This window comes from Dasypus novemcinctus, chromosome 8 (genome assembly GCF_030445035.2).
Source record: "Dasypus novemcinctus isolate mDasNov1 chromosome 8, mDasNov1.1.hap2, whole genome shotgun sequence".
Lineage (NCBI taxonomy): Eukaryota > Metazoa > Chordata > Mammalia > Cingulata > Dasypodidae > Dasypus > Dasypus novemcinctus.
This window is the reverse complement of record NC_080680.1, coordinates 121434711-121506799: the sequence shown is the minus strand read 5'-3', so window position 1 is coordinate 121506799 and position 72089 is coordinate 121434711. Positions and strand designations below refer to the sequence as shown.

General features: G+C 41.8%; 1 long non-coding RNA gene and 1 pseudogene across 1 annotated transcript; one reads left to right on the top strand and one right to left on the bottom strand.

Moving 5' to 3' along the window:
- Positions 1-35166: 35166 nt before the first annotated feature.
- LOC131279530 (uncharacterized) lies at positions 35167-41653 on the top strand. Its single transcript, XR_011649509.1, has 2 exons — positions 35167-37122; positions 40053-41653. It is a non-coding gene; the product is annotated as an uncharacterized lncRNA (long non-coding RNA).
- Positions 41654-44968: 3315 nt separating this feature from the next.
- LOC101416887 (zinc finger protein ubi-d4-like) lies at positions 44969-65203 on the bottom strand (annotated as a pseudogene).
- Between the last annotated feature and the right edge of the window lie 6886 nt (positions 65204-72089).

Sequence of the window (72089 nt, the reverse complement as noted above, 5' to 3'; positions counted from 1 at the left end):
AGAGGGCACAGCGAATGGACACGGAGAGCAGAGAGCAAGCAAGCTGCAAGGAGGGAGGGGAAATAAAATAAATAAATACAAACACAGAAGAATGCATAGCCAATGGACACAGAGAGCAGACAGCACACAAAAAGCCACAAGGGGGGGGATATAAAAAAAAAATACACCCTGGAAATCCAATCAGCAAAATCTGGATGCAGGAAACTATAAGACAAACAATCTTGTTTCTTAAAAAAGTTTTGAAGGAAAAATGATATTGAGGAGAAACCTAGAGTTAGAAAATATAGAGATATATCAGCCAATTGTGATATATGGAATTTATAAGGATTCTGATTCAAACAATGAAACTGTAATATATGGGACTCAGGGAAACATGAATACTAGATATTTGATAATATTAAGAAATGATAGGTAATGATTAAAGTACTTTGTATTTTTTAAATTTTATTTAAAAGGTACTAGCGATTGAACCCAGGACCTCGAATATGGGAAGCAGGCACTCCGCCACTTGAGTTACATCCATTCCCCAGCAGTTATTTTTTAAAAGAGTTTTATCTTTTAGAAACATATATTGAAATACTTATGGATAAAATGTGAAATAAGTGATGATTTGGGATTTGTTTCAAATGTCCTGTGGGGAGGGAGAACAGACAGAGGTCAAACAAGTTGCCTATGAGTTAATAATTGTTGAATCTGAATGGTTGGAATATGTGGATACATTCTCTATTTTTGTGTGTAAAATGTTCTACATGATATTTTTTAAAAAGCACCTGGACTCACAAGAGAGGGAGTAGATACCCTGGATCATATTTTTTTAGACTTTATAATAAAAAAACAAAATATAAATAATTTATATTATTCAAATGCCATGTAAGTTTTAACAGGAACAAATTCATACATCAGGGAAAAAATTCCTTTTCAGGTTATACATCCTAAATTTGAACTTGGAAAAGATAACAATCATGCCCATATCCAAATGAAAATACCCACCTTCATTGCCAAGGCCTCAGAGACTTTGCCTTGCTCAGGATATGGGGCAAATCTTCCTTAAATCGCTGGCCCTGAGGCCCAGCATTTCCCAGTCCCGAGCCTTAAATGATAAGAGAAATGCAAGTTCCTGCCCCAGGTACTAGATGAAAATCCTTATTTTGTTCAGTCCTGTAGAATCTTTCCCCCAAGCAACTTAAATCCAGGAGGAGAAATGCAGGGATTTTCTGGATTAGTTTCACTTCACTAGGGTAGTTAAATTTGCTTACTCTTTCATTCAACTGTACATTAAGTAAGCTCACAATATGTGTTAGGTCTTGGTGACACAATCCCTGTCAAGAGGCAAATGGTGAATAACTTCTCCATCGAGATAAGGACAATTTAATTGGAAAGAAAAAAACTGTTTACAGTAATCTGCGTTTTAGTCATTGCAGATTACCTAATTGCCTGAAAAAACACCTAGGCCCCCCTTCTGAGTTTGGCAAGCAATAGTAGCAGACACAAGGGGAAAAAGGATGCACATACAGTCATTTAGGAAAAGGTTGTAAGTTCCTATTTTGGAGGTCACCAGATATTTTTCTGTTGAAAAATCCCCCTAGTAAAATGGCAGTGAAGGGTGATTAGAAAACAGTACAAGTCAATCCTGAAACCATTTAGGTTCGGAGGAACATTTGAGGCTATAAAATCAGCTCAAATAATAGAGATTAGATTTTCATACTATTGATGTGGTGTCAATAGAGACAGAAAATCCTAGAAGTTATGAGTGCTGACTTTTTTTTTTAGGTAATACAAACCCAGGACCTCAACAATGGGAAATAGGCACTTAACTACTTGAGGTACATCCTCTCCCTTCTGTTTTAAATTATTATTCTAAGGGTGTTACTGCCTTCCATAAGGAAGGAATTTGTATAAAGGGGAGGAGGAGTGATGTTTTACATATTCACTTATGCTGGAAAATATCTCTGGAGAATATCACGTGAAATGTTCCTTGCTATCAGGGAGGGCTACTGGAGGCTGGGAGATGGAAATTCGCCTTTCATATAACAGTAAGCATTTAGCTCTCAAAGGCCTTTTAGGGTAAACATCCTCTCAGTCACACTCCAAGGATCACGAGTGTGAGCTCTGCTGTACGGCTGTCTCGGTTAGACTCTTTGCTCCAGCACTTTGTGGAGTGGGGATCTTGAATATCTTAACCTCTCTAGGCCGCAGGTTTCTCATCTTTAAAAAAGGACAACTGGGGAAGCACAAAGGGACCATTAATTTTAATGTTTTAGCTATCAAAATTATTACCTCTTTCAGGTAACCTTCAAGTAGCTTCTGTCAAGTTTACTTTCCATTAAACAAACCTGTAGTATGTTCTCACACAGACTATGATTTATTACACAAGAATCAGATTTGATATTACCCTTATACACACACATACACACACTTACACACGTATAGAGACACATATATATGCATGCACTGTTGAATAGATATATACAACATATATGTATGTAACATACATATATACTGTTTAAAATAGTATTTCTACATAGCAATGGCAAAGTAATTTGATTTTTATATTTCTTATTTGTTCATTTCAAAACATTTAAATGGTTTTCAAAAACTGCCTCTCAAATAATCGGCTCCTTTCGTGTTTTTTATAGTTTCCAAGAGTTTAATACTTATTATTAATTTTATCTTCGTCTAATTTTTAAAACCATTTTACAGCTTTTTCTTCCTTTTCAACACTATAGATTTTTATCTGCAAAACAGGGAGATATTTCATGAGCAGAACAAAAATTATTTACTTTCCTAGGTCAAGGCCTACTGACATTTATTTTATTCATTTGTAAATAAACAGATGACAATCTTTTTATTTCCCAGGAGAGCAATGTTCCCTATAAATATTATCTCACAAGACCTCAAAAGAGTCTCGGGAGGAGCAGCAATGGCCTGTTGATGTTTTGAAAGAAAACGTGCTCCACATTTTCCACAAAACGTGCTGAGGTCCTTGTGGGGAAGGTGCTGGTAATTTGTGCTCTGACCTTGATAACTTTACTAAAGCTTTCAGGGTCTGACTCAGTTCCGGAAGCCTTAACAGTAAGCTTAGGGTAGGCTCATCTTAACTGGTGCAAAGGAGCTAGTCCAAAACGACTGAGTGTCAACGTTTGAATTCATAATAAAAATCTCCCTGTTCCAGACACCAGAACACTCCGGCTTAGCACTCACTCTCCCTGTTGGCAGAACTCTTTTTGAAGAAAGAAGCATTACCACCCTCAAGGCTGAGGAGTGGGCCCTGAAGCGGAACAAGCCAATGACTGGACGAGGTACCCACGTTGAAAAGTGGGTTCACTTTGCCATTGGAGAAGTGGTTTCTGTAGTTTTCCGAATAAGGCTCCTGCCCAGAGCAGTGTCTGAATGAGCACAACCAAAATTTTCTCCAGAGATTTCTCTTTCCCTTTGTTTAAAAGGCTGATGAATTCCTCATCTGACTGGTGCAGTCTTCCTTTAGCTACAAAAATAAACTCAATTTAGCTGCTGTTTTGTAGTCCCGGAAACCTGTCTTTCTTGTTAAGTGACGTTTCCCAACTTAAAGCCATTAAGTTTTTTTGTTTTTGTTTTTGTTACTTTAACTCTAAGAACAATCTTATTTTCCTCATTTCTCATTCTATTTGGGCCTCCCCTTCACCACAAACTCACTCACACATATAAATCCCCCTCCAATACAATCACCATTAATTACACAGTTGTACAAAAAACACCACACCAGGGAACCAAGAGAGTCTACAACTGCAAGCAAGAGAATCGTATCCATCAGCCATTTGGGATCTAAGCCCCCTCTCGATTTAGAGGTGGAGTGGGCATCGCCATCCCAGGGTCCTCTGAATGGAGGAATAAAATATGGATTAGAGTGGACTTACTGGTATTCTACTATAAAATTATCGTGACTCTAGCAATGGAAGAAATTGTATCATTGATGTGGAGATTGTTGTCACGGGAGTTGCTGAGGGCAGGGAGAGGAAAGAAGAGGTATGATATGGGGCATTTTCGGGACTTGGAATTGTTCTCAACGATATTGCAGGGATAGATGCAGGACATTATATATCCTGCCATAACTGACTGAATGGACTGGCCAAGAGTGTAAACTACAGTGTAAACTATAATCCATGCTTTAACAAATGTATTCATCAAATGCAATGTATGTACGCACTAATGAAAGAAGTTGTTGATGGGGGAGGAGTGGGGTATATGGGAGCCTCATATTTTTTAATGTAGTGTTTTGTGTGATCTAGGTATCTTTTAAAAAAAAACAATAAAAAATACTTTAAAAAAACAGATTTGGGAATAAAGTTGTCGTTTGAGTGCTCATGCAAAACAATTTGATTTTACTCAGAGAAAAGTAACTCAGCTAGAACACCGTCTTTATAATTTCTGAATCTTAATAGGTTTTTATATCACTAAACCTAAATTCTAAATTTTGATTAGTTCTTTCAGCGTGCATCTCAGATCAAAGAAAATACAAATGTTCTTATTTGTCTTCACAAGATAGAGGTGAGGACAGAAGAAACTTCTTACAAAATATATTTTTAAGTAAACAAAATATGTATATATACACACATACACACAAGTATATATATTTATTTAGGCTTTGATCTAAAATCAGAAGAAAATTTTTCAAACTCAAGTTTTTCTTTTTCTGCGCCTCTTATTCTTTCTGTGTGAAATATGATTATAGATACGGTTGGGGTTTAAATCATGTCCCACACAGAACACATGCTCCAAATCTCAACCTGCGCTCGTGTGGGATCTCTGAGGATAGTATTATTAGTTAAAGTGTGGACTTATTTGTGAAGAGGATCTTCAAAAGTCCTTTCTAGATGGGGCCAAATTGAATCAGGGAGTTGTTTTAGTTTCCAAGGCTGTTACCCCAAATTCCATGAAATGGTTGGGCTTAAACAATGAAATTTATTAGCTTACAGTTTTGAGAGCAAAACAGTATCCAAATCAAGGCATCATCAAGGTGAAGCTTTCTCCCTGAGATTGGAACGTTCTAGGGCTGACTGCTGGCAACCCTTGGTCCATAGCTTGCCACATGGCAGGACACAGGGCAGGGTCTCCTGGTTTCTTCCTTCTCTTCTGGGTTCCATCTCAGCTTCTTGATTCCTGTTACTCTCGCTCTGTCTGAATTTCAGTCTCTTATGAAGGACTCCAGTAACAGGATTAAGACCCGTCCTGATTGAGGTGGGCCACACCTTAACTGAAGAAACCTCTTCAACAGATCCTACATACAATAGGTTTACACCACAGGAATTGGTTAACTTTAAGAACCCGGTTTACTTGGATAGACACAATTCCAAAACATCACAGAGAGCTTTAATCCATGTGACTGGAGGCCTTATAAAAAGAAGAAATTTGGAAGCAGTCAGTCAGTAGAAACCAGAAGTCAGAAGAAGACAGAATGTGATGGAAGATTGCTGGATCAGCAAAAAGTCGGTACAGAATGCTGCACACTTCAGAGAAAGCATGATCTGTCAACGCCCTAATTTTGGACTTCCAGATTCCAAAACCATGAGACAATACATTCTCATTGCTTAAGCCATCCCATTGTGTGGTATTTGTCATAGTGGCCCTGGAAACCTAAGGGAATAATAATTGCAAGATGAGAGCGCTAACTTGTATCCTAGCAAATAATGTCTTTCTACCACAAATAATTTTAGACTTTTTGTTGTTGTTTCCTGTTCATAGAATAGCTTTCTTTTTTTTTAAGATGTACTTTTTAAATTCATTTCTCTCCCCTTCCCCACCCCTCTGCCCAGTTGTCTGCTCTCTGTGTCCATTCACTGTGCATTCTTCTGTGTCCACTTGTATTCTTGTCAGTGGCACTGGGAATCTGTGTCTCTTTTTGTTGCATCATCTTGCTGCGTCAGCTCTCTGCCTGCGGCGCCACTCCTGGGCAGGCTGCACTTTTTTCGCACTGGGCAGCTCTTCTTATGGGGCGCACTCCTTGCTAATGGGGCTCCCTTATGTGGCACAGCACTCCTTGCGTGCATTAGCACTCTGCATGGGCCAGCCGATCACATGGGTCAGGAGACCCTGGGTTTGAACCCTAGACCTCCTGTGTGGTAGGTGGACGTTCTGTCTGTTGAGCCAAATCCACTTCCCCTACTTTCTTTTTAAAGCAATAAATAAGATGTTTGGAGTTGAGAGGAGATGTGAGAGTATTGCCACTCTGCCTTCAGTTCTCCTTCCCCCTTTGGAATTACCCCACGACCTAGGATAGAAAAATACACCTAAGTATCCAAAGCTCTGAAACATAACCAGGGGTTTAGCAAAAGTGAAGGGCACAGGGTCACACAATCAGTCATTTGTGGCAACTCTTTTCATTTGTAATTCACCAGAGTGAAGTCACTGGATTATATAAAAAATATATAATATGTGATATGAAATACGTTAGTATATATTACAGCTCTCTCTGAGCTCTACTTGGAAAGGCAGAATAAAATGTGCTGGAGGCAGACTGTTAGATAAAATTCCCTGCACCACAATTTGAAAGTTGTATGACCTTGGACAAGACATTTTATAGTTCTGTACTTCAGTTTCCCCATGTGGAAAATTTGGGCGAGAATACTACATACTTTTTTGGGTGATTGTGATGATGAAATAACTATGTATATATATATATATGTGTGTGTGTGTGTTTGTGTGTGTGTTTGAATAGAGTTGGATATAGATAAAGATGATATAGATGATATAAATATAGATATAGATAGATAAATGAAGGGAGGGAGGGAGGAGGAATTGGGCACAATCTTTGGTGACAATACCAAATGATGGCAAGCAAGTAGAGAAACAGAAACTCCTATACTTTGGTGGTAGGAGAATAAAATGGTACACTCACATTTGAAAATGGTTCTTCAGTTTCCTATAAAGTTGAACGTACACTTTCCATATAATACAGCAATTCCATTCCTAGGTATTCCCAAGAGAAATGAATACATGTTGACAAGAAATTTTATTCAAGAATGCACATAGCAGCTTTATTCATAACTGGAAACAACCCAAATGTCCATCAACAGCATATGAATACAAAAATTACAAATGTCCATACAATGGAATACTACTCAGCAATGTAAAGAAATAAACAATTGAAATATACAACAAAGTACTAAATCTCACAGACATTATTTTAAGCAAAAGAAGTCAGATACTAAAGAGTACAGACTCTATGGTTCCATTTATATGAATTTCAAGATTAGCAAATAAAACAAATTTTAAAAGATTGAACAGTGGTTACCTTTCATAGAATAGGAGGGAGTGGCTGGGAAGAAGTACAGGGAAACTTGCCTGGATGACAGAGATGATCTATATCTTGATTAGGTATGGTGTTACCACCTTTCTCCACCCCTCCTCCCCTTCCAGCCTCCGCCGTCCTTCCCGCCAGTCCCGCCCATATTGCCAACCTACAATCTGCCCTCTTCCCCAGTAACTGCTTACCTCACGTCGGTCCATCAGCTTTAGCTTATCCACAGCCGCCCAGTAGATAACCCTCCCTTCATCACACTCCTCCCTCTACCCAACCCTATATAACTAAGTGTACTTCCGCAATAAAGCAGACCTGTTCTTGCGCTCAAGCGGTCTCCATGGTTTTTCCTCAACCGCGCGTCCCCCACGCCTGGAGATCTGGTGCTCCCTCTCGGGGCACCCCCCGCCGGAGGATCGGCAGGAGCAAGCCCCCCCGACTCTCGGGCCTGAGCGAAGTTGAAACCCTCCCGCTCAGCGACAGTATGGGTTACACAGGAACATATATTTGTCAAAGCTCATCAAACTGTATTCTTAACATCTGTGCATTTAACTGTTAGGATTTCCCTAATAGCTAATGATATTTCACATCTCATGTGCTTATTGACCATTTATATATCTTCTTTGGAGAAATGTCTAGTCAAGTCTTTTCTCCATTAAGTAATTTGGTTCTTGGTCTCTTTGTCGTTGAGTTGTAGGCTTCTTTTATATAATGCATATTAAGCTCTTATTGGATATGTGGTTTCCAATTACTTTCGCCCATTCTGTAGGTAGTCTTCTTATTTTCATGATAAAGTTCTTTTAGGCACAAAAGTTTTTAATTTTGATAAAGTCCAATATTTCTTTATTTTTCTTTTCTTGCACATGCTTTTGGTGTAAAGTAAAAGAAATCATTGCCTAATTCCAGGTCCCGAAATGTTTCCCTATGTTTTCTTCTAGGAGTTTTTTTTTTCCTTCTTGTTGTATGCTTGTTTTCTTTAGGAGGTACCAGAAACTGAACCCGAGACCTCCTTTGTAGGAGGTGGGCACTTAACTACTTGAGCCACATCTGCTCCCTGCTCATTTGTTTTCGCTCATTGTCTGCTTGTTGTTTTTGCTCATTGTCTGCTCATTGTTTGTGCTTGTTGTCTGCTTGGTTTTGCTCATTGTTTTTGCATGTTGTTTGTTTTCTTTAGGAGGCACCAGGAATCGAACCTGGGACCTTCCATGTGGGAGGTGAGCGCTCAACTGCTTGAGCCACATCTGCTCCCCTCTTCCAGGAGTTTTATAGTTTGAGTTCTTATATTAAGGTTTTGATGCTTTTGTACTAATTTTTGTATATGATGTAAGGCAGGAAAGCCTTCATTTTTATGCTTATGGTTATCGTTTTCCCAGCACTATTTGTTGAAGATTCTGTTCTCTTCCCCATTGAGAGGACTTAGCATCCTTGTCAAAATCAATTTGCCATATATGTGAGGACTTATTTCTGAATTATCAGTTTGATTCCATTGGTCTAAATGTCTCTTCCTGTGCCAGTACCATGCTGTTTGCATTGCTATAGTTTTGTAATAAGTTTTAAAATTGGGAAGTATGAGTCCTCCAGCTTTGTTCTTTTTTTTTTTTTTTCAAGATGGCTTTGCCTATTCAGAGTCCCTTACTCTTCCATATAAATTCAACTGGCTTTCTCATTTCTGCAAAGAACGCTGTTGGAATTTTGACTGGAATTGCATGGAATCTGTAAATCACTTTGGATATATTGACATCTTAACAATATTTACTCTTCCAATCCATGAACACAAAATGTCCCTCCTTTTATATAGGTCTTCCTTAATTTCTTTCAGCAATGTTTTGTAGTTTTGGGGGGTACAAGGCTTTACCTTCTTGGTTAAATTTATTCCAAAATATTTTATTCTTTTAATTGCTGTTTTAAATTGAATTTTTGTCTTGATTTCCTTGTCAGAGTGTTCATTACCAGTATATAGAAACACAACTGATTTTTGCATATTGACCTTGTACCCTGAAACTTTCCCGAATTCTATTTGTTAGCTTTGTTGTGGATTTTCCAGGGTTTTCTGTAGATAGGCTCATGTCAGCTGCAAATAGGGGATTTTTTTTACATCTTCCTCTCCAATTTTGATGCCTTTTATTTCTTTATCTTGCCTAACTGCTCTGCCTAGAACTTTCAGTACAGTGTTATATTAGTCAGCCAAAGGGGTGCTGATGCAAAAAGCCAGAAATTGGTTGGTTTTTAAATTTTTTTAAAGATTTATTTATTTATTTATCCCCTCCCCTTGCGGCTTGTTCCTTTCTCTCTTTTTTTTTGCTGTCTCTTCTCTGTGTCCATTTGCTGCATGTTTTTTTTTTCTGTATCTGCTTGTCCCCCTTTGTTGCATCATCTTACTGCGCCAGCTCTCTGCGGCACAAGGGCCATCAGCTCTCTGCAGCGCACGGGGCATCAGCTCTCCATGGCACATGGGCCAGCTTGCCTTCACAAGGAGGCCCTGGGATGCAAACACAGGGAGCCCAACTGATGGAGCCACAGCTGCTTCCCATGGTTGGTTTTTACAAAGGGTATTTATTTGGGGTAGGAGCTTACAGTTACCAGGCCATAAACATAAGTTACTTCCCTCACCAAAGTCTGTTTTCACATGTTGGAGCAATATGGCTGCCGACATCTGCGAGGGTTCAGGCTTCCTGGGTTCCTCTGGGCTCAGCTCCTCTGTTTTCTCCACAAGATCAATTGTAGACTATCAGGTGAATGACTCTGTCTCACTCCACAAGGTCAGCTGTAGACTCTCAGGCCAACAGCTCTGTCTCTCTCCCTGGGGCTCCAGCTTTAGCATCAAACTCCAACATCAAAACTCCAACATTAAGAGGTCTTAACTCTGTCCTTTGCCATGCCTTGTATCTGTGAGTCCCCACCCACCAAAGGGTGGGGACTCAATGCCCTAATGACACAAGAGGTTTACTTGATTAAGTAATCAAGAAATCAATACAATCTCATATGCCCAGAGGAAAAGATCAGTTTACAAACAAAATCCAATATTTCTTTTTGGACTTCATCAACAATATCAAATTACCACAAGTGTTGACTAAGAGTGGTGACAGTGGGGCATCCTTGTCTTATACCTATCTTAGGGGAAAAGCAATTTAGTCATTCAACATGAAAGTGATGTTAGCTTTTGGTTTTAATGTATGCCTTTTATCGTGTTGAGGAAATTTCCTTCAATTACTAGTTTTCTGGGTTTTAACCAAAAAGGAATACTAGAATTTGTCAAATGCCTTTTCTGCATTGAGATGATCATATGTTTTTCCCTTTGTTTTATTAAAGTGATGTATTACATTAATTTAATTTTTTATGCTGAACTACCCTTGCATTCCTGGTATAAATCCCACTTGATCACAGTATATAATTCTTTTAATGTAGCATTGGATTCAGTTTGCTAGTATTTTGTTGAGGAGGACTTCTTACATCTATATTCAGAAAGGATATTGATCTGTAAATTTCTCGTGATTTAGTATTTTACTTTTCTTCGCTGCTTAAGCAAATACCAATGCAAATGGCTTTGTTTAAACAATGGGAATTTATAGTTCACAGTTTTGAGATTAAAAGAAAGTCCAAACCAAGGCATCATAAAGGCAGTGCTTTCTTCCTGAAGGCTAGGGCTTTCTAGGGCTGGCTGCTGGTGATCCTTGGTTGTTGGCTCCTCTGTCACATGGCAATGCACATGGCAATCTCTCCTGGCCTCTCCATTCTCTTCCACATTTCAGTGATTTTCAGCTTCTGGCTGCACCCTTTGGCTCTCTCTCTCTCTCTCTCTCTCTCTCTCTCTCTCTCTCTCTCAATCTTTCAATCTCTTACTCTGTCTGAATTTTATTCTGCTTATAGTAATAGGATTATGACCCATCCTGATTGAGTTGGGCCATACCTTAACTGATGTAACCTCCTCCAAAGGTCCTACTTACAATGGGTTCATACCCACAGGAATGGATTAAGTTTAAGAACATGTTTTTTCTGGGCTACTACAGCTCCAAACCATCACACTTTGTTGTGGTATTTGGATGATTTTGATATCATAGAATAAATTAGGAAGGGTCCCCTCCTCTTCAACTTTTTGGAAGACTTTGATCAGGATTGGCATTAATTATTTTTGGCATGTTTGGTAAAATTCATCAGTGAAGCTACCTGGTCCTGGGCTTCCTTTGTTAGGAAGGTTTTTGATGTTTGATTCATCAAAGTCATCACATTCATTTACTTGTTTTCTTCTTGAGTCAGTAGAGATAGTTTGCATGTTTCTAGTAATTTATCCATTTCATTCAAGTTGGTATACAGTTGTTCATAGCATCCTCTTATAATCCTTTCTATTTCTGTAGAGTTAGTAGTAATGCCCCCTTTCATTTCTGAAATGAAAGTTATTTGTGTCCTTTCTCTTTTTTCTTTGTCAGCCTAGATCAGGGGTTCTTAAAAATTGGTATGTGAGCTTGAATTGAAATTTTAAAAAAAACAGTATTCTTGTAGGGATGTGCTGGTGCAGGTGTCATATATTTATTAAATAATATAGGGAAGTGGACTTGGCCCAGTGGTTAGGGCTTCCATCTACCACATGGGAGGTCCGTGGTTCAAACCCTGGGCCTCCTTGACCCATGTGGAGCTGGCCCACACACGGTGCTGATGCGCACAAGGAGTGCCCTGCCATGCAGGGGTGTCCCCCGCGTAGGGGAGCCCCATGCTCAAGGAGTGTGCCCTGTAAGGAGAGCCGTCCAGCATGAAAGAAAGTACAGCCTGCCCAGGAATGGCGCCACCCACAACAAGGTGACGCAACAAAAAGAAACACAGATTCCCATGCCACTGACAACAACAGAAGCGGACAAAGACGACGCAGCAAATAGACACAGAGAACAGACAACCGGGGGGGGGGGGGTGGAGAGAAATAAATAAATAAAATCTTAAAAAATAATAATAATACACAGTGTAGTGTGGACTTAGTAAGGGGTCTGTGGTTTCCACATGACTGGCAAAGGGGTCTGTGGAACAAAAAAGTTTAGAAACCCCTGGTCTAGATAAAGTTTTGTCAATTTTATTAATCTTTCCAAAGAGCCAATTTTTTGTTTCATTGATTCTCTCTATTGTTTTTCTTTACTCTGTATCATTTGTCTCCACTCTAATCTTTGTTATTTTAGTCCTTCTGCTCACTTGAGTTTAGTTTCTCTTCTTTTTCTAGATCCTCCAGGTGTGAGGTTAGGTCTCTGTTTTGGGATCTTTCTTCATTTTAATGTAAGCATTTAGAGAGATATAGTTCTTTCAACCTGAATAATTTCAATTGTCTTGTCTTCTAGTTCACCGATTCCTTCTTCTGCTCTTGAAGTTATACAGAGAATTTTCCATTTCAGTTATTATGGTCTTCAGCTCCTGTATTTCTGTTTCATTCCTTTTAAAAATTTCTATCTCTTCATTGAGATTCTCATATTGTGAATTCATTGTTTTCCTGATATCCTTTAATTCTTTCTCTCTGTTTTCCTTTATGTCTTTGACTATATTGAGGATCTTTTTTCCCCCCAGTCTTTGTCCAGTATGTCCAAATTCTGGTTTTCTTCATCAATGGTTTTGGGTTTTTATCTTGTTCCTTTGGATAGGTCATTATTTCCTGTTTCTTTTTTTTATCTTTTAACCTTTTATTGCACAGTGTACATTTTAATATTTTTATGTTATTGACTCAGGTATTTAGTCCCTGAGCTGTCTGTTCCTTAAATTTATATTCATCTAGTGATATGATATACATTGCCTTAAGTGTCAGAGGCTGACAAAACAAAGAATCCAATGGAAAAAATCACCTTTCACATATTTGCAAATTGGCTCTGCATTGGCTGGTGCTCTCTTTCAGTGTTTAGGCCCCCATCAAGAAGATCAGCTGAGGCAAAAGTGAAGCATAGGGTCTTCTCCATCTTTTCTAAGCCTGCATCTTGTCCTTGGCTCACTCAAGGTCTTAGGAATTTCCTCACTTACTGGAATTAGAATGTTCCCTCTGGTCTCTCTGAACTAGATCCCCTTTCTTCCAAGGTATTATATTGCATGTCCTAAAGCTGGTAATCCTTTACCCCTGGCCATTTTGACTTAGTAATTTCTTACACTGCTTTTAGCGGAAGCTGTCTACAAGCTGCTTCTGCTTGCAGGGCAAATTCTGGGAGGGCTAACCTGGTAAGTTTCCTGGCTCAGTCTTTCAGGCTGCCACCTGCTCTATTGGCACTGACATATAGGCACCCCAGTATGCACAGAGGGGTTGCTCTGCTTCCTCCAAAAAAGAGTCAGAGACCCACAATGGGAGTGCAAGCTGACTCCACACTGCACAGCAGAGGGGTCAGCAAGGATGATGTGAGCTTCTCCCTTTTTTTTTTTTTTTAGGTACTGGGGTCATGGATTGAACCCGTGACCTTGTAAGTGGGAAGAGACACTCAACCAGTAAGCCACATCGCTCCCTGGAGTTGGTTTTTTTGTTTGTTTGCCTGTTGTTTGTTTTTGTTTGCTTATTTGTTTTTAGGAGACACCAGAAACAGAACCTGGTACCTCCCATGTGGGAAGCAGGTGCTCAACAACTTGAGCCACATCTGCTCCCTTCTCCTATTGTTTTATTTTATTTTTTTAAAGATTTATTTTATTTATTTCTCTTCCCTTCCCCTCCTTCCCCCCACCCCCGCCCCGTTGTCTGCTCTCTGTGTCCATTCACTGTGTGTTCTTCTGCATCTTCTTGCATTATCAGGTGGCACTGGGAAACTGCAACTCTTTTTTGTTGCATCATCTTGCTGCGTCAGCTCTGCATGTGTGCATTGTCACTCCTGGGTGGGCTGCAATTTTTTCAGGTGGGGCAGTTCACCTTGCACAGGGGTAGGGGTGCCCCACATGGCCCGGCACTCCTTGCACACAGCAGCACTGCACCCAGCTGACCACACAGGTCAGGAGGCCCTGGGGATCAAACCCTAGACCCTCCATATGATAGGGAGATGCTCTATCAGTTGAGCCATGTCCACTTCCCTCTCCTATTGTTTTAAAGCTACATTTTCTTGACTTCATACTCACCCAATTACTGTAACCTTTTATCTGTTTTCTGGAGTTTTGAGGAAGATGGATTTGCCAGGTTTTGCTAGTTGATCAAAGATTCTGTGGGGAAATGGCATGCTGGAATATCCATGTGGATTGACAAGCAGTTTTTATATACACTTTGTTACATGTATGATCTCATATAGTCTTATAATAATTCTATGATATGCATATTATTATTCTACAATATGTATTACTAAGAGGTTAACTAACAACCCATGATCAGTGATATCCCAGTGATATTGCTGGGATTTGAGGTTTTATCACTTACAATGTTATCCTGTCTTCCTACCTTCAGGCTGAATTCACAACTCAATTCCATCACTAGAACAAATCATGTGTAATTGGAATCCACTATTATATGAACTTTTAAAAATTGATTTTTAAAAATTTTGATATAATTTCATACTTCTGACCTACAAAACTGTGAGATAATAAACTGGTGTTGTCTTAAGCTATGAAGTTTGTGTAATTTGTCACAGCAGCATTAGAAAACTAATACAAGTGTGATGCTCTTCTTTTCAGACTGGGCACTAGCCATTGTCAAAGTACTTTCCACAAAGGATGCTATTGTAAACTCCAAGCATCTAGTACTTACAATGCCCACTTTGATGGTAAATTCACTTTTCAAAAAATGAAATTAATGTCTTAGTGAAGTATCTTTTGGTGGCTAGGAGCAGAAACCCATCCAAGCTATTTCAATTAAAGGGAATTTATTATAAGAACCCAAGAGGAAATTTCATGGACCACCTAGTTCAGATAATGAACAGAGTCATCCCACAAGGCAAGCGATCAGATCCCTTTCCTGGAAAAGATTTCCCTCATAGCTTTAAGCAAGAACAGAGTGAGAATAAACATGGAAATAGATAGTGCCAACAAATTAGTTAAAATTAAATGCTCCATTTCCCCTCACACTCTGCACGTTTATGGCTCATTTGATAAAACCCTCTATAAATCTGGTAATGTGAGAGATATGCAAGTTAGGATTTTTTTAAAAACATCTACAGCAGTGACACTGGTGGGAAACCAAGAGGGATGCAGCGTAGTACTTTGGAAGGAAGTAGAACTCACAGTTTTTTAATTTCCCCAGGAGCTAAACAAATACCATACAACGGGTTGGCTTAAACAATGGGAATTTATTGTCTCCTGGTTTTGAGGCTAGGTGTCAGCAAGGATGCTTTCTCCCTGCAGACTGGCATTCTGGGGCTGGCTGCACGCAATGCTTGGTTCCTGGCTTTTCCGTCACACGTCAAAGCGCATGGCAGTGTCTTCTCCTGTCTCTTCTGGGTTCTGCTCACTTTCAGCTTCTGGCTGGTCTCCATAGCTTTCCCTTTCTGTCCAATTTCCTTTGTTTATAAAGACTTTGGCCATGTCGATTAAGGCCTGTCCTAATTCAATTTGTGTATACCTTAACTAATAGCAACTTCAGAGGTCTAATGTACACGACCAGGCATTGGGACCTGAATGCCTTTTATGGAGGACACGATTCAACCCCAACACTATGGTCTTCATAATGGATTGGGTGGAAGGGTGAAAGAGGAGAAACCACATATAATCCCCCGGACTCTAGCTCCTCTATAAGGTCCAAAAAGACAAATACAGGGAAACGGACCTGGCCCAGTGGTTAGGGCATCTGTCTACCACATGGGAGGTCCGCGGTTCAAACCCCGGGCCTCCTTGACCCGTGTGGAGCTAGTCCATGCGCAGTGCTAATGCGCAAGGAGTGCCGTGCCACAAAGAAACAAGACGCAGCAAATAGACACAGAGAACAGACAACCGGGGGAGGGGGGGTAATTAAATAAATAAATATTTTTTTTAAAAAAAAGACAAATACAGCATCTTTTTTTTTTCTCCATCATGTTTCTACAGTGCTCAGCACAGAGTGGCTGCTCAATAAGTATTTGTTGAATAAAACTATTTGATGTTGAATGATAACAAATGACCAAATTTTTTTTTTTGGCAAAGGAATAACATGATGTGTGCCACTTCCCTACCATCACTGTAAGACCAGGTTGTACCTGCTCTCTGTGTCTCTTTCTCCTTCCACCAGTCGAATCTGTACATGAGGATCCTGCTTCAACCATGCACATCTGTACATGAGGAGGTCCTAGCAGATGCCAGAGGCACAAGATGGAAGGACCTTGGATCCTTGAATCATTGCCTAGAGGAGAGTCGCCTGCTGCCTTGAAAATCTACCTGTCCTTTAAGCCATTGAACGTTGGAGGATTTTTTTTTCTGTCAGTAGAGCCATCCTTATTAATACAGAGTGGGAGCTAGTGAGCAACACCAGAACATGGTTAGAGATGGCGAGTGCCTGTGCTGAGATTGGGAGATGAGTAAAGACATTAATGGAGATATTTATAAAAATACATTCAATATCACCAACTAATTGCTTTACCTTCAAATTTCTTAAAATGCTGCCACTTCTTTAGTCCACTGTTTGTCCCCCTGCCAGGAGACTTTCACTCCCTCCAGCCAGCAAAAACTTTTCTTTCAAAATTTATTAGAGACCTAAAAACAACAAACCAAACGGCCTTTTTGCAGTCTTGATAGTTTGGTCCTCCCTATAGCCTATGACTGCCGCTGTCACCCCTGTACATACTGACTCTCCTACCTCCCACTCTTTTTTCTGTCCTTCTCACTCACTTGTTCTTAATTCCACTTCCTTCTAAGCCAGGGGTTTTCGTCAAGGCCCTATCCTTAAGCATGTTCTCTTTTTTATCTAGACTAGGTGATCTCGTTCACTCTTCATCTAAACAGAGGGTGGTTGACAAACTGTGGCCCATCCCATGGGGAGAGCAGGCACCATCAGTTTGCTCTGAGCACATCCAACCTGGGAAGTGGGCGGGAGATAGGAAGACAGCCATGTCTCTCTTCTTAGTCTAGATATCAACAGGGCATTGGCAGTGATGGGAAACTTGAGTTTTCCATAAATAAAGGGGTGGGCTATGAAGAGATAAGCAGGATTGTCTAATAAATGGCCTGAGAACATTCTCTAGGTTGCAGCCACGAGTAGCTGGAATGGGGGTCACCCTGTGCCTGAACTCAACTTCCTATGGGACCTGGTGACTGGGCACTTAGTGTGTCCCTGAATCCACATGAACAGCTCAGACTTGCTGCAGCTGAAGCCCAGAGGGTTCATCTCCCACCTCCAGGTCCTCTCATGTCCACTCACAAATGGAGAATACTAGTGGAGCAGAACCTGCTTGCTAGAGCACAGCCCCGTGCGGTGTAAACACACACTACTTCCCTATGCATTTCCTAAGAACAAGGATATTCATTTATGTAACCACCTTAAATCCAGTTATCAAGTTAAAAATTTTAACATCGATATAATGCAGTCCATATATGGAAGGTTGTAATACTCTTTTTTTGGGGGGGGGGGGGGAGAAGGGGAGCAGTGGGCATTTTATTTTTTTTTTAAAGGTTGTTTCCCATCCCTAAAGAGAAAAGAAGTATGTGTTGTTTTTAATAGCCCAAATTTTAAAACAAGCTAAATGTTCAGCAAGAGGGGTTTGGTTAAATCAATTATAGGAAATCCATAAAAGGAAACATTCTGCAGCATTGCAAATTGTAATGAACTGTAATGTTCGAAATACTTGTTCAATTAAAGGTGTTCAGTATGATGTTAACTTTTTAAAAAAAGGTTAGAACACAATATGTACAGTATGTTTTCATCCTTTTGCATTCTTACAAATACATAGAACTAGTCTGGATGAAATCTCACTGAAATGTTAGAGTGACCTAAACTGTTTTACTTTCCTTTTCACAAAGCTGCCGGCCTTACTCCTCCAGTGTCCCCCCTGCCCTTCCCATCACGGCTCTTCCTCTTCCCAGGTGCCTAGAGGCTCCTGAGAGGTTCCTCATCTCCTTGCTAACCTCACCCAGCCTACCAGAAGCTAGGTGGTATGATTACCTCCAAGGCACACATTCTCAACCCAGGAGTCTTAATTGCAAGCTCAGTAAATCCCTCATCCACCCAGTGATCAGCCCCTCTCTTACCTTCCAGTGCTTTGCCACCAGCACACCGCCAGACCTTAAAAAGCTGGCTGTCTTTTTGTTTCAACAAAGCTAAGTTCTACTTTCTCTCCACTCACGGCTATAGCAGCCTCTGAATAACATCATCTTCGCCTGTTTCACATTGTCTGGTGCAGTTTTTTTCTTTGACAGCAATTACCTGTGCTTGTGGGCTTAAGCATGGTTTCCTTTTATTCATTTTTACTAAGATATATTTTCTATTTTTTCTAAATAGAAACATGTATTGAGTAAATAATAACATGTATTGAGTAAAATGAAAAAGAAAAAGAAAACAAACATAAATAAAGGAATTCTTTAAAGAAGCGTGAATGCATAAGAAAATGGCTCACAACGGCCTTGCAGGAAAACTTCTGCACCCAAGGCAGCTCTGTGTCTTTTATATACTTTCTTTTTGTACTTAATCACTGATCTTATGGATAAATAATTCTGAATACGTTTTCCTGTTTTCGTGTTAACTTTTATTAAACCACTTCTGAGGAGACACTCTTCTCTACTTCCCTGTAGACAGATGTTTAGTTATGCTGTGAAATTATGCAATGTTTCAGAAATTCTAAGCTTTCATTGTCAATAACAAAAAAAGAATGTTTACAAGAAAAATGAATATATGTACTGGATTTTTACAATCTCTAGTCCAAGGCAGTCTTTTCAGGTATGCTTAATTTTTATTCAGGATCACAGTAAACCATACAAAAGAAATAATTCAATAATGAAATCTCAGCTACATCTACTCTCCCTGCTCACACAATTGACTAGTTTGAAATAATAAAATTACTTTAAAATGGAGCTGGAGACAGAGTCTAAATCCCTTGCGTTTTGCCTGCAATTTGCCTGAGGCATGGCTGAAACAAAGGGCTGCTCCTGTTCTACCACAGCTTCCTTCTCCATCCTTCCCCGGCTACCTGGGTCATCCAGAGGGTTTGGAGACTGCATAACTATCATGTGGTGTACTCAACACTTGCTGAAATTTGGCTTCTTTAGATAGACCAAAAACATACCAAATTTAATAAGAATTTTCAACCTAATATCAAGAGAGGAGGAGAGGAAGGAAATCGATATTTGCCAAGAGCTCACTTTGCACCAAACTCCACACTTAGCCCTTGGACATATATAATTCCCTTTGGTTTCAGACTCATAAGAACCCTGTGGGGTCCTTGTTTTGCAGATGATGAAAATGAATCTCAGAGATGTTAAGAATCAGTCCCAGGAACACAGCTGGTAAGTGGAAAAGGATTTGAATGTAGATCTGTTGGATTTCAAAGCCCATGTTTCACCACCATAAATTGGGCAACAAGCATCATCCGTGAGGAGTACTGGCCCATGTAAGACAAGAGCAGGCACTCACTGGCCCCCAGCGAACCTCTGATGGACTGAAGTGAATTTAAGAAGAAAGGCTCATTCCACTGGGATCAGGTTCACCTGCATATAATGGAGAATTCAAAAAGAACAGTGACTCAAATAAGATTCTATCGGGAAATGGATGTGGCTTAACCATTTGGGTGCCCTACTACTATGTGAAAGGTCCCGGGTTTGGGTTCCAGTGCCTCCTAAAGAAGACAAGTGTAGCTGTTTGATATAATTGATGAATTCCAAAAAGAAATATTGGATTATGCTTGTAATCTGATCTGTACCTGGGCATGATTGAGTTATGATTAGGGCATTGAGTCCCCACCCCTTGGTGGGTGAGGACTTACAGATAAAAGGCATGGCAAGGGGCAGAGTTGGGGCTTTCGATGCGAGGGTTTCTGATATTGGAGTTTTGATGTTGGAGTCTGATGCTGAAGACTTAAGCAGGAGCCCCAGGAAGTCAGCACGCAGAGGAAAGAGAAGGCAGCCCCAGAAAGAAAGGAAACTTAAACCCAGAGAAGAGCAAGCCCCGGGAACATAGGAACCCAGGAAGCCTGAACCCTCGCAGACGCCGGCAGCCGTCTTGCTCCAGATAGACTTTGGTGAGGGAAGTAACTTATGCTTTTTGACCTGGTATCTGTAAGCTCCTAACCCAAATAAATACCCTTTATAAAAACCAATCCATTTCTGGTATTTTGCATCAGCACCCCTTTGGCTGACTAATACAACAAGAGATACCACACCCATGCTAACAAGCTAGACGCTGCAGCCTGCAGGGACTGGATGTGGCTCAGGCCATTGGGCACTTGCCTCACATGTGGGAGGAACCAGGTTCAGTTCCCGGTGCCTTCTGGAGAAGGTGAGCAAAACAATGAGCAGACAGACGAGAGAATCACTTGGGAGAGGGGGGTTATATTAGTCAGCCAAAGGGATGCTGATGGAAAATACCAGAAATTGGTTGGTTTTTATAAAGGGTATTTATTTGGGGTAGGAGCCTTCAAATACCAGGCCATAAACCATAAGTTACTTCCCTCACCAAAGTCTATTTTCACATGTTGGAGCAAGACGGCTGCCGATATCTGCAAGGATTTAAGGCTTCCTGGGTTCCTCTTTTCCCAGGGTTCATTTCTTTCTGGGCTCAGTGCCTCTATTTTCTCTACAAGGCCAGCTGCAGACTATCAGGTGAACAGCTCTGTCTCTCTCCCTGGGGTTTCTACCATGTCTAAGGAGACATCTCTATTCCTCTGTGTTCTACTCCTGGCTCAGTTCCTCTCTTCCCAGGGCTCCAAATCAAAACATCAAAATCTTCCAGCATCAACAGGCTTCAACTTGGGAAGCAGATGTGACTCAACCAATAGAGCGTCCATCTACCATATGGAGGGACCAGGGTTTGATCCCCAGGATCTCCTGACCCGTGTAGTAAGCCAGCCCACACACAGTGCTGGCGCATGTAAGGAGTGCCCTGCCACGCAGGGGCATCCCTGAGAAGGGGAGTCCCACCCACAAGGAGTGCACCCATAAGGAAAGCTGCCCTGCATGAAAAAAGCGCAGCCTGCCCAGGAGTGGTGCTGCTCACGTGGAAGGCTGATGCAGCAAGATGATGCAATAGGGAAGCGGACTTGGCCCAGTGGTTAGGGCATCCATCTACCACATGGGAGGTCCGCGGTTCAAACCCTGGGCCTCCTTGACCTGTGTGGAGCTGGCCCATGCGCAGTGCTGATGTGCGCAAGGAATGCCCTGCCTCGCAGGGGTGTCCCCCGCAGAGGGGAGCCCCACGCGCAAGGAGTGCACCCCGTAAGGAGAGTGGCCCAGCGCGAAAGAAAGTGCAGCCTGCCCAGGAATGGTACCGCCCACACGGAGTGCTGACACAACAAGATGATGCAACAGAAAGAAACACAGATTCCCGTGCCACTGACAACAGAAGCGGACAAAGAAAAACACGCAGCAAATAGACACAGAGAACAGACAATTGCAGGGGGCGGGGAGTGAAATAAATAAATCTTTAAAAAAAAAAAAAGATGATGAAACAAAAAGAGACACAGTTTCCCAGTCCCGTCCGATAATGCAAGCAGATGCAGAAAAACACACAGCGAATGGACACAGAGAGCAGACAAAGAGGGGAAAGGGGAGAGAAATAAATAAAATAAATCTTAAAAAAAGAAAGCTTCAATTCTGTCTTTTGTCATGCCTTTTATCTGAGTTCCAACCCACCAAGAGGTGGGGACTCAACTCCCTAATGACATGGCCCAATCAAAGCCCTATTCATAACTTAACCCTGCCCAGGTACAGACAGGATTACAAACATAATCCAATATCTATTTTTGGAATTCATAACCATATCAAACTGCTACAGGGGTATAAATTAAAAAATAAAATTTAAATTTAAAAAGTAAATAAATCTTTTTTTAAAATATCCCTTTATTTATTTATTCATGTAGTCAATCATTATTTATATGCCAGGCACTGTTCTAGAATGAAGGATATAAGTAATCAGAGAAAAAAGACAAGCACTTATCCCCATGAGGTTTACATTCAAGCAGCTGTACAGACAGACAATAAGGAAATGGTGTGCTGATATTTCAGTTTGCCTCCCAAGTCCCTTTGCTCTTCAGTTCCCTGTCCTGGGAGGAACACCTGTACAATCATTGGCCTCTTTGCCCTCAGGCTTCCAGTTACGTGTGTCCAGTCTGGATCCCAGCAGGAGATAGGAGGGAAGAGAAAACAGTGGGGTTGGGGTATTTATTTCCCAGTTCCCCCACCTGCAAAGGGCTCCTCAGGCTGGCTTTGTCCTCCTCTCAAAGGTTAGCATTTTTAATTAGCCCTTCCCAAGGCAGCTCCTTTATACAACTCTCCCCTTCTGTTCACCTGTAAAAACAAATAGTGATTATACTATGAATGACAGTCCAGCACAAATGATGGACTGTCCTTAATAGTCTAATAACAATAATTTTCTTTCATCAGTTCTAACAAAGATCCCACACTAATGCAAGGGGTGGTGGCAGTGTGGAGGAAATCTTTGTTTTCTGCATGGTGTTTCTATAAACTTACCACTTCTCTAAGTTAAAAAATATCTTTTAGAAAATGAAATGCTAAGTTCTGATCCCTTCCCCTTGGGACCCGGGCCTGGTGCCAGCCACGCTGCTGCTAGCCCAGCACCCTGCCCTTTCCCCTCTGCCCTCCCACCCTGCCCACACCCCTGTGCTCATTCTCTTAAACCGCCCTCCAAGCATCCTCGTTTGACTGCACCTGCTTGCTGCTAGGACCCCGACTGATCGGACTTCCTGACAAGAGCGTGTACTAGTGTGGGCTCCCAGCTCCCATGCCCAGATCTTCCTTGGAGAATTTAGTGAGGCGAGAGTGAAAAATAGATTTGAGAAGCCAACCGGCCTAACAAACCATAGCCTTAGGACCTTGAAGGCGCGCATGGCTAGGTAGGAAGGATGGCCATTGAGGCTTAAGTTTCTCCTGTGAGGGAAGCAGATGTGGCTCAAGTGATAAGGCCTCTGCCTACCATATGGGAGGACCCAGATTCAATCCCTGGGGCCTTCTGGTGAAAAAGAAGAAAAGAAATTGTGCCTGCGCAGTGAGCCAGTGCCCATGCAGTGAGCTGAGTGCCCGCACAAGTGCCCGCATGGTGATCCAGTACCTGCACAAGTGAGTCACGCAGCAAGAGAGGACAAAAAGAAAAATAGATACAGAAGATCATACAGCAAATGGACACAGACAGCAAAAACAGCAGGGCAGGGGAGGGGCAGGATGGGGGTGGGAACAGGGGGAGAAAAGTTTCTCCTGTGAGAATAAATTTTAATTTCAAGAATTGTCACTTACCTCTTTCTTTAAAAAAAAGATTATTTTTATTCATTTCTCTCCCTTTCCATCCTCCCTTGTCTGCTCTCTGTGTCCATTCGCTGTGTGCTCTTCTGTGTCCACTTGCATTCTTGTTATCTTGCTGCATCAGCTCTCCATGTGTGCAGCACCACTCCTGGGCAGGCTGCACTTTTCTTGCACGGGGTGGCTCTCCTTCCGGGGCACACTCCTTGCATGGGGGATACCCCCGCGTGGCAGGCACTCCTTGCGCACATCAGCATCTGCACGTGGGCCAGCTCACCACACTGGTCAAGAGGCCCTGGGTTTGAACCCTCGACCTTCCATGTGGTAGGCAGATGGTCTATCCATTGAGCCAAGTCTGCTTCCTGTTACTTACCTCTTAACCTTAAGATAATGATGCTTGTTTCCATGTTGGGCATAGGAAATTCCATGCATTCGTTGTATGTTTATTAGAGGAACTTGAATTTAAATTTCTGTACCAATCTTGTAATATTTAGCCAGCTACTATGACTTTACAGATCTTGTTATAATAACTCAATCAAAATAAAAGACTATTTAGGGAAGTGGATGCTGCTCAAGTGATTGGGCTTCTGCCTACCACATGGGAGGACCCGGGTTTGGTCTCTGGAGCCTTCTGGTTAAAAAAAAAAAGCATGCCTGCGAGGTGAGCCAAGTGCCCACGTGGTAAGCCAGTGCCCACGCAAGTGAGTCACACAGCAAAATGATGATGCAACAGTGAGACGAAGGAGTGAGTCAAGGCAAGGCACAACAGAAACCAGGAACTGAGGTGGTGCAAGTGACAGGGAACCTCTCTCCACATCAGAGGTACCCAGGATCGAATCCCGGTGAATCCTAGAGGAGAAAAACAAGAAGTGAAGACAAAAAGATAAACAGATACAGAAGATCACACAGCAAATGGACATAGACAGCAAAAAAAAGCAGGGTGGGGGGAGGGGAGGTGGAGGGGGATGAAAAAATAAATAAAGTTTTAAAAAAGACTATTTAAACCACTCCAGTTGAGGAAAAAAGCATGTATGCTCATCTCTGAACCAATTATGGCTCACCTAAAAATCAATAGTGATTAGAGTAAAAATATTTTTAAAACACATTATTACAACTGAAAGCAGGAGGATTGCACCCAGCATCCATGTGGAATCTAAACCCCCTCTTGACATAGATGTGGAATGGACACAACCAATCCAAGGTCCACAGGATGGAGGAATAGAATATGGATTAGAGTGGACTTACTGATATTCTATTCACGAACTATTGTGGTTAGTAACCGAAGAAAGCATGGCATTGGTGTGGAAAAAGTGGCCATGGTGGCTGCTGGGTGTGGGGAATGGGAGGAAGAGATGAGATGTGGAGGCATTTTCGGGACTTGGAGTTGTCCTGGGTGGTGCTGCAGGGACAATTACCAGACATTGTAGGTCCTCCCATGGCCCACTGGATGGAACGTGGGAGAGTGTGGGCTATGATGTGGACCATTGACCATGAGGTGCAGCGATGCTCAGAGATGTATTCACCAAATGCAATGAATGTGTCATGATGATGGAGGAGAATGTTGCTATGGGGGGAGGAGTGGAGTGAGGGGGGTGGGGGGGTACATATTTTTTGAATGTAATATTTTTAAAAATTAATTTAAAAAATTAATTAATTTTAAAAAAAACACATTATGATGGTTTCCTGAAGCTACAACCTTCTCCAACACAATAGACTTATGTATTAATTATTATTTTTAATTAGTTTAATTATTTCTTCACAGGATTCTTCTGGAAAGTGTGTTAATGAAGTAGGAATATTGCCTTTCTATAAAATTTATGTGCCAACTAGGTGCTGTCTGAGGTATGCTGATGAAAATGCAGTATGTTTTTTGGTTATAATTAAATATCACCCATAATGGAATTTAAAAGGTAGCTTGAAAAAACCCACTATGAAATGTAAACTATTCATGTGATAATTTTCTAGTACCTCCCTCTTCAGACTGATAAAAGTCACATTAGCACATCCCTAAGACACCTGCAGCAGCCCAAATTCTTTCTGTTTTCTCTTGGGAATCTCTCAATTTAATTTTTCTCTAAAAAACCCCATTAGCCCAACAATATTATAGTATTTTCACATTACTAACCTTACTTCAAGTCTCCTTGCACATTGTACAAATATGTTCACAAACTGAAAAGAGCAGGTCTATTTTTAAATTACATACTTTTGATCTTCATAAAAATCTTACGTGGTGGAATATTTACCAATAACTGAAAAGAAGGTATTTAGAAAAAAAATGTTGAATGAATAGATATGTTCAAATAGGAGTCAAAAATAGTTAATTGAGTAAATCAGCACTCAAAATAATTTTCAAAGATGAAAAAAGTACCTCTACTAAAAAGTTCCCTCTTCTAATCCATATGTTTAAGGGCTTCAAATCCCAATTTTAGATCGCTTTCAGTTTGACTTGCTCCTTTACTGCCTTCCCTAAAATGATTAGCATTTGTAACTGACAGAAAGAACTCAACCCCCAACCTTAACCTGACCAATCACAGATAATAATGTGAATTACCAGCTGCATTAGTCAGCCAAAGGGGTGCTGATGCAAAATACCAGAAGTGTGTTGGCTTTTGTAAAGGGTATTTATTTGAGGTAGGAGCTTACAGACACCAGCCATAAAGCATAAGTTACTTTCCTCATCAAAGTCTATTTTCACATGTTAGAACAAGATGGCTGCCAACGTCTGCAAGGGTTCAGGCTTCCTGGGTTCCTCTCTTCCTGCATTTTGCTTCTCTTTCTTCTGTGTGCTTACTTCCTGGGGCTTCAGCTTAATACTTCAGCAGCAAACTCCAACATTAAAACTCCAGCATCAAAAAGCCTCCAACTCTGTCCTTTGCCATGTCTCTTATCTGTGAGTCCCCATCCACCAAGGGGCAGGAACTCAATGCCCTATTGACATGGCCCAATCAAAGCCCTAATCATAATTTAATCATGCCCAGGTAAGATCAGTTTACAAACATAATCCAATATCTATTTTTGGAATTCATAACTATATCCAACTGCTACACCAGCCTTTTTAAACAATTTATTCATTTAAAAGTATAAGAAATAGTTATATGTCATTGCCTAGAAATTATAACTCTAGAGCATTTAAAAAATACTTTCTTAAATTAGCATAGATCATGAATAAAGTTATGTAATAAAAATAAAATATGTTTTAAATAAAGAATAATCACTCACTGAGCAAGATTCTACTACTTTGAAATCAATAAATGAAAATAATAAAAGCTTAACAGTCATCTGTTCTAAGAGCTTATATGGATCAATTTATTGAATTCTCACAAAATCTCTATGAGGATGTTACTATTCCTGTGGTTTTATGGATTCAGAAACCAGAATTTAAAATGCTGAATCTGGATTTTAGAAGCTTACATGATTATGAGGGTGAGTGGAAGGGCGGGCATGCAAATGAATGACCCAACAGCGCTTTTGTTGATCTCAAGTTCCATGAGTCACACCTGGAAGGAGCTTTCCAAATTAGCTACTGTCATCTTAGGCTGCTTTTCAAATCACAGAAAATAATAGTTTTATTCAATTCTGCACTAATTCAGATCACTAAATTTATTGTACTATAGTTAGTTTTGGTTGCTGTTTTGACAACCCCGGGAAACTCAAAAAAAGATGGTGATCAGAATGCAAAAGAGTTGGCAAATTTGAAAAATTAAGAAAGGCCCAGAATACCAGTGTATTAGTCAGCAAAGTATCAGAAATCTGTTGGTTTGTATAAAGAGTATTTATTTGGGGTAAAAGCTTACAGTTACAAGGCCCTAAAGAATCCAACTCAAGATACCATACGAAGCAATGGATGTGGCTCAACTAACTGAGCTCCCTTCTACCATATAGGGGGTCCAGCATTCGATGCCCAGAGCCTCCTGGTAAGGGCAAGCTGACGCACCCACCCAGCGAGATGGCTCACGTGGAGTGCCAGCACATGCAGGAATGCGGCCCCGCACAGGAGAGCTGCCCTGCGGGGGGATGTCGCCTTGCACAAGAAAAGCTACCCCACTCAGGAATGCCAGCCAATTTGGAGAACTGGTGCAGCAAGATGACACAACAAGAGATACAGAGGAGAGAAAATAAGAAATGTAGCAGAACAGGGGAACTGAGGTGGCACAAGAGAGTAATCACCTCTCTCCCACTCCAGAAGGTCTCAGGATTGGTTTCCAGAGCTGCCCAATGAGAATACAAGCAGACACAGAAGAACACACAGCAAATGGACACAGAGAGCAGACAACGGGGGGAACAGGGAAGATAAATAAATAAATAATAAATCTTTAAAAAAATACTGTAAGAGGTACTTTCTTACCAAAGTCTGTTGCCATATGTTGGAGCAAGATGGTGGGCAATGTCTGCAAGGGTTCAGCCTTCCTCTCTCAAAGCTCTGTAGGCCCAGCTTCTTCCAATCTCAGCTGTAGGCTGGAGGGCTCGTTTCTCTTCCAGGGGCTTAATGCTGCTCAGGGCTCTGGTCTTGTCAGCTGCAAACTACCAGGCAAATTGCTCATCTCTCTTCCTGTATATCTGTTTCTCTGTATCTACTTCTCTGTCCCCTTGATTGAGTGCACAAAGCCGGTGGAGACTCAAACCGAGTTGCCCTAATCACCTGGTTGAATCAGGCCCTAATCTTATCATAATTTAATCAAAGTCATCTCCGCTGAATCTAATATAATCAAAGGGTATCACACCTAGAGAAACAGACCAATTTACAAACCTAACCTATCTCTTTTTTGGAATTCATAAATACTATCAAACTGCTACAGTGAGGATGCTTAAATTTATGCCAGCTGAGAAATAACAAACTAAGTGAAAGGCCATAAAGGCATTTATTTGGGGTTTTAGAATTGTAATTCAGGGAGATTCAGGCAGCAATCCAAATCATGTACCGCTTTAACATTTCCAGGCAAGTGTTTTTAAAGGAAAAGAAGATTCCACAAGGTGTATGTGGTTGGTGTGTATTTGGGGTACTGCAATTATTCTTTGTGTCGGTTCTTTCTCTTGTGGTTTGTTCATGGTTTCCAGGTGTGCGTAGGGTGTGCTTGAGGCTTTGCCTACTTTGGCAGTTTGTGACATTGAGTGAGACCTGCATAAGAGTAACCTCCAGAATGACCTCCCAGCTCCATTTGAAATCTCTTAGCATTAGGAACTCTATTTTATTTCTTTTAACACCCATAATGTCTCAAACATGATGGAAATATGCTTCTTTTTTACATAATGTCCAGAAAGAGTGTCCCTCCCTGATCAGCCCGTGGCTATCCTGCCAGCAATGATTCAGGCACCCAAGCTCCTTTCTTGACTCAGTCATTATCAAAGATGGTCTCTGAGCTCCTTGGTATCAAGATGTTAGAAGGAGAAAGAGGATGGAGAATCACTCGTGGGACATTTTTATGTGCCAGGTCTAGAGGAGGCACACATCACTTCTGCCCATGAAATGGTAAATACAAATTTTTTAAAAATTAAATTTATAAATATCCCTGCTGCCAAAAGAGAATAAGAACTCCCCTCCGCTTTGAGCATTTCCTTTAGAAAATTTGAAATTGTAAATGTTTTCTCAGTCTCTTTGAGATGTATTCAAATCCTTTTAAAAGCTAAATGAGCCACTAGCCAGCTTTGCATCACAAGAATGTCTTTCTTAGGATGACTTTTGTGATGGCTAAGTTCATGTGTCAGTTTGGCCAGGTAATGGTACCCAGTTGTTTGGTCAGCAAGACCTGGCCTGATTGTTAGTGTGAGGACTTTTCCGGGACTTAATCATCAGTGTGTTGATTGCATCTGCAGCTGATAATATCAACAAACAACTGAAGAGATTGCCTTCCACAATGAGAGACTCTCCTCCAATTAGCTGAAGGCCTTAAAAGGCTGATTTTAGCAGTCAGAAGAGAGACTTTCCAACTCTACTTCAGCCAGCCAGCTTTGCCTGGAGAATTCATTGAAAACCTTCATCGGAGTTCGCAGCTGCAACCTGCCCTATGGAGTTTGGACTTATGCATCCCCATTGTCACATGAGACAATTTTATAAAATCTCATAATACCTACAGTTATCTCCTGTAGGTTCTGTTTCCCTAGAGAACTCTGATTAATAAAGCTTTGGTACCAGGAGAGTTCTTGAGAAACAGAATCTTAAAAATGAGATTTCTGAATTGTTTCTGGGTTTTTTGGCTCTCCAGGCACTAATGACTATTTCCAATAATCAAGATGGCACTGATAGTCTATGGCATGAGTTGGCAATTAAGATATGCAAAATATAGCCACCAAATATGACTACTTCCATGCTTAAAAGAGGTAAGGACCAGGGTGAGAGTATTTTTGACACCTTAACAGAGTTTTTTTTAAAGATTTATTTTATTTATTTATTAATTCTCCCCCCCCTCGTTGTTTAGCTGTCTACTCTCTCCATCCATTTGTTATGTGCACTCTGTGTCTGCTCATCTTCTCTTTAGGAGGAACTGGGAACTGAATCTGGAACCTCCCATATGTGAGAGAGACACTCAATAGCTTGAGCCTCTTCCACTCGCTGCTTTGTTGTGTCTCTCATTGTGTTTCCTCTTTGTGTTTCCTTTTTGCATCATCTTGTGTCAGCTCAGTGCACCAGCCTGTTGCATCAGCTTATCATGCCAGCTTGCTATCTTGCTCGTCTTCTCTAGGAGGCACCAGGAACCAAACCCAGGACCTCCCATGTGGTAGGCAGGCATCCAAATGCTTGAGCCACGTCTGCTTCCCTTAACAGAGTTTTGTGGAGTTGGCTACTTGTTCTTAAATATGCTAGATACAGTTATCAAAGAAAGGGATGAAGGTTTCAAATCTGCAACTTAAGCATTACATGAAAGTTGTGAAAGTTTTTACGTGTGCCCTCAAAGAAAATCTTATTTTGTGTAGTCACAAACTTAAGATCTCTGAAAAACAGACCCAAAGTCTCTTTGTGTGAGTACCAAAAAGAATTACAATGGAAACTAAATTACCAATGTTGAAGGATGACTGTGGTTAAAGTGAGGGCATTGATTAGAAAGGAATGGGATATTGAAAATGGAATTGGGATATACGGGTGTGCTGCTGGATTTTCCCTAGATTCTTGGCTATGTTACGAAAAATAATTTAAGAACTTGCCAGTTTAGTTAAACCAGTAGTTTATTAAGAAAATGAAAGAAGAGAAAGAAAATAACAGATTATGGGTTCCAGGTATACTTATGGGCTGGTCTAGGCATAGAGAGGAAAAAGAGTGGAAAAGGGTGAAAAATGGACTGATTTACAGATTACAAGTCCCCAGGTGTACTTGTGTGCTGGTCCAGGCAGAGTGAGAAAGGGCAAAAACAGGACCAGTTTAGTCTCTCCGCTTGCTTTTTACATTACCCTTCCCTTTGTAAATGTTTGGAGGAGGAGTCTCAGTTGTTGCAGTTTTGATTGGTTACTTTACCCATTAATTACCCTGGGGGACCCAGTGATAAGACCCTTTGAGAATATTCAAGGCTTTTCCTTGATCTCAGAGAAAATCCCATTCTAAATGGAGAAGTCTTGTGGGTTTTTCCAACAGCTTTCTGGGATGGAGGTGGGGGCTCTTTCCCTCAGAGGATTTCCAGGTGGGATTCCATGGTCACGTGTTTCATGGCCATGGTTTTCTGCCAGGTCCCAGATTTGTCTTTTCATTCCCTAAACTAACCTGCTCCAGGTGGATAATGATGGCTATGGGGACACTGAAACCGTAGATTTTGCTGTGTCTTTTGCCAGATAAACCTCTAATGGTCTGTCCTGAAGAAACAGCCACCCAGCCTCCAACCTGCCTTGAGGAATTTGCCATCCAACTTCCACCTGAAGAGATTAAACCTACTGTGTCTGATAAACCTGTAACCACCTCCCCTGAGGAAAGAGCCCTCACTCCTCTATCTGAAGAGATTAATTCTGTTTCACCAGATGAAACTGCAGTGGAATGTCCCGAAGTAACTGGCTTACAAGGCACTTCTAATACTCCTCAGAACCCACTCTTACCACTCCTCTTTTCTTCCAAACCTGGACTGAAGCCCCGATAGACCCCAAAAGGTGAGTACAAAGTACAAGAGGAGGTACACTATACTCCAAAAGAACTGCAAGAGGTTTCCAATTAATATAAACAGAAATTGGGGAATGTGTGTGGGAATGGATACTAAGAGTATGGGATAATGATGGAGGGAATATAAAGTTGGATAAGGCTCAATTTATTGATGTGCACACTGTTTTAGCTCGCCAAAGGAGTGTCAATGCAAAGTATCAGAAATGGGATGGTTTTTATAAAAGGAATTTATTTGGAATGAAAGCTTAGTGTTCCCAAGTCATGAAAAGTCTAAATCAAGGCACTATCAGAGATGCTTTCTCACCAAAGTCAGCTACTGTTCATCCCAGAGTGTTGCCACATGGTGAAGCAGGATGGTCACTGATCTCTGCCAAGGTTCCAGCCCTCCCCTCCAGACTTACTGTCTCCTCCGAGCTTCTCTGTGGGCCCAGCCTCTTGGGTCTTTGTAATTAAATGATCCTGTAGTCCTCTCTTTTAAATGGCAGGATCAAACATGGTGGCTTCCTTTTCTTGTGTTTGTCTGAGTCTCTCTGTGTTTCCAAATTTATATCAGACCCAGCAAGATGGTAGAGACTCAACCTGAGACACATCTCACCACATAGTCCAATTGAAAACCCTAAAGTGATCTTATCAAGTAATCTAATCAAAGGTCCCTCAGCTGCATTCAATGCAATCAAAGGGTATCACACCCAGAGGAATAGATTACTTTACAAACATAATATTTCTCTTTTTGGGATTCACAAAATAATTTCAAACTGCCACAGGCTCACTAAGCAGAGATTCTGGAGTCAGTGTTGTAATTCAGAGGGGTTAGAGCTCTTAACAGTTTGTTTGGGTAGCTGGTTGAAACATGGACCAAAAGATGGCTGACATTACCTGAGGTCAAAATGCTGGAACTTCCTTAGTGTAATGTAAATGAGGGAATCTAAATATTTAGAGAGTTTGGAATGCTAGAGTGGATTAATCATTAAGATCTGCTCACCCACTCCAGGAATATCTAGAGGACACACTTTTCAACAGGACAGTGAGGACTAAATTTGGGATACTAACTCCATCTTCCCTGAAGAGCTCTGTGGTTGCTCTTCTCTGTAGGTCAGATACTACTATGGCAACTGCTGTCACTGAGCTGGAATCCTTAAATACAATGTGGATGATCAGATCCTGAGTTTGCTGAAGCCAAGTGGCAGTACTTAATCACCAAAGACAAGGTGGATGTGGCTACCACAATGGACAGCTGACTCAAAGCAGCAATCAAACTAATTTGACACCCAGAGACCTATTGTGTTGGCTAGTAGATCATGGGATACTTTAAAAGTAAAATAGATGGGCAGTCTACTAAGTTCCTACTCTATCTGTTTAAGTAAAGGTGTTCTTAGTCAAGTGAACAAAAGTCTAACTCGAATTACAAAAAAATAGAGAGTCACAGTCCCTTAATAAATTCCCAGACTGGAGCAGATCCAGAGCCCCTTGAATGAGGAAAAGGCAGGATCCCCTTGAGGAAGGACCCTGTTACACTGTCAAAAATTTATACTTTTAATTTTCTTCCAGCCTTCCCCCAAAGAAACCAACACCCTTTTACTAGAATAACTATGCATTGGAGAAAAGGACATTATCAGACATTTTGGGAATTATTAGATACTGGCTCAGATTACATTAATTCCAGGAGACCTAAAACGTCACTGTGGTCCACAAGGCAGCATAGGGGCTTGTGGAGGTTGGGCGATCAATGGAGTTTTAGCTTAGGTCCAACACACAGCGTGTCTGCAGACATACTGTGGTTATTTCCCCAGTTCAGGAATGCCTAATTGAAATAGACATATTCAGCAACTGGCAGAATCCCCAGATTGGTTCCTTGATTTATAGAGTGAGAGTTACTATGGTAATAAAGGCCAAATGGGGGAAGTGGATGTGGTTCAAGTGATTGGACTCCCATCTACTGTATGGAAGGTCCAGGGTTCAATTCCTGGGGCTCCTGGTGAAGGCGAGCTGGCCCACACAGAGTTCTAACCCACATGGTGAGCTGGCCCAAACAGAGTGCTAGACCACACAGCAAGCTGGCCTGAGTGGAGAGCTGACACAGCAAGATGACACAACAAAAAGAGACATGGAGGAGAGACAATAAGAGATACAGCAGACCAGGGAGCTGAGGTGGCTTAAGACATTGCGCACCTCTCTCCCACTCCCAGTGCCACCTAAAAAGAAGATGAGCAGACACAGAAGGATGCACAGTGAATAGACACAGAGAACAGAAATGAGGGGGGTGGGTGGGATAAATAAAAATGAATAAATTTTTAGGAAAAAAAAAGAAAGTCACTAGAACTTTCCCTACCTAGCAAAATAGTAAAGCAAAGGCAATACCAGATTCCTGGAGGATTGCAGAGATCAGTGCCACCATGAAGGATTTGAATTATGCAGAGTGGTCATATCCAAAATGTTCCCATTCTACTCTCCTATTTTGCTTGTGCAGAAAACAGATGGATCTTGGAGGATGACAGTGGATTAACCTAAACTTAACCAACTAGTGATGCCAAATGCAGCTGCTGTCCCAGATGTGGTATCGTTGCTTGAGCAAATCAACATATCCCCTGGTACCTGGTATGCAGTTATCGATCTGGCAGGTAATTTGTTCTCAATTTCTGTTAGTAAAGACCACCAGAGATAGTTTGCTTTCAGCTGGCAAGGCCAGCAATATACCATCACTGTTCTACATCAGGGGTAAATCAACTCTCCAGCTCTATGTCATAATCTAGTCCGCAGGGACCTTGATCATCTCTACCTCCCACAAGACATCCACACTAGTCCATTATATTGATGGTTTCATGCTGATTGGATCTAGTGAGCAAGAAATAGCAATGACTCTAGACTTATTGGTAAGGCATTTGCATGTCAGAGGGTGGGCAATAAATCCAACAAAATTTCAAGGTCCTCCCACCTCAGTGAAATTTCTAGGTTTTCAGTGGAATGGGGCATGTTGAGATATACCTTCTAAGGTAAAGGATAAGCTGTTGCATCTAACCCCTACTATGACCAAAAAAAAAGGCACAATGCCTAGTTGGCATCTTTGGAATTTGGAGACAACATAATCCTCATTTGGGTATGTAATACTGACCCATTTACTGAGTGACCCAAAAAGCTGCTATTTTTAAGTGGGGACCAGAACAAGAGAACACTTTACAACAGGCCCACTTCCGATGGTGCTGTAAGTGTCGGTGGCAAATTGAGATGTTGTCTGGAGGCTTTGGCAGGCCCCTATAGGAGAATCACAATGCGGACCCTTAGGATTTTACAGCAAAGCCTTGCCATCATGTGCAGGTAACCACTCTCTTTTTGAGAAACAGCTTTTGGCCCACTACTGGGCTTCAGTAGAACCCAAAAGCTTAACCACAGGCAATCAAGTTACCATGAGACCTGAGCTGGGTGTTGTCTGACCTGCCAAGCCATAAAGTTTTGCAATGCACAGCTTTGCTCTATGATAAAATGAAAGTGGTATATCCGAGATAGGGCTAAAGTGCATCCTGAAAGCACAATTTGTGGGAAACAAAGCCATGTTGTTTCCATGGAAGCAAGTTACTTCCTTGACCACTGAGTCAAACTGTCCCTTGTGATTATCGGTGCAGATCACAATCTTGGCAGGGAAAGCACACCTGCAGGCAGAACAATAACATATAGAACAGAACGACCTGAGTAACAAGATTTGTGAGTATAGTTACTGATTTTTATAATAATAGTTCCAGTAAAGTTTGTTGGTGTTCATCAATCATTAGTTAATATAGAATGAGGTAAGGGTAATAGGTTAACTTGATTTTATGCTGAATGTCACGTATGTTAGGGGTATATATACTAGCCTCTCAACTCAATAAAGTTGTCTGATGAGCTTGAGAAATCAATGCTCTCAGATCCCCTGAACCCAATCTTTCTTTGTCTTTCATTCCCGATACCTCAGGTCACTGACCAAGATTCCGACAGGTGGCGCCCAGACGTGGGGCCCGAGGCAGAGGATTCATCAAGACACGGCAGCGTAGGATCTTCCACCTCTGGATCGGGAACGTGGAAAGTTGAAAAGCCTTTTTAAGGTAAGGAGCGTCGAAATTAATTAACCCGGGTAGATTGCTCCTTCATATTATTAAGTTTTGCTTTCCGCTAGCATCAGGGTATGGGTAATCAACCAGGACGCTTGGAAGAATATTCACAGGTTTTGAAAACACTGTTGCACAGTGTAGGCATCACAGTTAAGACTGCAGATTTGTTAGAATTGTTTGCTTTGGTTCAAAAGCATTGTTATTGGTTTCAACCACAAGGAAAGAATTTGATGAATGTTAAGCAATGGAGGCAAGTAATGAAAGCATTGCGGAGAGCATATCAGAAAGGAGAGAATATACCTGTATCAGTTTGGGCCTTAGGACAGCATATTGCTGCTGCATTAGATCCTTTGCAGTCTGACAAAGAAGAAGAGATTGTTCTTTTCTCAAGGGAGGAAACGGCTATGAATGATACAGGTAAAGACAGGAACTTGGAGGAGGATCAGGAAGAAGAAGAGTTATTTGAAGTTAAAGACACAAATCCACTCTTAACTAAATCCATGTCGGAACTAAATATTTCTAAGGCAAACATATATCCTAATTTGACTCATGAGGTTCCTTCTGCACCTCCAGAACCTGGAAAAGTACCTAGTGGACTTTTCTCTACGGACCTGCCTTATGTTCATGGCAGCTTTAAGCCAAATCCTGTGCCTGTTACTCCATTAATGAGATGTCTTTTACTGGGATCTAGTCAAGGTGAGCCTCTGGCTATGCAAGCTGTAGCAGCTTTTCCTGTAACTATTCAACAAATTCTTCCTGATGCTTAACACCCACAAGGGGGTGTCAAGTTTCATCCTGAGCCAAAAACTTTTAAACTATTGAAAGATTTAAAATGGGCAAAGATACTAAATAATGTCCTTGTTAGTGAAAGCAGGCTTGTAAGAAAACTCTGTTAAAGTGTTAACTAAGATAAGGAAACTATTCTGGCAGCAACTCTGCAAAACCCCTGCTGTCTACATGACAATGTAGCTATGGGCTAGTGGGGTTAATAGAGTTAAGCCACTGAAAAAAGAGAAAAACATGGCAACATTGGTGTTCTGTTTTATTTCCATGCTAATTCTAATTGGGCTTATTTAACCAAGATAATAAAATTAGTACAAAATTTTTATCAAGGTTTAAAAAGGAATTTTCAGTTTTAAATCAATAGTTTACTCCTGAACTTCAAGTCTCAGAATAGTCTTACAGAGTAATAATCCAAAAATGTGTGTTAACGGTCTGTCTAAACTGCTAAATTAGAGTTTTAACTACATTTTTGCTGCTCAAGTTATCTTAACTGATTGCTGATAACTAATAAAAATGTTTCCAAGCACAAGCTTGCATGTTACAGGCAACATGGATTCCAGAAGAAACCTTAAGATGTGATATTTAAAATGTGATATAATGGAGAGCTTAAAAGCAGCTATACCAAGAAAGTAAGAATTATGAGTTAATTGTAAACTGTATGTTTCTGTTACTGTGTTGTTGATTGTTCTGTGTGTGTTCGTTCAATGTCAGTGTATATTTTGATACCTCCGGATGGTAATATAAATTAATAAAAATTTATAAAAGAGCTCTATTCAAATGGCCAAAAATTAAATAAGCGCTTATATTAACACATAAGTTTAAATGTTAATAAGATCTCTACGATGATAAAAATTGTGAGTCTTGATTAACAAAATTACTATGTCTTTTTATGAAAGGTTGTTCTTGCCTAGATTGAAATGAATAGCTTATTTTTCTTCACAGGATAATATGAAGGACGTAAAACTTAAATGAATATTAAAAAGGTTAAAAGTTTGTGAGAATGCTAATTGAAAATTAATAAGTTTTTGCAAAAAAGTGTGTTTTGCCCTAAAGTAGGATGGCTAATTTTCATAAACTCTTGGAACTTAAATGCATGTGGCAAGTTATAGAAAGTATTGTGGTAACTTTAAGTTAAAAAAAAAAAAAAAAAGTGATCTGTAAAAGTAAAATTTGTCTTAAAATAATATAATTATAGTCTATATGGTTATAAATAATTATAAAAAGTCTTATGAAACATTGTTTAAATTAAAGTGTTTAAGTGGCTAATTCCAAAAGGTCATTATTAAACAAACCTGAATTAATAATAATAATGATAATAATAATAAAAGGTAATTTTATAACAGAAAAGCTTGGCTGCAGCCAGCCTCCTTTGACAACTTGCTACTAGGAAACTGTTTCTGATATTGCATGCTACTAAGTATTTAAAGTAAAGAAAAGTTTATTATTTTAACAAGCTTGTTAAGTGTTGACGGTATTATGTTATGAGAAGTTTGCTTGATAACTTCGTATATGGGCTATATGAAATGTGTTTTTATTATGAAGGAAACAGGAAATGATTTTGTCCTAAGATAAAATGATTGGTTATTAAGAAAGAGTAAAATATGGAACAAAACCTGAGTGAATACTAAAAGTGCAGAAGGTTCGTAGAAAAGAAACTTTTATAATTAAAGTTAATAAAATTTGATGGGTCTATCTATAAAATTTTAAAAGCTTTAATATCAAGTAGTATATGAATGCAAAGTTAAAATTTTGTTCTTTCTCAAAGCTTCTCAAATCATTAATCTGTTTTGGTAAAAGTTTTTATCCTCAATAATCAGTATACAAAGAAAGTCTGTTTTATCAAAATAGCTTCTTGTGCTTTAACCTCATCATTTCCTCGGAAAAGTTTTATCTCTTTTAAAGGAACATAATGTTCAAAACTGCTTTCTTGAAATCAAATCCTGAAAAGTAGCCTTTTATTCCAAACTAATTATAAAAGATTTGTTCTTTTACCTTGAAAGAAAAATTATAAGCTGAATAAAAGGTGTTTTAAAGTGTTATAACCCTCTGTTAATTAAAATTGTATGAGTAAAAGATTTCTATAAATGCTTAAAAGTGTATAAAGTTACCAATATATCAGCATAATATTAAAAAGAAAAGTACAATGTGGTTAATTGTGGTTTTAATTATTATAAAAGAGTGTGTGTCATAGAAACAACCTCTTATCATAGATTAAAGTAACAACACTGTAGTATGCAGCAATCCCAAACACTTCTAGTTGCAAAAGTTAATGTCCAGCTGTGTTGCTATCACTTTGTTTTAAAACTTGCTAAGACTTTCTTTAGTGTCTTCTTAGACAAATCAAGCCAGCTGCATTCCTCTATCTGTAAAAAATGCAACAATAAACTTTTGCAGTGCTTTTCAGGGCTATGTGCATAGCCCAACTATCTTGTACAGTATTTACTATAGTAATAGTAATAAAAAAAGCAGCATACGTTACTTCTCAAAAAGAACAGGCTTGGCAGACTCCATTCACGTCTGCTCAGCGTACTGAACTTGCTGCCATCATTAAGGTATTAACAATATTTAAGAAACCTTTGAATATTGTCTCTGATTCTGAATATGTATGCCTTACTGTTAAGCATATTGAAATGGCTCATATCTTTGTTACTGATGAATTATCTCAACTTTTTGCTGATTTGCAACATCTCATTAGATTAAGACAGCATCCTATTTACATTACACATATACGTTCTCATACATCTTTGCCTGGTCCTATAACAGCAAGTAATGCTTGAGCTGATTTATTAGTGGGGTGTTTACAAAGTGTTCATGATTACCATGCTTTAATTCACATTAATGCTAAAGGCCTGCTAAATAAATATCAAAAGTTAACAAGACTACAAGCACAGGAAATTATCCGTACTTGTCCTACCTGTGGACCACTAACAGCAGTGCCTTTTCAAGCTGGAACTAATCCCAGAGGCCTGACTCCTAATCAATTATGGCAGATGGATGTTACCCACATTCCATCCTTTGGTAAACTACAACATGTTCATGTTTGTATTGACACTTATTCTCATTTCATGTGGGCTACTGCTCAAAGTGGGGAATGGTTTCATCATGTTCGCTCACATCTCTGGTCTGCTTTTGCTGTAATGGGATGCCCTCTAAAAATTAAAACTGATAATGAACCTTCCTATATTAGTAAATCCTTTGCTTCCTTTTGTAGGAAATATGCTATTGAACATGTTACCAGCATTCCCCATAATCCTACAAGTCAAGCTATTGTTAAAAGATACCATCATACTCTCAAAACTATGCTTTTAAAACAAAAAGGGGAAGATGATGGTATGATATCACCTAAAGACCAACTGGCTAAAGCTTTATTTACCTTAAATTTTCTTAATGTTTATGATTCTATGACACCAGCTGAATGTCATTTTGGACATTCTCAAACATCCACAGAAATTGCAGAATCTGAGAATCAACCAGTATTTTGGAAAGATGCTTTAAGTAATGAATGGAAAAAAAGGCAGGGTTAAAGTATGGGGGGGAGGTTATGCTCTTATCATTTCAGAAAATGGAGAAGAAATCTGGCTTCCAGCAAAAAGGATTAAACCTAGGACTGAAGAAGTGGAGTCTCCTACACATATGGGTCCTACTGATAGTGAGTGAAACCGGCAATGGTAATTACACATATTGGGCTTATATCCCTAATCCCCCATTACTTCGAGTGTTAACCTGGAAAGATCCTTCTTTTCCTGTCTATTTAAATAGAACTCATATATTTCCTGGACCCGTGGATGATAGACTACCACTTAAGCCATGAGAAGAAGGACAAAGGATTTATAATCTCCTTCTTCCATTTGATTTCTGACCTCTTTGCATTGGCAATCGCCTACCATGTATGGCTGTGAAAAATAGAACTATGATCAATTTTAGCCATAATAATACTAAATCTTTGGTAACTTTATTACCATCCTATCAATACCAAGAATATAAGTATCCAAGTTATAGTTGTCCTAAGAGGAATGCTGGTGATATGCAAAGATGGTATGAGTGCCATATGGGAAGAGGATCTGTCGTTTTTAATGATTCCTATGGAATAGTTTGGGAAAGTGCCCCTATGGGGAATCCCAACAAATATCAGGGCAGATTTATTTGGTATGGTATAAATAGCTTGGGACAACAAATTAATAATATGCAGTATCCCTTTCATGAATCCCTTGATTTGGATGAAAAAATAATTTTTACCAAAAATAGTAGTGATTGGAATAATATAGGGAAATGGGTTCCTCTTCCATGGTGTAATAGCACTGGAGTCCATGATCAAAAACAAATATGGAAAGTCTTCTTAGGAGTGGCATCTACTTCTGAATGGAAAGGTAATAAAAGTATGGATGGACAATATTTACAATTAGATCAAATTCATCATTTTCAATCATGTGTCAGAGATCCATATGTGTTTGTGGTAGAGAAGGCTACCATTACTGAAAATGCTTTATTTTATAAGGATGGGGCTTTGTATACTTCCTTGTCTGAGAATATTTTACAGAATGGAGATATTATCACCATGGCTCGCCGAAGACGAGGAGTGTGGATCCCGGTGAAAATGAATCAGATGTTGCAGTCATCTGAAAGTCATCTTCTTTTCCACCTGGCTCAAGGACTGTTGAAATGATCTAAGAGATTTTTGGGACTTCTCATAGCTGGCATTCTTGGCCTTATTGGTGTCATCACTGCTGCTGCCACTGCTGCTGTTGCATTGCATGAGATGGTGCAAACACAGCAATACGTGCATGATTGGCACAAGAATGCAAGTGACTTATGGCATAGTCAGGAGCACATTGATGAAGGACTTAATGACAGAGTTAGTGATTTGGAATCTGCTGTTTTACACTTAGGAGACCAAGTTTATAATTTGAATTTGTTAAGAGGATTGAAATGTGATTGGAATGAAAGTAATTTTTGTATTACTCCTTTGAATTATAACATTTCTATGTTTCAATGGAATAAGATCAGAAATGATTTGTTAGGACACAAAGGAAATATGTTATTAGAAATTGAGGAATTGCAGAAAAAGATTTTAGAAATGTCTCTTAATCAGATATACGTAGATAATGATAAGGACATCTTTAATGATTTGATTTCACATTTAAATAAGTTTAATCCTGTTGATTGGTGGAAGTCTCAGCATTTCTTATCTGCCTTAGGAATAGGGATATGTGTATTAATCCTGTTGCTCATGGTTGTCGCTTGCCTGGGTAAAGGTGTTTGCCAGAGATTGCACCGTTTGGACACAATGGGACAGGCTAATAACTTAGTACTTGCTAAAACACTACAATAGTACCCCGAAGTCAGTGAGCTTGGCTGGTAGTCAATGATGGGTAAGACCCCCTGGGGGGCAACCTAACACAGGCACAGTCACCCTGACTAAAACAAAAAGGGGGAATTGTGGGAAACAAAGCCATGTTGTTTCCATGGAAGCAAGTTACTTCCTTGACTACTGAGTCAAACTGTCCCTTGTGATTATCAGTGCGGATCACAATCTTGGCAGGGAAAGCACACCTGCAGGCAGAACAATAACATATAGAACAGAACGACCTGAGTAACAAGATTTGTGAGTATAGTTACTGATTTTTATAATAATAGTTCCAGTAAAGTTTGTTGGTGTTCATCAATCATTAGTTAATATAGAATGAGGTAAGGGTAATAGGTTAACTTGATTTTATGCTGAGTGTCACATATGTTAGGGGTATATATACTAGCCCCTCGACTCAATAAAGTTGTCTGATGAGCTTGAGAAATCAATGCTCTCAGATCCCCTGAACCCAATCTTTCTTTGTCTTTCATTCCCGATACCTCGGGTCACCGACCAAGGTTCCGACACAATTTCCCATGGCCCTCTCTCCTGCCACATTACCTTCTCTTTCCCAGCCCACAGTTAAGACCTCTTGAGGAGTTCCTTACAAACAATTGACTAAGGAAGAGAAAACTTGGGCCAGTTTTACAGATGGTTCTGCAAGATAAGCAGGTACCACCTGAAAGTGGAGAGCTGCAGCATTCCAGGCTTTTCTGGGATGTCCCTGAAGAACAGTGGTGAGTGGAAATCCTTCCAGTGGGCAGACCCTCAAGCAGTGCACCCGGTTGTCCATTTTACTTGGAAGGAGAAATGGCCAGTGGTGCCTTGGCACACTGATTCATGGGCTGTCACCAATGGTTTGGCTGGATGGTCAGGAACTTGGAAGGAACATGATTGGAAAATTGGCGACAGAGAGGTCTGGAGAAGAAGTAGGTGGATAGACTTTTCTGTGTGGGCAAAAAACATGAAGATATTTATGTCCCACATGAATGTTCACAAGAGGTTGACCTCAGCAAAGGAAGATTGTAATAATCAAGTGGATAAGATGACCTGTTCTGTGGATACCTGTCAGCCTCTTTCGCCAGTCACTCCTGTCACTGACCAAAGAGCTCATGAAAAAGTGGCCATGGTGGTAGGGATAGAGGCTATGCATGGGCTCAGCAATATGGACTTCCATTCACCAAGGCTGACCTGGCTACAGCCACTGCTAAGTGCCCAATCTGCCAGTAGCAGAGACCCACACTTAGTCCTGAATATGGCACCATTCCCGGAGGTGATCAGCCTGCTCAGACCTGATTGCAGTTTGAATATATTGGACCCCTTCCATCATGGAAGGGGAAGCAATTTGTTCTAAATGGAATAGATACATACTCCAGATATGGGTTTGCCTCCCCTGCATGCAATGCTTCTGCCACAACTACCATCTGTGGACTTACTGAATGTCTTATCCACCATCATGGTGTTCCACACAGCATTGCGTCAGATCCAGGAACCCACTTCACAGCAAATGATATGCAGGAATGGGCACATGCTCATGGAATTCACTGGTCTTACCATATTCCTGATCATCTTGAAACAGCTAGATTGATAGAATGGTTGAGTGGTCTTTTGAAGCCTCAATTATGGCACCAACTAGATGGCAATACCTTGCAGGGCTGGTGCATTGTCCTCCAAGGGTCTCTGTATGCTCTAGATCAGCATCTACTCTATGGTCCTATTTCTTCCATAGCCAGGTTTCATGGGTCCAGGAATCAAGGGGTGGAGATGGGATTGGCACCACTCACTATTACCACTAGATCCACTGGGAAAATTGTTTGCTTCCTGTCCAAACATCCTTAAGCTGTACTGGCCTATAGGTCTTAGTTACAAAAGGAGGAATGCTTCCACAAGGAGATGCAACAAGGGTTCCTTTGAACTGAAAGGTAATGCTGCCACCTGGACACTTTGGGACATGGTGAGTTAGGTTGAAATCATGGGCAGGCAAATCTCTCTCTCTCTCTCTCCTTCACTCCCTTTCTCTCTCTCACCCCCTCCCCCTCTCTCTCCCCTCCCTCTCTCTCTCTCTCTCCCTCTCTTTATTTTTGTTTGAGGTACCAGGGCTGGGGATTGAATCTGGGACCTTGTATGTGGGAAGCCGGTGCTCAACCACTGAGTCACACTGGCTTTCCTGAGTTGGGTTTTTCACTTATTGCTTGTTGCTCATTTTTGTTTTTAGGAGGCACCTGGGACTGAACCTGGGACTGAACCTGGGACCTCTCACATGGGAAGCAGGCACTCTACTGCTTGAGGTACATCCACTCCCATAAACTTTTCTTCTGAGCTCGTTTAACTACAGGTCATATTACCTGTGCATATGCAGAAAACAGACTCTTATCCTTTAGTTGACCTTTGAGAAACCAGGAATCTTGGTTCCTTTCTTAGAACCAAGATTACAAGATCAGGAAGGTATCAGAAGCAAATCAAATGTGAGATGTCCTTCAATAAGGAAGATCTGGCCTGAAATCCCTCTACCACATATGGACAATTCTATAATTAACCAATCCTTTTACCACATATGAACAATTCTATAATTAACTTTTCCACTTCTGTCCCCACTTCTCACCTCCTATTCCCAAAAAATTTAAATCCCAGATCAGGGAGAGAGATTTGAGGCTTGGTGATTGACCTTGCAATAAATCTCTCTTTTTTTTCCCTCAAAATCCTGAAACCATGCTATTGGCGTCTGGGCAAGTTAGGCAGTAAGCCCTTGCTCAGTTTACCAGGTCAGAACCCTGCTGAAGAACTTATCTCCTCTTGCCAGCCCAGATGTAGAAACTTTTCCTTCTTTCTCTACATCCTTCTTTTATACTAGTCTCTTCCATAATCTCTGGATGTGCCTTAGGAAGGTGGGAGATGAATAACTGAAGTTTGGGAGCCACTCCTCTACTTCAGTAACACACAGTGGGAGGAAGTTACTCATGGTATAAAGTGACCAGACATTGGAAAAGAACAGCAAGTCATTCCTTGAGAAAAAATGGCTGGGATGGGAAAAAAATTCCAGGTTTAGTCTCCACTCTAAAACTGTCACATAGTGTGAGTTTCTTAAGCACTCTTTTATCAACATTCCCCATTGTGGTAGATCTTAATCTCAATTACTGGAGGCCTTTATAAAGAGCCAGAAGCAGGAAGTAAGCAGAAAACTGGAAGAGCAGAAAAAGGAAGTAGACATCATCATGTGATAGGAAGTAGGGATTCAAGTCAAGGAACCCCGAGGATTGCCAGCAGTCCAGCACCAGAATACTACAGTCTTTGGGGGGAAAGTATGATCTCAGTGATGCCTTGATTTTGGGCCTCTAGCTTCTGAACCCATGAGCCAAAAAATTATGGGGTTTAAACTAATCCACCATGTGGTATATGTGATCGTAGTTCAGGCAAAGTAAGACACCCATGTAAAGTGAAACAAGAACATACTGAGGGGGAAGCGGATGTGGCTCAACTGTTAAAGCATCCACCTACCATATAGGAGGTCCAGGGTTTGATGTTTGATACCCAGGGCCTCCTGACCCATGCGGTGAGCTGGCGCACGTGCAGTGCTGCCATGCGCAAGGAGTGCCATGCCATGCAGGGATGTCCCCCATGTAGGGGAGCCCCACGCGCAAGGAGTGCGCCCCTCAAGGAGAGCTGCCCCACGTGAAAAGTGGACCCTGCCCAGGAGTGGCACTGCCTACACAGAGAGCTGACGCAGCAAGATTACACAACAACAAAAAAGGAGACACAGATTCCCAGTGCTGCTGAAAATACAAGCAGACACAGAAGAACACAAAATGAATGGACACAAGAGAGCAAACAACGGGGGGGGGGGGGGGAAGGGGGGAGAGAGAAACAAATTTTTTTTTAAAAATCCAAAAAAAAAAAAGAAAAAAGAATATACTGAGGGGAGCAGATGTAGCTCAAGTGATTGAGTGCCTGCTTCCAATGTATGAGGTCCTGGGTTCAATCCCCAGTACCTCCTAAAAAAAAAAAGAAAACACTGAATCTATTTATCCCAAGTGGATAGTTCAAAATGTCCACTACACAAGAATCATGCATCACCACCCCAGGCATTCTGAACCTCTGAAATTGCTTAAATTTATAAGCACAATCTTTCCTACCTGGTTCTTTTTCGTAGCCCCCAACAAAAGAACTCTGTGCCTATATAAAGCCATCCAGCAACACTCACATTTGATTTGATTTGGTTGTTCAGTGTTAACTGCATTTGATTCAAGTTCCACATTAGCCTCTATGTCAACTCCCCAAGTGCAGCCTTCTCCAGCATCCAAGATTCCTTTTAACTTCTTCATCTTTGATCTCAGAGCCAATCTCTGATCCTGGAACATCCTCACTCGCTTCCTTTCCAGTTCTACTCCAAAAACCACAAAGTTCTGCTAAAGGAAGAGGCAGGTCTGATAAAGTACATACTCTTCATGATGCTTTTCTATCCTTTAAAACTTATTCTTTTATTCTATTTTCCATTCTACTATCTAACTTTTTCATATATTCCTGTTAGTGGTTGTAGTTGGAGCTCAACGTAGGACAATAAATAATTGCAGAAATTAGAAATGAGTTTAGAAAGAGAACATCCCCTGAATGGATAGTTTCCTGAAAATGAAACAAGTAAAATTTACACAGTATGATAGAGCTTTTAGTTATCTGTACACATAGCCCATTTTGCAGCTGCAGAAACTAAGGCTTAGAGACCTGACATATGAGGCAGGTTCAAACACATGCTCAAGCTCTCATAAGTACACTAGGCTTTTTCAGTGTGTAATAGAGAACTTGGCCTTAGCCCAAAGAGGCCTGGCGTTGGTCCAGATCCATGGGTGGTAAGCCTCCAAATATTTGAAATTCATGGTAGCCCCTCAGACTGCACCTGATCGTTTACGCTAAGGAGGTGACTCAAAGTAACCCCCTAGATAGCTTATAAGATGATTCAGGATGGGGGCAGGCCATACCAGAAGGACCAACCATGTGATTAGAAGGCTGAGCTTTCAGCCAGGTGCTATCAGCCTGACCCCCCTGAGCTTTCCTGGCTGATAATACTCGGAGTATTTTCATAGTGGAAATTGGGAGGGTAACATGCAATGTTTGGAAACCTCGCACCCCAGATCTCCCCCTATGAATCTCTTTATTTGATTGGCTGTGATGTGTATTCTTTTGCTATAATAAAGCTGTAATCATAAGTATAGTGCTTTCCTATGAGTCATTCTAGTGAATTATTGAATCTGAGCAGGTGATGGGACCTTGAATTTATAGTCACTAGTCAGACATGAGGGTGACCCTGGGGACCACCAAACTTGCAGCTGGTGTCTGAAGTAAGGGCTGTCTTGTGGGGACTGTTCTCTCAAAATCTGAAGATGGATCCTAACTCTTCACACACAGTAACCAAAATAGTGTCACACAAAAGATAACAAGATAGTACCTATGGCAGTTTGACACTGGATGTTCTTAAGGCTAATCCGTTGCTGTGGGTGTAAACTTATTGTAGGTGGGATCTTTTGATTAGGTTACTCCAGTTAAGGGCCTTTTGATTAGATTACTTTAGAAGGACGTGCCTCAGGGTGCATCTTAATCCTCTTATTGGAGTCCTTTATAAATGGGATGAATACAGACAAAGGAAGGGAGAGAGAGAAACCCATGGAAGCTGAGAAAGGAAGCCATGGAAAGCAGGGAGCTGAAAGCAGCAAGTCCTGGAGGACAAGGGAGACACCACAATGTGCCCTGCCATTGGACCAAGGAGTCCAGGATTACCAAGAGCTGGCGTTTGGGGAGAGAGCTGTGACTTGGAGATTTTCACAGCTTTAGAATTCTAAGCTTTTAAGCTAATAAATCCCCATTGTAAAAGCCAACCCATTTTGGGTATATTCCTTTTGGCAGCTTTTAGCAAACTAAAACAGTAGCTAATATAGAAGACAGTCATAACCAAATTACATATAAGATTTGTGGGAGAGGAAAGAGGCGAAAAAAATGAACTTACAAATTATTTCTATCAATGTGGCCACAATTTACAATTTAATGGACTGCTTTTCTCTTTTCTAAGGATAATTCTATCTTTTCTGTCTTGTTGTAACAGCTTTATGGAAGTGTAATTTACATATTATACAATTCACCCATTTAAGTGCACAATTCATGGCTCTTAGTTTGTTCACAGACTTGTGCAACCATTACCACAAGCAAATTTACATTTCATCATCCCAAAATGAAACTCCATACCCACTAGCTATCACCCTCAATCTCCTGTCTGCACCAGCCACCCCCACACACACCAGCCCTAGACAACCATTTGTTTATCTGCTTTTGTCTCAACAGACTTGCCTATTTAGGACATCTCATATAAATTGAATCATATACTATGTGGTCTTTTGTGACCTGGCTTTCTTTTACTTAGCACAATGTTTTCAAGGTTCATCCATGTTGTAGCATGTATCAGAACTTCATGGCCAAATAATAAACCATGTATGGATATGACCATTTTCTTTATCCATTCATGAGTTTGATGGACATGTGGCTTAGCTATTATGAATAATGCTGCTATGAGCATAATGCTGCTATGAGCATTTGTGAAGAAGTTTTTGTGTGGATAGAGGTTTACAATTCTCTTGCATATATATACCTAGGACTGGAATTGCTGGGTCAGATGGTAATTCTGTTTAACTTTTTGAAGGACTGCCAGACTTCTTCAAAGTGGCTGTACCATTTTATATTCTTCCCACCAATGTATGAGGGTTCCAGTTTCTCTACATCCTTCCCAATAGTTATTAATCTATGCTTTATTTTTTAAAATTATAGTCATACTAGGAGGTGTGAAGTGGTATCTCACTGTGGTTTTGATTTGCATTTCCCCGATGACTTACGATGTTGAGTATCTTTTCATGTGCTTATTGGTCATTTTATATCTTCATTGGAGAAATGTCTATTCAGATCCTTTGCCCATTTTTAAAACTGGGTTATCTGTCTTTTTATAGGATAGTTCCATTTTAATACTGGCATGAAATTTTGAAGACATACCTATGAATTATTGGCTTTTATAATTTCTAATTCTCTTGCTGTTTTTTTTTTTTGCATTACATGAAAAACACATGTCCCAACACAGATAAATTAGAAAAATGTAAATAAGTGAAAAGAATGTTGAAATTAATCATCACCCCACCATTAAGAGGTAACCTGTTACCATTTTCATGTATATCATTCTAGTCTTTTTTCTATATGTAAATAGACAAACACAATTTTTTAAAAAAATGGTAACAGTTTCTACACATATAGTAACTTTCTTTGCATGTCAAAAAGTGCAATTCCAGGGAAGCAGATTTGGCCCAATGGATAGGGTGTCCGCCTACCACATGGGAGGTCGAAGGTTCAAACCCAGGGCCTCCTGACCTGTGTGATGAGCTGGCCCACACGCAGTGCTGATGCGCGCAAGGAGTGTCGTGCCACGCAGGGGGGTCCCCCGCGTAGGGGAGCCCCATGTGCAAGGAGTGTGCCCCGTAAGAAGAGCTGCCCAATGCGAAAAAAGTGCAACCTGCTGAGGAATGGTGCCACACACACGGAGAGCTGACATGGCAATATGATGCAAGAAAAAGAGACACAGATTCTGGGTGCCACTGACAACAATATAAGCAGACACAGAAGAACACACTTTGAATGGACACAGAGAGCAGACAACTGGGGGTGGGGAAGGGGAGAGAAACAAATTAAAAAACAAAACAAAACAAAGTGTGCAATTCCAGGGAAGCAGATGTGGCTCAAGTTATAGAGCTTCCACCTACCATATGGGGAGACCTGGTTTCGATCCCCATGCCCTCCTGGTGAAAAAGAAGACGATAAAGCATGCCTGCATGGTGAGCCAGTGCCTGTGCGAGTGCCAGCATGGTGATCCAGTGCCTGCACAAGTGTCCACATGGTTAGCCGGTACCCACATGAGTGAGTCACGCAGCAAGATGATGACACAACAAAAGAAGGACAAGGGGAGAGTCAAGGTGAAGCACATCAGAAACCAGGAACCGAGGTGGTGCAGTTGACAGGGAACCTCTCTCCGCATCAGGAGTCTCCAGGATCGAATCCTGGTGAATCCTAGAGGACAGAGAATGAAAAGAAAAGACAACACAGACAGCAAAAATAGCAGGGCAGGAGGAGGGGAAAAATAAATAAATCTTTTTTTTTTAAAGTGTAATTCTACAAAATTATTTTTAAAGGCCATATGATATTCTTCTGTCTGAACAATAATATATTTAATACTTTCATGTTTGGCATCTAGTGGTCTTTGGCCAAGCAATACTTTTTTGCCAATGGTTTTGATCATGAAAATTTACTGTAGAAGTCTAATGCATACTGACAAAGAATGTGGGGCTTCCTCTGCTTTCACCCTGCTTATTTCATTTAGGGAGGCACCAGGGATTGAGCCTGGGACCTTGGACATGGGAATCACAAGCTCAACCACCTGAGCTACACCTGCTCCCTCACCCCACACATTAATGGGTCTCCATTGACTGGTGAATAAGATCCAACCTATGTAGCTTAGCACTCAATACTTTTCAGTCTTACTCAAGCTCACCTTTCTAGCACTTTCTACGGCCTCTTCTTTAACACATCTCTTCATCTCTACCATGATTTTTCCATGTGTTTCTTTAAAATAAACAAAGCTTGATCTCTTCCAACAGTCCCTGAGGGGCACTGCCACTCATCTAGTGGCCCAAACCAGAAACCCAAGGACATTCTACATCACAAACACACCTTCACATCCAGTCCAGGACTGGATGGTAGATTCCACCAACTTCATACCTCTCATATTTATTCTTCTATTTTTACTATCAGTGCTTTAGTTTGGGTCATTGCCTAGTTTGTGGCATTTGCCTCCTGCCCACTGGTCATATTTGCTTTCAACCTGATTTCACAGATTCCAGAGTAAGTGTTCTACAAGCAAATATAAGGTCAATCCCTTAAATGACTTTCTGGATAGAGAGGCATGTTTTGGCCCACTGCTGCCTATTTAGGTAAATAAAGTTTTATTGGATCGCAGCCATAGCCATTCCTTTACACATTACCTGTGGCTGTTTTGTGCTACAAAAGGAGAGTTGAGAAGTTGCTCCAGTGAAAGTATGGCCCATAAAGCCTAAAATATGTGTTACCAGACCTTTTACATAAAAAACAACATCACCCACTTATAGCCCTTCTTAAGCAAGTTTCTACAAAAATCTGCCAGTTTGCTCCATCCTGCTTGCTATGCTCTCTTCACTCCAGCCAAGCAAAACAACCTGTAGTTTCTCAAAACAAAATATTTTTTCAGTTCACTGTGCCCATTCAAACTCTTCTTTAGCCTGGGAAGCCCCTCCACCCCTGTCTTGTAACTCTCCCAGTTACTGATTTTGTCTATCTTCCTGAAGTAACTATGTCTGGTATCCTTCACTCCTTCTTGTGATGAAAGACCCTGCTCAGCAAAACAGAATGCCTGCAGTAAACTAAAACACTGTCCTAGGAAAGAAGTGTAATGCTTTATCCAATATTTGTTTCAACCACCTTTACTGTAGTATTCTTCCAGATAGTTCTGGTAAAATCAATTGGTTTTGAGAGTGTAGCAAGTTGGCAGCGGAGTAAGGAGCACCTAGAGACAGCTCCTGCTACAGGGCAGTTAGTAAATACCCAGGGCTCTCTGGAGCTAGCTGAAGCACCTGTTTGGGGGCTCCAGGAGACCAGAAGAGCATCCTGCCACATCCTTGAAGGAGTGGAAGGAGACTGCCCATCTGCAGAGAAGGCTCACAAGTAGAGTGCTCCACACCCAGAGGCCGGTGCCCTCCTCCACTGGAGGCACAAGCCTCCTCGGGAGCTGTTCTGTGGCTGAAATTGAAAGCTCCACTTCCCTAAAACGGGGGAGGAAGACACAGTTGGGCACCAAATTCAGCTACTGATGAGTAAATTCAGCAGGCCGAAGCATAATCCTGAGAACAGCTAAAGTTTGAGCCTGTCCAGGTCAGAAAGAGGCCGGGAGCCGCCATCCTAACTTCATGCCTGGCATGAGGGGCAGCGGGGTGGACTGAGAATCCCAGTGCTGGTGGGGACCGGCTTCTTTCCATCCAGGTCAGATTGCAGCTCCAGCCTAGGCCCCGGTGCCAACTCCAGCAGGGAGGAAGTTGCGGGGACTTGCGCCAACCTTTCCGGGAAATTACTAGCCAAGTTGCAAAGACTAGTGATTATCCTACTCCGGTGGCACAAGCTGCCCCAGGAGCTGTTCTGTGGCTGGAATTAGAAGCTCCATTTCCCAGAAACAGGGGAGGAGGAGATGGTTCAGCTACTGATTGGTAGACACGGATGGCTAAGAGATAACCCTGAGAACAGTTGGAGTGAGAACCAGCCCAAGTTGGAAAGAGGCTTGTGGCCGCCATTTTGACTCCACCCCCAGCCTGAGGGGAAGCCGGGCTGACCCAGAAACACAATGACAGAAGGAACTGGTTTCTTTCACCCAGATCAGCCTGCAGCCCACCTAGGCTTCAGCCCAGTCTCTGGAAGGGAGGAGGCTGGCGGGCTCTGCACCAGCATATCCAGGTAACTTGCACATACATTTGGCTGGCACAGACTGAAAATCAAAAGTCTACCGGGGCAACTGTGGTCATCTTAGACCCGCACTGCATAGATTGCTGCCCACACCTGCATCTCCATCCTGCCCAAGGAGGGGAGAAAGGGGCATGAAGCTTCATCAGTCTCTCTGGTCAACTACTGTCTCCGCCTGCATGACTTGGATTATTCCATACAACTGTGACTGTCCCTACCCCCGGCAAAGGAGAAAGTTGGAAGACTCTTCATTGGTCCCTGGCGCAATGAGGGCAGCTTGAGCCTCCACAGCTTATAGCACCAACTACATCCTTGGTTCCTACTGCACAACCAGCAAGGAAGAAAGGGCAGGAACCCTAAAGAGGAAAACTGCACCCAGAATAAATACTCTAGTAAGCCAGATGCCTAAACCCCAACAAAAAATTACAATCCCCACCAAGAAACAGGAAGCTATGGCCCAGTTAAAGGAACAAGATAAGCCTCCAAATGACATAAAGGAGTTGAGAAAACTAATCATAGATGTTCAAACAAATCTCCTTAATAAATTCAATGACATGGTTAAAGAGATTAAAGATATTAAAAAGACACTGGGTGAGCACAAAGAAGAATTTGAAAATATACAGAGAAAAATAGTAGATCTTACGGGAATGAAAGGTGCAATAAATAAAATTTTAAAAAACATTGGGATCATAAAATAACAGATTTGAGGAGGCAGAAGAATGGATTGGTGAACTTGAAGAAATGGCCTCTGAAAGTGAACATACAAAAGAACAGATGAAGAAAAGAATGGAAAACATTGAACAAGGTCTCAGGGAGATAAATGACAGCAAAATGCATGCAAACATACATGTCATGGGTGTCCCAGAAGGAGAAGAGAAGGGAAAAGGGGTAGAAGGAATATTTGAAGAAATAATGGTAGAAAATTTCCCAAACCTATTGAAGGACATAGATATCCCTGTCCAAGAAGCACAACATACTCCCATCTGAAAAAATCTGAATAGACCAACTCCAAGACACATACTCATCAGAATGTCAAAAGCCAAAAGAAAGAGAGAATTCTGAGAACAGTAAGAGAAAAGCAATGCACAACATATAAGGGATATCCAATAAGATTAAGTGCTGATTTCTCACCAGAAACTATAGAGGCAAGAAGACAGTCGTCTGATATATTAAAGAAACTACAAGAGAAAAACTTCCAGCCAAGAATCTTATATCCAGCAAGACTGTCTTTCAAAATTGGGGGTAAGATTAGAATATTCACAGATAAACAGAAACTGAGAGAATTTCTAAGCAAGAGACCAGATTTTCAGGAAATACTAAAGGGTGTGCTGAAAAGAAAAGACAGGAGAGAGAGGCCTGGAAGAGAGTCTAGAAAAGAAGATTATATCAATAAAATTAAAAGTGTCAAAAGAGTGGGGAAACTAAAATATGACAGATAAAACTCAAATAGGAATAAACTTAACCAATGATGTTGGTTGCATTCAGAAAACTGCAACTCAATGTTAAAAGAAATCAAAAAAGCCCTAAATAACTGGAAGAACATTCCATGCTTATGGACTGGAAGACTAAATATCATTAAGATGTCAATTCTAATCAAATTGATATAGAGATTCAATGCAATCCCAATAAAAATTCCACCAGCATTAAAAAAAAAAAAAGAAAGCACAATCATCAAATTTATTCAGAAGGATAAGGGGTCCTGAATAGCCAGAAATATCATAAAAAGGATAAATGAACCCTCATCTCCAGACTTTAAATCATATTACCTAGCTACAGTGGTAAAAACAGCATGGTACTGGCCTAAAGACAGACACATAGAACAATGGAACCAAATTTATGGTTCAGAAACAGACCCTCACATGTATGGTCAAGTGATTTTTGACTAGCCTGTCAAACTCACAATAGCTCAGGCAGAACAATCCATTCAACAAATGGTGCTGAAATAATTGGATATCCATAGCCAAGAGAAGGAAAGAGCACCACTATCTCATACCTCATCCAAAAATTAACTCAAAATGGACCAAAAACCTAAAAATAAAAGCAAGAACCATAAAACTTCTAGAAGAATTGTAGGAAAATATCTTAAGACCTGGTGGTAGGTGGTAAATTTTTAAAGGAGATAAGAGGAAGGCTGAGATGGACTACTGATTTTAATGTATATAGAAGTTTTAATTGGCTTTACTATAAAGGTGTGGAAATGTATTGAGTGGATGGTAACACATACTGAGTAATAGCTAGTTTATAAATGGGGATGTGACTGAAAATGGTAGTATAGGTATGTATGTAAATGCCAATTGACAGAATGCTAGAGAATAATCTAGGAACTGAATAGCACAGTAGACCAAGAGGTGGATGAAAATTGTGGTTGATGGTACAGATGCAAGAGTGTCCTTTGAGAGCTAGAGTAAATGTACATCACTACTGTAGGGTGTTGGGAATGTGAAAAAGCATGGGGAAAATACAGTTGGAGTGATCTATGGACCGTGGTTAATAATAATAATATAATATTCTTGAATCTATGTGAAAGATGTACTGTGTTGATAATGAGGCAGTATGGAAAATGTGAGTCACATGTACACTATGGACATGATAACAACCAGAAGATATTATCCTATCTGTAGCAAATGTTCCACCACAGTATGGTGTGTTAATGGAGGGGTGCTATTTAGGAATTATGTATATGTGCATGATTGTTTTATAAGTTTACAATTTCTGTCATAAAAAATATATTTAAAAAATAATAGGGTAGGTTGGGAATAAAACACACCAAATGTAAGATAAGGACTATGATTAGTAGTGAGATTTTGACAATATTCTTTCATAATTTGTAACAAATGTCTCACAATAATGCAAGGTGTTGGTGGAGGATTGATGTATGGGACCCCTGTATGATGTCATGCATGTTTGCTTTGTAAGCTCACAAGTTTTACTATACACTTAATTGTTTATGTATGTTCATATATAAATGATATAAAAATAATAATAATAGGGTTGGTCGGGGGAAAATACTTTGATTAGTATTAATATTTTGACAATGCTCTTTAATCATTAGTTAAAAAGGTTTAACAACAATGCAAGTTATTTGTGGTAGGGTAAGTTATGAGAGTCCTGTATGGAGTTGCATATGTTTGTTTTGTAAGTTCACAATTTTTATTATACACTTTTTGTTTATGTATATTTAGGTATAAGTGATTTACCTCAATAAACCGATTTTTAAAAATTTAAAAAAAAAAAGTTTTTAAAAATCAATTGTTTTTCCTCCAAACCTCTCCAAGAAGTTTTAGCACCCTTTATGGCTTGCTGCCCTAGGCAACTAAGCTGGCCATCCCCATAATCTGGCTCTGGTTACTAAATATTTCAAAACGAGAAAAAGATTCCCAGAGAAATGAAAACTTATAACAACACAAAATCCTGTACATGAATGTTCAAAGCAGTTTTTTGTTTATTTGTTTTTGTTTGTTTGTTTTTGCAGTACCGGGCCAGGAATTGAATCCTGACCTCATGTGTGGGAAGCCGGCACTCAACCACTGAGCTAAACCAGCTTCCCCAAGTTGATTTTTTCATTTGTTTGCTTGTTTGTTTTTGTTTTAGGAGGTACCGGGGATCAAACCCAGCACCTTGTGCATAGGAAGTAGGCACTCAACCACTTGGGCAACATCTGCGCCCTTCATTGTAGTTTATGTGTTGGTAGCCCCAAACTGGAAACAAGCTGAATGTTCTTCAGCACATGAATGATTTCATCCATGCCTTGGAATCCTGCTCAGCAATAAGAATGGACTATTTTTTTTTTAATTTAACTCAAATTTTTTATTAATCAAGAGTTTAATTGCTCTTTTTCAATTATTACAAACTTGAATTTACATAGCAAAATAAAGCTAACAAAATAACCAATTTTATATCCACTTTATAGATTGGGTTCAAAAAAATTAATTTTGGGAGGAAAAAGCTATTATTTTATTTATTTACTTTATTATTTTTATTTCTTTCTCTCCCCTTCCCTCCCCAGCCCCCCCATTGTCTGCTCTCTGTGTCCATTCACTGTGTGTTCTTCTGTGACCACTTCCATCCTTATCAGTGGCACGGGAATCTGTGTTTCTTTTTGTTGCGTCATCTTGTTGTGTCAGCTCTCCGTGTGTGCGGCACCATTCTTGGGCAGGCTGCACTTTCTTTCACGCTGAGCGACTCTCCTTATGGGTCACACTCCTTGCACGTAGGGCTCCCCTACGCCTACGTGGGGGACACCCCTGCGTGACAGGGCACTCCTTGCGCGCATCAGCACTGCGCATGGGCCAGCTCCACACGGGTCAAGGAGGCCCAAGGTTTGAACCGTGGACCTCCCATGTGGTAGACGGACACCCTAACCAATGGGCCAAGTCCGCTTCTCAAAAGCTATTATTTTAAAATGTTTAAAAACCACTGTCCCAAAGAAAGAAGTTTTAGGATGAAGTTGCCTTCAGCTGTGAGAAGTGTCAAGAGATAAACCATCCATCCAGCAGAGGGAATTCATATAAAACTATTTGTCCTAACATTTAGAATACAGAAACTGGGGGAAAAAAATAAGCAACTCTAAAACAACAGTGATTTAGGGCCTGCCCACAGCAAGGGGAAGGCTTCTCCAGTGTACCCTGGCCCGACTGTCCTCCCACTGCTTAACGTGTCACTGGGCAGAAAACAGGAATCAGGGCATGAAGACTTTATCAGCTTCCAGCAAGCATACAAGGGAATAAAGGGACATCACATGGTTTCCTATGTCCCAGCACACACAGGGCAAGAGGCAGAGGCTCCCAACTCAGTTAAGGGCAAGAGGCTGAATGCTCAGGTTCAGGAAGAACAAAAAAGGGGTTTGGGAGGTAGGCTTTAATGTAGAGTTAAAAAACAGGCACATTATCCAGCATCTTTCTGTGGTCCCCCAAGCTGCTGACCTGGCCCCCTGATGCTTTCTTCTTCCCACAGAACCAAAGGGGATAAGGACGGGAGGCAGAAGTTAGGAGATTCTGAGGGCTAGGAAGGCTTTCGTCACTAGAGATGGCTTATTTATAAGAGTGAGCCAGGCGTGCCAAGGGGGAAGTCAAGGTGAAGGTGCTACTCTCCCTTGGGTGGGATGGAGGCGAGCCAGGAGGGTGACCAAGAATGTCTTGACACAGGTAAAGGATTCTCTGTAGCAGGAAGAGTCACGGAGAGTCACTCTGGAAGGAGGCAGCGAGGCCAAGCAGCACAAAGGGCATGGAAAGCTCCTTGTGAGTGCTACCGTACCTTGCTCAGCCACTCCTGCCCAGCCGCTTCTGGCAAAGAGGCCCTCGCCTGGCTCACCTCTGGGAAAAGGAAAACCCTGGAGACAGAGTGGAGGTAGAGCTGAGAGAGGAGTGAGCTGCTTCCCGCTCTTTCTCAGAGGACAGTTTGAACCCTGTGATCAGCCAGGCCTGGGCCCAAAGCAAGCGGAGCGCATGCTCTTCACAGAGGGCAGAGAGAGCCAGGCCAGGTGAGCCTTGGAGTGATGTGCTGCTGCGTTCTCCCTGACGGCCTGGAGCCAGAGGCAAGAGCCACCGCCTCAGCCTGCTGCTGCCTAAGGCACATCCATCTGGAGTTCTCTGGACTTGGGGAAGAGAACAGAGTGGTGGTAGGGAAAACAGGAGAAGAGGAAAGAAACAGCCACAGATGGGGGTTGGAGGCAAAGAAACACTGGGGGATGGCCCATATCAAGAGGAATTGTGGTTCTGGTATTTGGAAATTTTTCCTTCAAAAGGTCCAGGCACCTCTTCTTACCTCTCCCTTCCCTCCTGTGGCCACTGTCACCACATCAATAACACAGTTTCTTCCATTGCTAGAGTCACGAGAATTCTATAGAATACCAGTAAAGAGGTTTGATATGGGGGCATTTTTGGGACTTGGCATTGCCTTAATGATATTGCAGAGACAGATGCAGGACATTATATATCCTGCCATAACCCACTGACTGGACTGGGGGCGAGTGTGAACTACAATGTAAACTATAATCCATGCAGTGCAGCAGGGCTCCAAATGTTTTCACCAAATGCAATGAATCTGCCACAGTGATGAAAGAGGTTGTTGATTTGGGAAAAGTGGGGGTGGGTGGGGAGTGGGGTATATAGGAACCTCTTATATTTTTTAATGTAACATTTTGTATGATCTATGTATCTTTAAAAATAATAATAAAAAGGTCCAGACACTAGTGGCAGCTCTGACTCCTTCAGGAGGCTCAGGCAAGGAGGTGGTGAGACAGAACATGTGGTAGCCTTGACCACAGCTGTCACAGAAGAGCAGCTGGTTGTCATTCTCAGAGGTGCCCGCCAACGTCACAGCACTTGCACTCCACATACAGCCAGCGGTAGGTCTTCACAGTTGCCATCAAGGGGGTGAACTGAAGGCAAGATGGGTGCCCTGAGCAGGCACAGTTAGAGCAGGACACCAGCTCCTCGGGTTCTCCTATCTTCCTGTTGACTTCCGAGTCCCCCAGGCAGAAATCACAGTAACTGCTGGGCAGGACCAACCTGTCCCAACTCTTCTTGGAAATCTGTGCTCCTTGGACCTCTGGGAAACAAGGGTGGGGGGCCGGGAGTCGTCTTCGTCCTCACCCTCCTCCTAAGCCAAGTGGGAGTGGGCACACTGGTAACTGAGGCCTGGTCGGTTCTTGTAACGTTTTCCACAAACGTCCCAGGCAGAGAGCTTGTCCCGGTGCTCCAGTGAGAGGAGCCTCTTACGGGCACTGCTTGCACTTTTACCCTTAGCTTTCCCCTTGCCCTGGCACTTGGGGTATCTTCTTCATTGTCCGCATCATCGAAATAATCTAGGAAGTCATGCGGTTCTAGGATCTGCTTCCAAGCTCGACTCTTGCTCACAGGAAACCCACCCAAACTGTGGTCATCAACTCGGGGTCCAGCTTTTGCGCCGGTTTCTCCAGAGGGTCGGTGCGCGGCAGAGCCACTAAACTGCTGCCGTCCTCAGAGATCGGGCCCTCCTTCTTCAGGGCCTGGGCTGTGTCTGGTTTCGTGGATGGGAAGGACAGTCGTGGATCCTAAGGCGGGTGTGGCCGCCGCGTTTCCCGCCAGCGCTGCGCAGGGTGAGTAGAGCCGCCGGGGGCCAGCCCTGGGCCCCCAGGCCGCCTTTCCATTCAGATATAACCGTTGCTGTGGGCTACTCCGGACTGTGAGTCCAAGAAAGGCAGGCGCACGCTGCGCTCGCACAGAGGCGGCCCTGTAACTGCTCCCCGGCACCTCTGCAGCATTGCTTCCCGAGGAGCTTCGCGACTCCACGGCCGCCATCTTCCCTGCTCCTCTCCTTCCGGAGGCCCTGGCGGCCGCAGTGCGCAGGCGCAGGCAGCCCAGAGAGCGGGTTTCCTCGCCTTTCACGCAGGACGAAAATAACCGACTATTGATTCTTGCAGTCGCCAGGACGGATGTCAAGGGAATTAGACTGAGTTGGGGGGGGGGGGGGAAGCCCCGGGGAGGGGGAGCCCCAAAGGTTGCATACTGAGTGATTTCGTTTATATGATGCTCTCCAAATGATAAAATTATAGAGATGGAGAATTATTTGTGTTTGCCAGGAGGAGACTGGGAGGGAGGTAGCTGTGGCTATAAAAAGTTAACAGGAGGAAGGTTTGTAATGGAACCGTTCTGTATCCTGACTGCTGTGGTCACATGAATTTACACCTGATGAAATTGCATAGACACGATAACCAAAGCAATATGGAAATCCCATCCTGGGGAGCTATGCCACAGTCTCTAATGGGACAGCAAGAATCACCTGAGTATAGGGACAGAAACTAGGAAAGAAGGATGGTCCATTGATGGTCCATTGATTGTGATGACTGTGCTTATGAACCTTTCCTTTTGAAATTGAAACTTAGCATAGTATTATAGGGTGCCTAAGCCATACCTCCTGAGAGCCTCTTTGTTGCTCAAATGTGGCTTCTCTCTAAGCCAAAACTCAGCATATAAAGGCATTAACTTCCCCCAGCGTGGGGTATGACTCTGGGGAATGAGCCTCCTGGTACCAAGGAATTACTATCAAGCACCAACTAGCAATGCAACTGGAAAAAGACCTTAACCAAAAGAGGGAAAGGGTAAAGACAAATGAGTTTATGTGGCTAAGAGACTTCGAAGTGAGTCAGGAGGTCATTTCAGAGGTTACGCTTATGCACATCTCAACAGGAATTTACAGACTGCCAAAGTAAATATTAATATTACCTCAGATAGCGAGACCCCTGAGGGCTCTGGAGACATCTGGACACTATAGGCAAAGCAGATGGCTTAGGAGTTTGGCACCCTGCCAGTGGGCCCTACTTTGGAATCTATTCTCCCCAGTGTGACAGAGTTGGATTCAGTTGTGTTTTTCCTACACGTGGCTCTGCTGCCCCTTCTATTTGAACCTATAGTTGGTACTAGAGTCGATAGTTGTATGTTCAAAAGACTTAAATCTTTGAGCTGTCCATGTGCCAGTTGGGCCTTGAATCTCAAAAGACTTGCAACACCAACTCTCCAGTTCATTGGACTCACCCAGGACTACTCACAAGGAGAAGGTGACTGATAACGACCATCTCAAGGAACAGAGAGGGTCTGCAACTGCAAGCAAAAAGTCCCATCCATCTGCCCCATGGGACCTAAGCCCCCCTTCAGTTAGAGGTGGAGTGGGTATCACCAACATAGAAACCTCAGAATTGGGGGAATGGATGATGAACTAGAGTAGACTTATAGTTGTTCTACTGCAGACTTGTGACCCTAGCGATGGAAGAACTTTTATCATAGATGTGGAAGCAGTGGCCACTGGAGGTTCTGATGGGAGGGAGAAGGAAAAATAGGTATAATTTGGGGGCATTCTTGGAAATTGGCAATTATCCTGAATGACATTTCAATGACAGATACAGTCCATTGTATATCATGCAATAACTTGCAAAAATGTGTGGGAGAGAGTGTAATCTACAGTGTAAACTGTAATCATTGCTTAGTGGCAATGCTCCAAGGTGTGTTCATCAATTGTGACAAATGTACCACACTAATGAAGGATGTTGCTGATGTGAGAAAATGTGGGAAGGCTAGGCATATGGGAATCCCCTATATTTTTTGTGTAACATCTATGTAATCCAGTTTCTTTTAAAATAAAAATTAAAAAGCATATTTAAAAAAACACTTTTTAATTGCATAGAGCTAAATGCTAGGTTGTATTTAGATGAAGAACTGTGGAAGCAGACTGGAAGTCCTGAGACCTGGTTCCAGCTCCTGTTTTGCCACCAACCTGTAGTGTAACTTTGGGCATGATATTTGAACTTTTCTGGACCTCAAGCTGCAGAATGATGGAAGAGGACTGGAAGATTTCTTAGTTCCCTTTCAGTTCCGATAATGTAGAGTTCCGTGGCTCTATATTTAATTTGGTTCAGGAGCCCCCAGCATATATGAGTCCTTCTGTACCCACAGTCTGTCTGCCCATAGACTGAAGGCAGAGAACTCTCCAGTACCTGGAGGCCATGCCACACTTAGTCCTCCACCTTTGGAGTCTGATTTGGTCTTGCTGCTCAGATTTTGAGGCTTTCACCCAATTTGTTTTATCCACCCTTGGCAGCAAAGGAAATTTTTATCTGAGTGGGAGTAATTGGGGCAATGATTAGGAAGGTCTCTTCCCCCCCATTTTCAGTACCTCCCCCTAGGGTAGGCGTGGCATGTAGGAGATACTTGACAAACACTAGGATGAACAATGTTACTGTGATGCCTGCAGAAAGGGGATGGGCAGGTAGAAAGAATATCTAAGGTTAACATTCTGCTCCTCCATCATACCTTCTTCTCTCTCCCATGCCACATACCTTTCCTACTTTTACTACTTCCCTCTACTCCTCTGGCTCACTCCCCTCTCCCATCCCCTACAAAGCAAAGCCTCTACCAATGATACCTTGCTTGCCACTGCCCTACCACCAACGTGAGCAAAATGTCATAACTATGCAACCCTGTCCCATCACTTCTTTGCTCCTGCTGGATCCAGGCTTTCTGATATTCTTTCAGTTTCTCAGTCAAAGAAGGCTCTTCTCTGGTCTTCACATACTGTGGTTCTCTCTACTTAGAATGCTATTAACCTAAGACAAGCAACTGAAAATGTATTGGAACTAATAAGAGAGCTTATTAAGGTGGCTGGAATTGCATCTAAAATCAAGGGTTTCCTGAAAATCAGCATAAACTAATAAGAAAATGTTATATAAAAAGAAATTCCCATTTATATCAACAGAACAAAAACAAAAACAATTAAAAAAAACAACCATGGCCCACTGGGTGGACTGTGGGAGAGTGTGGGCTATGGTGTGGACCATTGACCATGAGGTGCAGCGATGCCCAGAGATGTATTCACCAAATGCAATGAATGTCTCATGATGATGGAGGAGGTTGTTATTATGGGTGGAGTGGGGTGAGGGGGTGGGGGTATATGGGGACCTCATATTTTTTTAATGTAACATTTTAAAAAAAGACACACACACACAAAAAACATCTTGGCCACAAATTAAAACAAAAGAGCTATATTGAAAATATATAAAACTTGGCCAAAGTATGTAAAAGTTTGTCCTTCTAACTAAATGGAAAGAAAGATATTTTATATGGCCTGGTTAGGAAGACTGAAGCATAGCAATGTTCTTTTTACCCTATTAATTCTATGAATTTCATCCCATTCAAAATTCCAATGGGATTTTAAAAAATAGAACTTGAAAAGATGATTCTAAAGTTCCTTTTATTCACTGTAGTATTGTTATTATAGCAAAGGACTGGGAACTACTTAAATGTGTATTTGGAAAGAACAATAGAACACTGTGTAGCTACTAAAAAAGAATGAAGCATAACTAGAAATACTGACTTTGAAAGGTCTCCAAGATCTATTAAGTGGGGGGAAAAAAGCACAAGGTACAGGATAGTGTGCACAATATGCTACCATTTGAATCAAGAAGGAAGAGATGTATTTATATGGATGCATATATATATGAGTGTATGTGTATATATATGTGTATGTGTGTATGTGTGTATATGTTTATACTTATGTATAGACAGAATGTTTTTAGAATGATACAGAAAAAGCTTATAAAGGTGGGTTCCTCTGAGAAGGGGGCCTCTGGAACCAAGAGTCAGAGATAGGAGGGAAATATTTTCCACATATTCTCTGGGGTAGTTTGAGGCTTTTATGGACCCCAGAAAATTATGTTCATAAATTAATCCATTCCTGTGGGTGTGAACCTAATGTAGGTGGGAACTTTTTTGTTTTTAAGATTTATTGTACTTATTTCTCTCCACCACCCCCCCCATTGTTTTTGTTCGTTGTCTGCTCTCTGTGTCTGTTCACTGTTTGCTCTCTGTATCTGCTCATCTTCTCTTAGAAGGCACGGAGAACCAAACCCTGGACTTCCCATATGGGAGGGAGGTGCCTAGTCGCGTGAGCCACATCCACTCCCTGCTTGTTGTGTCTTGTTGTGTCTCTTCATTGTGTCATCTTGTTGCAACATCTCCTTCTCTCAGCTTGCCATACTAGTCCTTCATCTCAGCTTGCTGTCTTGCTTATCTTCTTTAGGAGGCACTGGGAACTGAACCTGGGACCTCCCATGTGGGAGACTGGTGCCCAACTGCTTGAGCCACATCCATTCCCAGGTAGGACCTTTTGATTAGATTCAGTTAAGGGCCATTTGCTTAAATTATTTCAGTAAGGTGAAGCCCAGAGTGGGTCTTAATCCTCTTACTGGAGTTGTTTATAAATGGAATGAAACTGGGAGAGCAAGATAGAGAGAACCCCTGCCCTCAGAAGCTGAGAGAGAAGGTCCCAGAGGCCAAAAGCAGAACCCTGGAAGGAGAGAGAAGGCCACAGAGACACACAGGATCTCAGGGAGAAATCCCCAGAGGCTGATAGAGGGGTCCCAGAGGCCAGAGTGCAGAGGCAGGGAGAGAGGCCCCTGAGAGAGGAAGCTGAAGAAACCAGGCAGCTGAAAGTGACGAGGCCTGGAGGAGAAGGGAGACTGATTTGGGCATTTTCACAGCCTCAGAATCATAGACTTGCAACCTAATAAATCCCAATTTTAAAAGCCAACCCATTTCTGGTATACTGCTGGCAGCTTGTAGCAAATTAAAACATCCTCTGTTCTCTTTGCCATCGTGTGCAAGCATTAATTAACAAGAAAACACTTTAGGGAAGCGGACTTGGCCCAATGGATAGGGTGTCCACCTACCATATAGGAGGTCCAGGGTTCAAACCCCGGGCCTCCTGACCCATGTGATGAGCTGGCCCAGGCGCAGTGCTGATGCACGCAAGGAGTGCTGTGCCACGAGGGGTGTCCCCCACATAGGGGAGCCCCACGTGCAAGGAGTGCACCCTGCAAGGAGAGCTGCCCAGTGTGAAAGAAAGTGCAGCCTGCCCAGGAGTGGCACCTCACACACGGAGAGCTGACGCAGCAAGATGATGCAACAAAAAGAGACACAGATTCCTGGTGCTGCTGACAAGAATACAAGCAAAGAACACACAGTGAACGGACACAGAGAGCAGACAACGGCGGCGGGGCGGGGGGGGGCAGACACAGAGAGAAATAAATAAAAAATAACTCTTAAAAAAAAATAGTGTATATGAAACAAATTCAGCTGGAAGAGCAGATGTACAAGAATATCCAAAAATCTTCTGACAAAAAGACAAGGCAAGGGACTTAACCACATTTCAGACTATACCATAAAGCTGCACAGTAATTCAAACTCTGTGATATCATACCTAGGACTGACAAATAGATCGGTGACACCAAAGACACGGTATGTTATGTTAGTCTGGATCCTTTGAAGAGCAGATGCCATGATGGGATCAGATGTGCATGAGCCTCATTGGGGGAACACCTGGGAGGAGAAATGCGGAAAGGGGAGGGGCGTGGGAGAGCCATCAGACCACAGCGCAAGTCTGGCTGCAGGGAAGGAGGAAGGGCCGAGACCACGGTGCAATTCTAGGTTTCGGGAAGGCCAGTGGGGAGTCCTTGAGTCCACGTTGCCTGTCTGGAGGAACCCCTTGTCTCCCAGGAGTGGGCCTGCCTTAGGATCTATGCCTAGCTCAGTTCCTGGCTGGGGCAGCCTGGAAGCATGGCTTCAGAGCAAAAGACGTAGATGGATTTCAGAATGCAACAGCTGAGGCCACTGGATAATTACAGCTCTACGTGGGGCTGGTTTTATATATATTTAATGTCAGAATTTAGTACATGACAAATATAACAGTTCAAGTCAGTGAAGGAAAAGATGACTCAATAAATGGTGTAGGGATTTGGAAATCAAAATCTTATATCCCAAACTCACATCTAAACATTACGAAAAAACAGAAAGAAAATACAAAACAGTATTTCTATCATCTTGGGTAGTATAAAAGGCATAAAAGGCATAGGCAGGGAAACGGACTTTGGCCCAGTGGTTAGGGCGTCCGTCTACCATATGGGAGGTCCATAGTTCAAACCCCGGGCCTCCTTGACCCGTGTGGAGCTGGCCATGCGCAGCGCTGATGCGCGCAAGGAGTGCAGTGCCATGCAAGGGTGTCCCCCGCGTGGGGAAGCCCCACGCGCAAGGAGTGCGCCCGTGAGGAAAAGCCACCCAGCGTGAAATGAAAGAGCAGCCTGCCCAGGAATGGCGCCGCCCACACTTCCCGTGCCGCTGACGACAACAGAAGCGGACAAAGAAACAAGACGCAGCAAAGAGACACCAAGAACAGACAACCAGGGGAGGGGGGGAAATTAAATAAATAAATAAATCTTTAAAAAAAAAAAAAAAAGGCATAGGCATATCACTAAACCCAAAATCCATAAGGGGAAAGATTGACCATTAGCTGTTATAAAAATTTCAAACTTTAGTATGGTAAAAGATATCATCACGGATTAAAAGACAAACACCAGACATATAAAACACACAACTGACCAAAAAAAGGTTCTAGGAGTTGAAGGGTACAAGTCTCAGAAAAAGAAACAATCGTGAAATCTATGAAAGCAATTTAAAGTAGTAAGATATCATCTGTAGCCATCCATACAAGCAAACATTTTAAAAATTGTACAGCATTCAGTATCGGTGAGAGGTCAAAGAGAAAAGCACTCAGTTAACTTGTTACAGGAAATTTAAATTGGGGTACAGCTTTTTGGGAGGGAAACTGGAAAGGTCATCAAAATTTTCAGTGCCCGTGAGGCTTAACTCAGAGTTTCAAATCTAGAAATCCTGTTCAACATAAATATTCACCCATATGCACAAAGTTATAAGAACAAGGATGTTTAGTGTAGTAAATGCTTATAGAAGCAAAATATTGGAAACAACCAAAATGTTTGTTATTAGAGGACTATTAAAGGATATTATTCTAAAAATAGTAAATGAATGTACTTATATGCAATGCATTACATGTAATGGAATATCATGGATTAAAAAGCAAAGAATACTATAGCTTTGTATGTACTAATATGGAAAGATCACAAGGTATATTATTTAGTGAAAAAATAATGGGTGGAACAATGTTATAATGATTCTTTTTGTGTTAATCTTTAAAACAGAAGAAAAAGCTATGTAGATAATATATGCTAATAAATGATAAAACTTTGTTTTCTGGAAGTAATCACAAGCTACCACTTTTCTACTTTGTGTTTTCCTGAACTGCTTGAATTTTCTAGCTTTGAATATTTATTACTTTTATTATTTTTAAAATATCAACAGATGGTAGCTGGGTAGTAAGATTATGGGCTCATCTTTATTTTTCTCTAAGTTTGAAAAAAATAGCAAATGTTATTTTAAAATAATATTTAAAAATAAAAAGGAAAATCTAACAATAAAAAATAAAATAGAATCTGGTAGTGTTATATATAAAAATCCCCATCATTTATTCTTACATATAGAAAGGAAATTGCACAGCAATGTGTATTGTATAATTCCATTTATTAATTAAAAACAAAGCAAAAATACACACACACACCAAGCTACCTAATAGACATATAAATATAGATAGATGATAGGAGAGATATAGATAGACAACAGAGAGAGAGAGATGACAGATAGATGACAGATAGCTCGATAGCTGGATAGATAGATAGATATGTACACAGAGGGAAGTGGGTTTGAGGAGATAGATGGAGAAGTTTCACTGTGTAAACACTATCCTTCTGTATTGTAGTTTTTAAGATTTTCTTATGCATACAGCCTTGCAGATTCACTAGAGGTTATTTATTTATTTTTAAAGTATACTTAGCAGTTTTATTCTTTTTTTTTAAAATTTTATTCATTTTGTAAAAATATTACACTCAAAAAATATGAGGTCCCATTCAACCCCGCCACCCCCACCCCACCACTCCCCCCCCCCCCAGCAACACTCACTCCCTTCATCATGACACATCCACTGCATTTGGTAAGTACATCTCTGGGCATCTCTGCACCTCATGGTCAATGGTCCACATCATAGCCCATACTCTCCCACGTTCCATCCAGTGGGCCCTGGGAGGATTTACAATGACCGGTGATCGTCCCTGAAGCACCATCCAGGGCAACTCCAAGTCCCACTAGAGGTTATTTAGAGTACATCTGAGAACTTAAGACTTTATTAGACTTTATTTAGTTCTTGAAAATCATCACCAGCTATCTCTTCAGTATTACTTCTCCACCATTTCCTCTATTCTCTTCTGGAATACCTGTGTGTGTAATTTTAATAGCTTCATTGGTTAATTAATTCATACAATTAAATCACTATTGGGAAGCGGACTTGGCCCAGTGGTTAGGGGTCCGTCTACCACATGGGAGGTCTGCGGTTCAAACCCCGGGCCTCCTTGACCTGTGTGGAGCTGGCCCATGTGCAGAGCTGATGCGCACAAGGAGTGGCCGTGCCACACAGGGGTGTCCCCCGCGTAGGGGAGCCCCACGCACAAGGAGTGTGCCCCATAAGGAGAGCGCCCAGCGTGAAAGTGCAGCCTGCCCAGGAATGGTGCCGCATGCACAGAGAGCTGATGCAACAAGATGATGCAACAAAAAGAAACATAGATTCCCATGCCACTGACCACAACAGAAGCGGACAAATAAGACACAGCAAATAGACACAGAGAACAGACAACCGGGGCGGGGGGAAGGGGAGAGAAATAAATAAATAAATCTGTTTTAAAAAATCACTATTAAAGTGGAGCGGGTGTAGCTCAGTTGTTGAGCTCCTGCTTTGCATGTACAAAAGGCCTGGGTTCAATCCCCAGTACCCCATAAAAAATAATAATATAATAGATTTTTGAAAAATAAGCCAAACTACTATTAAATATATTTTGGGTATCTCAATCTACCTTTCATATTTCTTAACTGCTTTTCCATATTTTAGAAATAATCTTTTCTGTGTCTCTGTGCATGCTCCCCATCATACCATTTCCCGTCATTGATTTTTTTTTTTTGCTGTGCCTATTCTAGACTTTGTCTAGTTTATTGAAACTTTAATGTCACTATGGTTTGTTTGTTTTTTTAAGATTTATTTTTTATGTTTTTCTCTCTCCTTCCCCCGTCCCCCCCCACCATTGTCTGCTCTCTGTGTCCATTCGCTGTGTGTTCTTCTGCGTCTGCTTGTGTTCTTGTCAGTGGCACTGGGAAACCGTGTCTCTTTTTGTTGCGTCATCTTGCTGCATCAGTTCTCCGTGTGTTGGCAAGATGCCTGGGCAGGCTGTGCTTTTTTCGCATGGGGTGGCTCTCCTTAAGGGGTGCACTCCACACACGTGGGACTCCCCTACGTGGGGGACACCCCTGCGTGGCACAGCACTCCTTGTGCGCATCAGCACTGCACGTGGTCCAGCTCACCACATGGGTCAGGAGGCCCTGGGTTTGAACCCTGGACCTCCCAAATGGTAGGCAGACACCCTATCAGTTGAGCCAATTCCACTTCCTGTCACTATGTTTTTAATTTCCAGTAGTTTTGTTTCATTACTCTGCTCTCTTTTTCAGATGTTCTTCACCCATTTGAGAAGCTTAAACATTTTTATTTGTTCCATTACCCACTTCCCCAGTGGCAAATCTTCCTGATACTATGGAATTTTGCTGCAGGATCATCTCATAGGACGTTTCCAGCCACTGCTGTTGCTGTTTTCCACTTTGTGTCCCCCCCCTCACGTTCGGTAACTTTGCAGGGTTCTCTCAGTGACTGACCAGGATACCCTGTTAGCAGACAGCACCCAAGCCTGAGTTTATACCACTTCCTCTCAGAAAGAGCAGTCAACCCAGAAACGAGCCCACTTCCCTTAGGTGTTCCTCAGAAGACTTTGGTGGGATCCCCAACCTTAGAAAGGAGCCTGCCCTCCTCCCTTTTGTGGAGTGGCATTCCCTGGTTCCTCCGGGCGCCCTCCCGTGCTGCAACAAGACAGTAAATCTGAACCCTGCCTTTAGTTGGCTAGACTTTAACAACATCGTGCAGCCTGACAGGCTTTTTGGGCTTGGGGGTGGGTGGGTATGATAATGGGCTCCTGAAACAGAGCCCTCCACTTTCTCATGTTTCCTGTACATGCTGGGCCTCATTACTTTTGAACCATAGTGATGATCCTGGGGACTCATTGTGTTACTGGATTTTATTTAGGTTCTTGCTATGCTGCAGAAATGAATTTCAAGAGCACATCAGGTGAGTTAGGCCAGTCATTTATTCAGGTAGGGAGGGAAGAGAAATGGGAGAAAATAACAGATCAGGAGTCCCAGGTAGAGAGGAAGGGGGTGAAAAGGGATATAAAGAGGACTGATTTACAGACTACAATTCCCCATTATAGGTTATAAATGCCCAGGTTTGCTTGCATGGTCACGTGGCAGAGGAAAAGTGGCGAGAGCGGCACGTAGAGAGCAGGAACGGGTCCAGAGGCAAGAGAGCAGGGCAAGAGTGCTCAGGCCTCGAGGTCTGCTTTATAAACTACTAATATTTCCACCCCTTCGCTAAGGGCAGGGGAGGGGTTCCAGCTGCTTGCTGCTTTATTTGATTACCCCACCCATCAACCCCCAATGAGGACCCAATGATAAAGTTGCTAGGGAACAGCCGGCGCTTTTCTTTGCATCCAGAAAAAGTCTTTGCTCTGGATAGCAGAATCCTGGGTGTGGGAGTCTTCCAGCAGCCATCTTGGGGGTTGCTGATGTCCACGTGGACTCTCTGCCAAGTTCCAGATCCATTTGTTAATTCCCGATCTTACTAGTCTGCTTCAGTAAGAGGATGAGTTGTCTTATTGTTTGCAGGCCCACCCTGGCGATATACCTCCATGTTTAGTGGTTCTCCACCTATATTGTGGTGGGGTGTTTGTCTTCCACCCCCACTAGAGTGTAAGCTTCCAGAAGGAAGGCCAGAGACCCCGTTCATCGTTATATGCTAGATACAGCCTAACCCTTAGAAGAGATGGTAATTTGTTCAACATATACTTATGGAAGTGGGCCTTACCCTGTGCCCCAAAATGTGTTAGAACAGGGGATTTAGCTATGGGCAAGGCTTAGTCTCTGCCTTCATTGCAGTGTAATGGAGGACATTACTTACCAAATGGGCAGGTACAAGATATATGAGAGGGTGGGTTTAGTACGGAATGCTGTGGAAGGCAGTGGAGGGGATCAAATGGGGATCTGAGCACCCAAAGGACATTGCTTCCAGTCTGCCCAAGGGATATTTTCCTGGTATGTACATATTTGGCCCCTGACCTGTGCCATTTTTCCTACTGTCTTATTCTGTAAGCCCCCTTCTCCATCTCCACTCCAACCCTGTTGTAGCTCCTTTGTCATCCTGTGCCCTGCAATGCACGGTCTTCCTACACTTAAAAGGATGAGGACACTGGGACGCCAGTCCTCTTGCCTGGTGGGAGCCTGCACAGGGCAGACATTAATGCTTATTTTCTGAATGACTAAATGAAAGGAAACATATGTGGAACTGGAACTTTGTGCTATTCCTTCCCATCTAGAATCTGGTCCTTGCCCTTCCACTAGCCCACCCCCCACACCCTCTCTGCAGTCTCAGTGGAATCCCCACCTACTTCCTGGCTTCCCTCCCTCCCCTAGGGCTCCCCTCCAGCCACCTGCCTGCCCACAACCAGGCAAAGGCTGAAAGGTAGCCAAGGTTTCTTGAGTAAACGTGCCTCAAAGGAGGGCAAGTTGCCTCAAAGGAGGGCCCAGCACCCACGGGACCCACAGTGGAAGGGATCCCTAGAGCAGAAATTTGCTTTGGTTCCACCCAGTAACTTGGGTCCAGCTGTGTAATGGGTCTGCCTTCGCAGAGCCTGATAAGAAGGGGTTCCCGGGCTGGAGGCTTTGCTGCATATCGCTCTGGACCATTGTGGTAAGCGGAAGAGGACCAGGAATGCCGTGGCTGCGGCTTGTGGGAAGATCTCAGGACTGGGAGCCAGGAAGTACAGGTTCCAGGAGTCCCCCCTGCCTTTCCTCTCCTCAGCTACAGAGCCTTTAGCAAATTTCTTCCCTCTCCAGACCCCCATCGTCAAAATGACAGAATTCACCTCCCAGACAATCTTGAAGTTTCCCTCCAACTTTAGCATTCTATAGTTAGCATATGCCTCTGGTTTCCAAAGTGTGGCAGTGTAGCCAAAGAATGGATTTTGCAGAACCATTTATCTAGCCCTCTCTTGGCTGTCATTGTGTAGAGAAAAATGAGAGAACGCAAAAGAATAGAAGTCGATTCACAACGATTAGCCTGTGCTGGTTCTGGTTTCCTACAGTAGTGTACCTGGTGCTGTGGTCATGCTGGGCA